The sequence below is a fragment of the Pongo pygmaeus genome, chromosome 4 (genome assembly GCF_028885625.2).
Source record: "Pongo pygmaeus isolate AG05252 chromosome 4, NHGRI_mPonPyg2-v2.0_pri, whole genome shotgun sequence".
NCBI lineage: Eukaryota > Metazoa > Chordata > Mammalia > Primates > Hominidae > Pongo > Pongo pygmaeus.
Window position 1 is genome coordinate 164,121,423 of NC_072377.2, and position 72,089 is coordinate 164,193,511.

The 72,089-nt window shown below is 39.0% G+C and overlaps 1 protein-coding gene across 2 annotated transcripts; it reads left to right on the plus strand.

Annotated features, from left to right (window-relative positions):
* The first annotated feature begins 25,328 nt into the window (after nt 1-25,328).
* UBLCP1 (ubiquitin like domain containing CTD phosphatase 1) lies at nt 25,329-51,567 on the plus strand. 2 transcript variants are annotated; one of them, XM_054487811.1, is made up of 11 exons: nt 25,329-26,391; nt 31,910-32,109; nt 32,941-33,032; nt 33,393-33,478; nt 33,561-33,676; nt 37,554-37,652; nt 40,120-40,157; nt 40,688-40,786; nt 43,781-43,897; nt 48,731-48,858; nt 50,434-51,567. In XM_054487811.1, the coding sequence occupies exons 2-11, from the start codon at nt 31,956-31,958 to the stop codon at nt 50,459-50,461; spliced, it is 957 nt and encodes a 318-aa protein (XP_054343786.1). In that variant the 5' UTR covers nt 25,329-26,391; nt 31,910-31,955; the 3' UTR covers nt 50,462-51,567. The 2 variants fall into 2 exon arrangements, with proteins under 2 accessions (XP_054343786.1, XP_054343787.1); XM_054487812.1 differs by lacking the exon at nt 40,688-40,786.
* Nucleotides 51,568-72,089: the final 20,522 nt, after the last annotated feature.

Sequence of the window (72,089 nt, forward strand, 5' to 3'; positions counted from 1 at the left end):
AGGGTTAATCTCCTCAGACAAAGGTGGAAAGGCTGATGGCAGCATGGGTGGTGGGGGGAGATGTTGCTACCACTGCAGATGGGAAGGCTGTTTCCTCTGGCAAAAAAGGCTCATCAGAATTTAGAAGCTCAGTGTCCCAAGCCTCATCAGGGACCTCCTACGCATCCCCATTCCTAATTGCAGGGTCCCATTCTTTTCCAATCAATGCCCTCACTTTAACAGTAGACACCTGGCAAGGGTGTGCATTCACCTTTTATTGGAAATCAGCCACTCACATGATAAAAGCTTGTGTCTATTTTTCCACAATTTCAGCTCTTTCTATACAGGAGATAAAACTCTCTGTTAGGGCAGTCTTAGAAGATTTGGGGCTCAGTATCTGCTTCTGGAGCCAGGAGTTAGAATCCCTGAGTTCATCGTTTTCTTTCATCACTTTGTCCAGCAAACTTAGGAGCAACCAAACAACTTTATGACATTCCTTGATTCTCCACATATGGCCAAAGGTATTATATACACAGTCACTAAACTCCTTGCCTCTGCAGAGAAGTGAATCAGGAGTATCAAATGCATTTATTTTGCATAACTCTCTAAACAGTTCACACAAGGACTATCAGTGTTTTCCATACTATTCAAAGTAGAGGCCTTAGCATTTTTGGGTCTAATCAGATTAAGCAGCCAATTCCAGGAACCCTGAAACCAACTAAAGAACTCTATCCTTAAAATTCTTGAACCACTCCAGGAACAAAATCTGTATTATTCAGGGTTCTCTAGAGGGACAGAACTAATAGGATATATGTATATATGAAAGGCAGTTTATTAAGAAGAATTGACTCACGCGATCACAAGGTAAAGTCCCACGATAGGCCATCTGCAAGTTGAGGAGCAAGGAAGCCAGTAGTGGATCAGCCCGAGACCCAAAACCTCAAAAGTAGGGAAGCCAACAGTGCAGCCTTCAGTCTGTGGCCAAAGGCCAGAGATCCCCTTGGCAAACCGCTAGTGTAAATCCAAGAGTCCAAAAGCCAAAGAACTTGGAGTCTGATGTTCAAGGTCAGGAAGCATCCAGCACTGGAGAAAAATGAAGGCAAGTCAGCTTCTCCCACCTTCTTCTGCCTGCTTTATTCTAGCCAAGTTGGCAGTTGATTAGATGGTGCCCACCCGCATTGAGGGTGGGTCTGCCTCTCCCAGTCCATTGAGTCAAATGTTAATCTCCTTTGGCAATACACTCACAGACACCCAGAAAGAATACTTTGCATCCTTCAATCCAATCAATTTGACAATATTAACCATCTGATGGTGTAAGTGGATCTGTGGGCCTCTACCTAAGTCACATATTGGGCCCTGCAGGTGACAAGACCCCAGAGTTTTCCCACAGCACAGTGTGGTGAGGAATACGGTAGTCATGGCCCAGCGTGGCTGAGAGGCCTAGTGAGTGTTTCCCTTGCCTCAAAAACAGAATTGGCCCAGCAAAGAGACTCACCAGACTAGAAAAGACAGGGACTTGGGTTGACAGATGGGATCATGCAGATCTTAAGGTCAGCTAGGATGATGGCCATCTCAAAAGATACTGTTGTCCTAAGAACTCTGGCCTGGATGCATTCCACGTGAACCTCATTAACTAAGCCTTTGCCCACCCCTACCTCCTCTTGAATATTATCTCAAGCAGAAAACTTAGTTGCCTGAGGCCAAGTTTCTGCCACTGGGAGGAACAATAACAACAAATAAAAATGAAGATAGAGAAAAATAAAGTAATATTTCTTGTGTACTTCTGTTTGCAAACTGGAACCCATATGCTAATTGTAGAAAAATGACTTTATAAATCCTGGACTCATTGAATCCTTTCTCTGTATGATGTTGATGCTGCATTCAAAGAAGTAAAATCCCAACAGCTAAAAGTGATAAAACATGAAATTCTGAGCTTTCATGTGCATTACTTGGAAATTGTTTAAAAGGATCCCATTTGTAACCCCCGAGAATACTCTTCCTATGCTCTCTTCTCTCTTTCACAATTCTCTCACACCCTATATTGCTTTAGAGCCTCTCATTCACAACTCTACCTCCCCAAACCTTTTTCTCCTACAGTTCACACTATGTTTTGCTTCCTAAATTCATGAATCTGGCTGGGCACCCTGGCCTGTATTCCTAATACTTTGGGAAGTTGAGGCAGGAGGATCCCTTGAGGCCAGGAGTTCCAGACTAGCCTGGGCAACATAGCAAGACCCCACCACCACAAAAAAAAAATTAGCCAGGCATGATGGGGCACCACTACAGTCCTAGCCACTTGGAAGGCTGAGGTGAGAGGATCATTTGAGCACAGGAGTTCAAAGCTGCAGTGAGCTAAGAAGGTGCCACTGCATGGGTGATAGAGCAAGACCCCATCTCTTATAAACAAACAAACAAACAATTTTTTTTATCCCCTAGTTCTTTAATAGATAATTTATGTTTCCTTTTCTCCTGTCCTTTCCCCTTTTTTCCTATTCTTTCTTCCTCCTTCCCAAGGTGTGGAAGAATTGTGAATCTACTCAGTCAATATTAAAAGGGGCAATGGGGAGAGGGAAAACAAGGAACCCTCACAGGCTAATTTTTAAACCACATCTCTTAAGAAAATATGGAGAAGCAAAGAGAGGAAAATGTAAATTACCTGAAATTCTACCACTGTAAATATGTTGATATACTTTCAGACTTTTTCCTATGCATTTATAACACACACACACATATATAAGTTGCAAAAAATGGCCAACAGTATATATATATACATACTCTTTTGTAGTCCCCTTTAAGCAACTTATTGCGAATGTCTTTCCCTCTCAAGCTTTATACTGACAACATCATTTTGAAAAGCTACATGACTTTCCATTGTGTGAATGTACTATAATTTATGAACTTTTCTTTCACTGTAAGACATTTAGGTTGTTTTCTCTGTTGTAAATGATAAACACTACTGTTGTCAATATCTTTATGATAACTCCTTTGCTCACTTGTGCAATTATTTTTATAGGATCAATTACTGGGTGTGAAAATTGGGATGGCAAGCGTGCATATAGCATTCACTTTCTAGGGCTGCTGGAACACAGTACCACAAACTGGGGAGCTTAAACAACAGGAATGTATGGCCTCACAACTCTGGAGGCTAAAAGTTCAAGATCAAGGTGTCAGCAGGATTGGTTCCTTCTGAAGGCCTGTCCACAAGCTCTGGTGGTTTGCTGGCTCTCTAGGTGCTCCTTGGCTTCTGCTGCATCACCTAATCTCCACCTCCATCTTCACATGTTCTTCTCCCTATGTGTGCATCTCTGTGTCCAAATTTCCCCTTTTTGTAAAAACACCAGGCATACTGAGTCTGAGACACTATGGAACATGCAAGCGGAAATATCTACTCAGCAGCTATATATGTAGGTCTGGAGTTTAGGAAAGACAAATGTGTGAGTCATTGCCACTTCAGTGGCAGTTGACAGTCACGGGGATGGATGAAATCACCCACTAAGATCACCCTGTAACATGAGATAAAAAGAGAGCCAAGGAAAGAATTCTAGGAACTCCAATAAACTTACAGGATGATTGGAGGGTAAGAAGGTCACTAATGTGGCATAATTAGACCTGGGCTTCAGGAAGTCAGCACCAGGAGTGATATTAGGGAATAGTTGGAATTAGAAAGAAAGAGGAGACATGTCCTATCTCCTAGCTCTGAAGCATCCTGTGTGTCCATTCCTGACTTCAGGCATCTCCCTCCCTGCCATTGGCAATCACTGCTCTTAAGTTTTTATTAACCAATCTCTTGCTTTTCTTTATAATTTAAGAACATATATATCTCTAACTACTATGTTGTTCAATTTTTTCTATTTTTAAATGTTACATACATGAAATCTTGCTTTATGAGTTCTTCGACAATCTGATTATTTACTCAAAATTAGGTGTTTTGGAAGGATTTGTTTTGCTATGTGTGGCTATAGATCTTTCATTTTTAGTGCTGTATGGTATTGCATTGTAGGCACATATACCAATTTATTATTATTATTATTATTATTGAAAGTAATGGCAAATACCATAATTACTTTTGCACAAACCCAGTATTTGTCCACTGTATTATTCATGGACATTTGGGGACATTTCCAGTGTTTTGCTATTATGAGTAATGTTTCCATGAACTTGTTCATACATTTCTCCTGCTTCATCTGCCCAAGAGTGTCTTTCTAGAAAATATACCACTGAGTAGAATGGTTGAATCACTTACCCCCAGGCTTGCTTTACACCAGAAAAGACTCATGTGAAAATGAATTCCTGCCTCACACCATATTCAAAATTCAACTTCATATGGATCAAACACTGAAGTTCCAAATGTAAACCTTAAGACTTTCAGGAGAAAATATGGAAATTATTTTTTTTTTAATTTTGAGATGGAGTTTCACTCTTGTTGCCCAGGCTGCAGTCCAGCAGCACAATCTTGGCTCACTGCAACCTCCGCCTCCTGGATTCAAGCAATTCTCCTGCCTCAGCCTCCCAAGTAGCTGGGATTACAGGCGTCTGCCACAACGTGAGCGAATTTTTTTGTATTTTTAGTAGAGACGGGGTTTCACCATGTTGGCCAGGCTGGTCTTGAACTCCTCACCTCAGGTGATCTGCCCGCCTCAGCCTCCCAAAGTGTTGGGATTACAGATGTGAGCCACCATGCCTGGCTGGAATATCTTTATGACCTTAGGTTAGGAAAGGTTTTCTTATACAAGGTACAAGAAGAACCACCCATAAAGCAAAAGTTAATAAACCGTAAGAATTAACAACTTCTTTTCAATAAAAGACATGGTAAAAAGAATGAAAAGAGAAGCCATAACTGGGAGAAGATAGTCATATAATATATATAATGCACAAAAATTAGTATCTAGAGTCTATGAATAATTCCTACAAATCAATAAGGAAAAAGACAAATGACTCAGTAGAAAATGGCAAAAGGCTCTTCACAGAAGAGGAAATCCAAATGCCGAGAAACATAGGAAACAAGATTCAATCTCATTAGTAATCAGACAAATGAAAATTAAAACCACAATGAGAAACTGTTTAAATCCACCAGACTGGCATAAATGTAAAAATAAGACAATACCAAGTTTTGACAAGAATGTAGAGCATTGTCAACTCACACACTCCTGGTGGGGGTGTGACTTGCTACAACAACTTTGAAAAGCAATTTGTCATCACCTAGTAAAGTCAAGTAAGCTTGTGTCGTATACCAAGCAATTCTACCCCAACGTTAAACTAAAAAAAAAATTCTTTGTACATGTGAAGCAAGAGACACAATAAGAAACTCCATTGCACAATAGCCTATATTCGTTCCTAACAGCAAAAAACATTGACACAATTGAAATTTCTATTGACATTAAAATGGATTACAAAATTGTCATCTATCCATATCATGGAATTTTATACAGCAGTGAAAATGAATACACTACAACTACACATAATAAATGGATGAATTTCACAACACAGAGTGAAAGCCAAGTGGTAAGTCACAGAAAGTCACATATGATGTGACTTAATAGATGTAGTTTAAAAAACAGACAAAATCAAATAATAGTTTGTTTAGAGCTACCTACATGTGTGGTAAGGTCTAAGGAAAACATAGGCTTAACACAAAATTTAGGATAATAGCTATCTGTGGGTGGAGGTGAGCATGTGATGATAAACTATGATAAATATTTGAAGGAAAGGATGGAGCTTATTTGAAGTTCTTAATTAAGGGCCTGACTCAAGACTGTGGATTACAAAAGCCTTCCTGAGAAAGTGCACGTCAGCTGATACCTGAAGCATGAGAAACAGTTTAGAGCAGTGCTTCTCAAACCTTAGCACAGACCCCCACCAATTGCTATGGGATATAAAGGTATTTTCAGTCATAGTCAGATTTTTAATTAATAAAATAGAACTTTATGCAAGTAAACATAAAGGACTGACTATGGGATTTTCTGCCTTCCTGGAGGAAAAACATCATTTTTTTTTCAAGCTTAGCTTCATTCAAATAGAATTTGAAAGATTTCAATCTGCTTTAATGGAAGCCAGACTTGAGAACAAATGATAATATATACAAAACCTGGTGGCCATAAGCAAAAAATCTGGAACTATCCAATTCTTTACTCTGGGTTAAAAGAGATTATGAGAGAGGCCTGGTCTTTAGAAAATGCATTGAACATCCAAGTTCAAGTAGCTGCAACGAAAGCATCCTTTAAAATATACCAGATAAATTAAAAAAAAAAATTAAGGTGGCAATAAAAGATGGCCTGGATGAAAGCATATTTTCATAAAAGCATAAATCTGCTTTCACAAGAAGCTAAGATAAAAAAGAGTGAGTAAAGTGAATGAACTGAAAAAAAGTTGCAGAAGATGAGAGATTGAGCTGCTGTTCTTATATAGGAGAATAAGATCTGGGAATCGGAGATATTAATAATTAATGCCTCAGACAATGGAGATTGTGTTGAGGATTAATAAAGTTTTTTATTGAGATAAAATTCATTTAAAAACACTTTGAAGTATACAAACCAGTGGCTTTTAGTACATTCACAATGTTGTGCAACCATCACTACTATCTAACTTCAGAAGATTTTTGTCACCCCAAAAAGAAACTCCATACACATTAAGCAGTCACTCCCAATTCCTGCCCCCACTTCCACCTGATAACCACTAATCTATGTTTTGCCTCTATAGATTTGCCTATTCTAGACATTTTATATAAATTGAAACATTATGTGGCCTTTTGTGTGGGTTCTTTAACTTAGCATAGTGTTTTCAAGTTTCATCCATATTGTAGCAAGTATCAGCACCTCATTCCATTTTATGGCTGAATGACATTCCAATGTATGGGTCTACCATATTTTGTTCATCCCATTTATCCACTCATGGACATGTAGCTTGTTTCCACTTTCTGCCCATTATAAACTATGCCTACTACGAACATTCATGTATAAGATTTTATTTGAACATATGGTTCGATTCTCTTGATATATTCCCAGGTGGGTAATTTCTGGGTCATATACTGTAGTAACTCTGTCTGAAACTTTTTTAGGAAATGTTGTTGTTGTTTTTGTTACAGTGGCTATACTATTTTACATTCCCATCAGCAGGTTTGGAGGGTTCAAGTTTGAGGTTTCCTTGCCAATACTTATTTCGCATTAAAAACAAAATCATTGTTATAGCCATCATAGAGGGTGTGAGGTGGCGTCTCACTGTGGTTGGATTTGCATTTCCCTAACAACTGATGATGTTGAGCATCTTTTTATGTGCTTATTGGCTATTTTTATATTTTCTTTGGATAAATGTGCATTCATCTCCTTTATTCATTTTTAATTGGGTTGTCTTTATGTTGTTGTAAGAGTTCTTTATATATTCTGGGTACTAAATAAACCTTCATTAGATTTCTGATTTGCAGATATGTTCTCCCATTCTGTGGGTTGTCTTTTCACTTTCTTGATAGTGTACTTTGATGCACAAAAGTTTTTACATTTGATGAAGTCCAAGTTTTTTCTTTTTCTTTTCTTATGCCTCTAGAGTAATATTTAAGAAACCACTGCCTAATCCAAGGTCATGAAGATTAACATCTATGTTATTAAAATGAAGTTCTGAAGAAGCTGGATTTATATGGCTATGGTAAATGTATCTTTAAAAACTCTTGAAGGAAAAAGCAATAAAATCTACACTAAATTATTGAAGAAGTCAAAATAACAAATGCACTTATGGATAATGTTAAAAGTCTCAAAAATGTACTCGCTTCATTGCAGTCTGAAAAATCCAGTTTGAAAGTGAGATTTCAGAGCTTCAGCAGAAACTTAGTCATTACTAAACTGCATCAATAAAATAAAATGATTATGCAAGATTCAATTTAAAATGATTTACTATGGAAAGAGAAGAATCTTTCCAAAGCAGATGAAAAAATCAGTCATGCATCTGAAGTGCTAGACATCTTCAGAATCCTAGCCAAAATTCTCTCTCTGTCTGTCTCTCTCTCTCTCTCTCTTTTTGAGCAGGGCCTCTCTCTCTCTGTTGCTCAGGCTGGGGTGCAGTGGCATGATCACAGCTCACTGCAGCCTCAACCTCCTGGGCTCAAATGATCCTCCCACCTCAGCCTCCCAAGTAGCTGGGACCACAAGCATGCACCACTATATGTAGCTAATATTTTTTTAAATTATTTTTTGTGGAGACAGGGACTCCCTGTGTTGCCCAGGCTGGTCTCAAACTTCTGGCCTCAAGAGATCCTCCTGTCTTGACCTCCCAAATTGTTGGGATTATAGGTGTGAGCTACCACACCCAGCCCAAATTAAAATTCTTCTAGAAAAATTAGAAAAAGCCATTGGATCCTATCAATTATCATGAGGAAAAAAAAGCTCTTGATAGTTGGTTGAGAGCTCTGTTGGCTGAGAAAAAACTTTGATAACTCAAGAAAATAAAATCCATAACTCAGGGAAATAATGATTTAGGAAGAACTTAAGTTTCAGCTTTTTAAAAAGTATCTCTATGTCCCTGATAATCCAAAAGGAAAATGTGGCAGATGCATGGGAGATACTAGGATCCCCTGATACCAAGACAGCGGAGCATTAGGTTGGGATGGCTCAGGGTTCCAGGATCTGTGCCTAGTGTGGACCAGATTCCTCCATCAGGCCAACTCCATCAGGACACATAAATGCTTCCACAACAACAGGGAGAGTTTCTCCTGGTGCTCCTTTGCTGCCTTCTTTCAATGATATTCAATGCTCAAGACCTTCTTTTGATGATGTTGAGAGACATGCACCTTCAGAAGTGGAGACCAATAGGAAAGACAATGCACATGATCTTGGTCATTTAATTACACCAGATTCAACCCTTCCACCTGGACAAGAAGCAGCTGCCCAGGCTCTGTTCTTCTACCTCATCCTCCTGTCAGATGGCACAGATGTGTCCCAGGGGAATGTTCCTGAGAAGCAAATCTTCTGTCATGCTCTCTTCTCTGGAAAGCCATCATGGACCTCCTCAAGGATTCTTTCCTTGGGGATGGCCACGGCCCAGCACATCCTTCTCTGGCCACAAAAAACATGTCTTACAAATGCTGGATTTTGTCTTCTGTTCACACAACTTGAAAACAGAAGCAATGCACCTTCAGAATTGATCCTGCCTCCCAAGAAGCCTACTTCCAAAGATCAGAATCATAAAATGCATTTTTGCTGTCTTCATAAGCAATTTTGATATTTTGTCAGTTTCATTGCTATTAAGTGATCATTCCTTGCTTCAAATGAAAGCTAGAGAGAATTACAATTCTTATGATACTGTTTTATAACTGTAGATTAGCTATATGTGAATTTTTAAGCAAATTGTTTCCATTTTATTCTATTTGTATGTAATTATACTATTTTTGTTGTTAAGTCCACTAAAATAATTCAGAAGCACAGCAAAAACTTTGTCTTCTAAGATATTTTTGAATATTTTCTCTTTTAGTTTTATTGCTCTTAAGTGATTATATAAGTACTCAAATGGAAACATGATAGAATTATAATTCTCAGGAGAGTGTTTTACAAACACACATCATATAAATGGAAGTTTTGTTAGTAAATTGCCTCCATTTTATTTGATTTCTGCATAAAGTACATTCTTTTCAACATTGCTATTTAACAAGTCTCTTCTGTTAGTCCAGAAAAATAGCAATAGTTTTATCTTCTAAAGTATTTTTCAATTTCTCTTCTTTAGTTTCTCTGTAGTAGTTATGTGATTATACAATTGCTCAAATGGAAGCTCAATAGAACTATCATTTTTAAGATAGTATTTATGAATTTATTTTCAAGTGAATTTTATTTTCTTCAATCTCTGGATAGTATGAAGACAGCATTTCAATTGCTGATGTTTAACAAGTCCCCAGTAACTCAAACTGTAGTTGTAGTAAGAGCAGTTGTGTAAACACATGGAGACATTTGAAATTCAGTTTATTTCTGTGTAGCAGGGGCTGAATTTACTCTAAATAATTAATATATTTATCTAAACAAATGTCAGTTTAAAAAGAGCTGTCTTAAAATGATTTCCTTTCCTGGGTGACTTAAAAGAGGCAATCTAGGAGAAAACTACATTCTTTTCTTCTGGCAACCATGCTATGGATCCTTAGGGACCTGGGTTTTCTTTTAGGGATCAAAATCTTACACCTATTAAAGGCAAAACATGGCTGGGCATGGTGGCTCACGCCTGTAATCCCAGCACTTTGGGAGGCCAAGGTGGAAAGATTGCTTGAGCTCAGGAGTTCAAGACCACCCTGGGCAACAAAGTGAGACCCTGTCTCTACAAAAAGCCCAAAATATTAGCTGAGTGTAGTGGTGCATGCTTGTGATCCCATCTACTCAGGAGGCTGAGGAAGGAGGATAGCTTGAGCCCCTAAAGTCGAGGCTGCAGTGAGCTATAATTTTGCCACCGCACTCCAGCCTGTGGGTAACAGAGCAAGACCCTGTATCAAATTACAAAAAAAAAAAAAAAAAAAAAAAAAGGCAAAACATACCTTTAAAATAAAGGGGGGAAAATCTGCCTATAATCTACTTTAAGTCTTCTGTGAGGTAGTATTGCACACTGATAGCTAAGATTGAGATGTCACTGTGGAGGGCAATAGAAAAAAGCAGGTAACAATTTTTTTTTCACATTCACAGTCTGTTTCTCACATATACATGCCTTCTTTTAAGGCATCTTTGTCTTAATGTTAGCAACTACTACAGTTTGTGTCCCTGCAGGTGCCCAAGAAATGTTGAGTGAATTAAATTTCATTTTGAACCCAGGGATACTAATTAAACTTATTTTAAGTGATGTTTTGAAGATGAAAAAGGACCAATGACTGTATATTTCTCCACAAACGATGAATAAAATAGTTTTCAGAAAGTTTGGAGTGTGTGCTTAAAACTATATTTTGGGGGGTGGCTTGATTTTTAAAATTTCCTGTGGCCACGTTTTGGATTATTTCAAGGTCCAATGTGATACAAAAGTTGGAGAAATTGAAAAGAAATTTTATAAAAATTATAATGAAGAAATATACAGCATAGAAGAATAAAAGGGAAACAGAATAAAGGGTTAAAAGTACAGATTCCAGAGCTGTCCAGTTCAGCAGCCACTAGCCACATGTGGCTATTAAGCATTTGAAATATGGCTAGCATGGACTGAGATGCATTGTGAGTATAAAGTACACAATGGATTTAACACGATTTAGTATAAAGAAAAGTCTGTGAAATCTCTCTCTTTCTGTTTTCCCCCATCAGAACTCTACTTTTGCATTCAGACGGGCAGGTGATGCCTCATCCTTTGAATACTGGCACATTAAGAGCAGTCACATAGGTAAGAACTGAACCCAAGCACTATAAGAGAGGATGTTAAGCAAGATCTAAAAATCAAGGTGATCAACAAGAGCAGTAATCTTTTCTTTTCCAAGAAAAAAGAATGGAAGAAACAGAAGGTACTGGACACGATGTATTAAACACTGTGTTTTGAATGACTTGAGATTCTACGACTGCCTGGAGGGGTTTTGCTGGATCGGTGCAATGTCATGTGGTTATTGGAAATTAATCCCTTTTTTCAAGAATTTTTCAAGAATTAGGTTAAGTTAGATTTGAGCAAACTTAATTACCTTGCCAGGCATTTGTTTTTCAGAAACATAATAATCTATGTATTTGATTCAATTAGTAGTAGGCCCATGGGTTGTTTTGTAAATCACAAGTGTGAAATACAGACTCTAAAATTCATTTATTGAGCAATTACCACATTCTGGGCAATGACCTTGTGAGAGAAATACCATTATGCCTATTTTACTAATATGAGAAATAAACCAAAAAGAGGCGAAGTAACCTGTCCAAAGAAATACACCAAGAAGTGGGGGAGCTGATTTGTACCCACAAATGGTTCTTCATTAATTCTCTTTCAGCTGGGAAAGATAATTTCAAATGTTAGCATATGTGCTGATTTTATCTTGTGTACATCATATTAAAACTCAGAAGGACTGGTTGGCCAATCAACATCATCCTTCAAACTTTTCTCCCTCTCTCCCTTCACTCAGTCTAGTCAACAATTAGAAGACAGAATCAAAGTGTGATTTGTTGATATCCAAAAAAGACTATGATGACTGAAGGAACTGTAGAGTACTCTAGATCACAAAAAATAATTCCTGCATGGTGATGGTGAGGGTTCAGTTCTCGTTCTCCCCATCACAATTCTATTTATGTATGCCATCAGGACAAACACTTGGAAATATAGGCAAACTGCTGATTGTGGGAGGGTGGGGCGGAGTGTAGAATGAATCAGCTGTTAAGATAAATCATCTGTTCAACTGTTAACCCCAGGCAAGCACAAAAACCCACAGAATATTATGAAAGAATATTCTTAAGCACTAGGTGTTTTTAGGAATTCTAGAAACAAAGACTGAGATAGCACTTGTTACAGACTATTTTTTTTAGAGCAGTTTTAGGTTCACAGCAAAACTGAAGGGTACATAGATGGCTGGGTGCAGTGGCTCACACCTGTAATCCCAGCACTTTGGGAGGCAGAGGTGGGCACATGACTTGAGGCCAGGAGTTCAAGACCAGCTTGGCCAACATGGCAAAACTCCTCCTCTACTAAAAATACAAAAATTAGGTGGGCGATAGTGGCATGTGCCTGTAATCCCAGCTACTCGGGAGGCTGAGGCAGGAGAATTGCTTGAACCCAGGGAGGGGGAGGTTACAGTGAGCCGAGATCGCACCACTGCACCCCAGCCTGGGTGATACAGAGATTTCCCATATACCCACTACCCCATTGAGGAACAGCCTCCCCTACTACCAACATCCCCCATTGGAGTGGTATGTTTGTTAAAATCAATGAACTTGTACTGACATATGATTATCACCCAAATATTATTAAACAATCTCTCCTTTTCTTACTTTTTTTGTGGTTATTAGAAAATTTAAAATTACACATATGTGGCTTGCATTATATTTATCTTGGACAATGTTGCTCTAGAATCAGCCTGCCTGGGTGTTAAATCCTCCACAAACCTGAGGTGTGACCTTAAACACTTAACATCACCACGTCTCAATTTCCTTATCTGCACAATGGGCTTAAAGACAATACTTTAAAGCAGCGGTCTCCAACCTTTTTGGCACCAGGGATCACATTTCTTGGAAGACAATTTTTCCTCGGAACAGGGGTGGGGAGATGGTTTCAGGATGAAATTGTTCCGTCTCAGATTCTCATAAGGAGTGCCCAACCTAGATCCCTCGCATGCGCAGTTCACAATAGGGTTCCTGTTCCCGCTCCTATGAGAATCTAATGCCACCACTGATCTGAAATGGGACAGGGCTCAGTTGGTAATGCTCCCGTGCCATGCTCACCTCCTGCTGTGTGGCCCACTTCTCTTCTGTGGCCCAGTGGTTGGGGACCCCTGCTTTAAAGGGTTAAGAGCATTTCTTAGACATATTGATGTTGGCATGTGCCAATGTTCAGTAACAATAGCAAGGATACCAGCAAAATGATCAAAGAGTGAGCCTATTCCAAGACAAAACAGAACTGGAAGTGGGATATAGTTGAAAAATGGAAGGATCACTAGAGCAGTTTATTAAAACACACACAAACAAAAACAATACAAAGCAAGCAGGTAGCTAGTTAATGTTTAAAGTTACATTTTCCAGGGTCATAAAAGCATCATTCCTATATCAGTTGTTACAGAGGAAATCTGGAGGAAATAGTGGCAGATGTCAGGTATGCTGACCATTGACTGAAAATAAAAATAAATACATCTACAAAGCAAGGACAATGATACATCTGTGGCTGTTAACTGGAGTCTTAGGCTTTCACCCCCCAGCTTTGTTGAGGATGCAGAAACTGAGTTAAGCCAACATCAGAGGCAGAGCACCGAGCAACAAAATCTGATTTTAAACAGATTGCTGCCAGTGATTTTCTCAAACCATAAGTAAAACACAGAATCTATAGTTTGCCCATTTTTTGTTTTGAGGCAAAAAGTTTTAATTTTATACCCATAAGGTTGTGAGAATTAAATAAAATATCACATCTATTATATTTACATGCATTAATAATAGCTTATTGGGAATATTATTATGGGAAAGTCATGAGGATAAAAAAGTTACAGTTTAGATTCACCATGTTTAAAATTATAATAATATGGCTGGGCGCAGTGGCTCATGCCTGTAATCCCAGAACTTTGGGAAGGCCAAGGTGGGTGGATCACAAGGTCAGGAGATCGAGACCAGCCTGGCCAACGTGATGAAACTCCGTCTGTACTACAAATACAAAAAAATTAGCTGGGCATGGTGGTGCGCACCTGTAGTCCCAGCTACTCGGGAAGCTGAGGCAGGAGAATCTCTTGAACCTAGGAAGCAAAGGTTGCAGTGACCCGAGATCGCGCCACTGCACTCCAGCCTGGCAACAGAGTAAGACTCCATCTCAAAATAAAAATAAAATAAAAAATAATAATAATTGTGAATTACATCAAAATTGGAATTGTTAAAATATAATCAGATTCAGAGAGATTAATTTTTTCTTAGAGTCAGGGTCCCATTCTGTCACCCAGGCTGGAGTGCAGTGGCATGCTCATGGCTCACTGCAGCCTTGAACTCCTGGGCTCAAGTGATTCTCACATCTCAGTCTCCTGAGTAGCTGGAACTACAGGCATGTGCCATCACTCCTGACTAAGTTTTTCTATTTTTAATAGAGACAGGGTCTCACTTTGTTGCCCAGGCTGGTCTTCAACTCCTGGCCTGAAGTGATCCTTCTGTCTTAGCCTCCCAAAGTGCTGGGATTCCAGGAGTAAGCCACCACACCCAACCGCAGAAAGAGTAATTTTAAGAAAACAATTAGAAATCACTGTTGATTTAAAATATGGAGCATTTCAAGATTGGAGAGTCGTAAACTAATTTGGAACTATTTAATACTTTTTACATTTGCTAGTAGCAGTGACAGCAGAAAATACGTTTCCAGGTGCTAAAATTTAAAATTAATGTAAATCCAAAGAGCTAAGAAATGAATGGAGAGGAAGAAAATGAGTGATTTTCTTATGGATAAAATGTGACTATCATTAAAAAATAGAGTGGGTGAATGAATAATAAATTAATTAGAATATTGAGATAAGGAAAAGTAATATTGAGACTTGTTAGGAAAATAATTAACACTGTTAACTGTCAGTGTAGAATAACTTCACTTCAGGAGGGGCTAATAGGCCTACAGAGAAGGTCTCATCCCTGAGAACCCTCCCCAGTACACAGGGACAAGCTCAGGCAGAACCTGATCCCTTAGGCAGAACTGATTGGTTCAGAGAAGGACATGTGGCCTAAGTGAGGCTAATAAGATTCTATCTCAGGATTTTGGAATTTGGAGCTGAGCAATACAGAAACTAGGAGTCAGAGTCATATGAATGGCAGTGTTCTTGAGAGAAGGTCTATGGATCTAGAATTTATTGTTGAGGATCTTGAACTCACCTTGACTCCTGGTTCAACAACAGGCATAACTGTGTCTGGTACTGTGCTCTTTCTAATACTGCTCTCCTGCTTCCTCTCCCCAACTCCCTTTAGGCTCAAGCTAGAATGTTTAAGTTTCTGTTATTTAAAACCATAAATAATATTTCAAAACAAGTCACTTAAGGTAATATTTATACAGTATCAAGAAAAAAATTACTACTTTGATGTTTTCAATAAAATTCTACATACTAAATGTAAATTTTCTATAAAATTTATTTAAGTACGAATGATGAAGCTCTGAAAATTCCAGGAGAGATATATGCAGATATCAGGGAAGTAATAATAGCTATCAATAAAGAGGAAGAACATGAATTTTCCATTTGGTTTTATAGATTACGTGATTCTTATGTTTCTCATTTTGCAAACGGAAGATTGATGGAAACTGTCAAAATCTAGCCCAGGCCCATAGGCTGTTGTTTGAGAACTATTAAACCATAGAGGCTCTGAAATACAGAACATATTTATCTTTTTGTCTTTTGGCTATTCAATAAACTCATTTTTACAAATGGGAATTGAGGTCAGGGGAAATTGATTGCCTCAAGGTCAGGAGGGTAATTTTAGGCAAGGCTGCTTCTAGAACCCTGTCTAATGCTCTTTGGAAATAAACACATTGCTAAAGAAATGTCTCCTGAACATTGGAAGCATAATGAATAAAACAAGGTAGGCTAGTCATTACAGATAGCTTATTGGTAATCAAAACTTGCCTTGTTGTGTTGTAAATGTTTAGATTGTAACTGTCTAAACATTTAATTAATATCTTTTGAAGCATGGGAGATATTAATTTATTCACTTATGAGTCACTGTGGATGTAAAAAAACAAATAAATGAAATTACCTCATAATGTTAAATACTACAACATAACAATTTGATGTTCTTTCTTAGGATTTCAAAGTGAATGTTGATTAGGCAGCAATATATTATGCTAAAATTTTCATCTCAGAAATAGTTTCATTAGTCTAGAATTTGTGGGTTGGGACATTGTAATTATTATTCCATAAGTAAAAAGATACTATCTCTAATGCACATGATTTTGGATATAAAAGAAAAGCACACATTTTATTGTTCCTATTAAAACTGTGCATGGGACATCTATGGAAGGTCTGTTCCACCCTTCGACTGTGGGAAAATTTCTACTCTATATTCTTCTCTATAAATGATAATGAAATTAAATGAATGTAGATATTCTGCCACCCTGCAATCTTTACTAACTTTGAAATTTTCATTTTGTTTACTAAATAAAGAAAACTAATATATTAACCTGTGTCAAAGAAAAGTAGAATCAGTTTTTTATAATGAGTATATATTATTATTATTATTATTATTATTTTGTATTTTTGAGATGGAGTTTCACTCTTGTTGCCCAGGCTGTAGTGCAATGGCACAATCTTGGCTCACTGCAGCCTCTCCCTCCTGGGTTCAAGCTATTCTCCTGCCTCAGCCTTCCGAGTAGCTGGGATTACAGGTGCCTGCCACCACGCCCAGCTAATTTTTTGTATTTTTAGTAGAGACGGGGTTCACCAGGTTGGCCAGGCTGGTCTCAAATTCCTGACCTCAGGTGATCCACCCACCTCAGACTCCCAAAGTGCTGGGATTACAGGTGTGAGCCACTGTGCCCAGCCGAGTACATGTTATTTTTACAAATGAGAGAAAATGCATTTTACTGTTAGAATAAGTGGAATCAAGTCATGATAATGTTTTTCACTCCTGTTGGTAACTTTTCAACCCTATATTTAGGTTAAGCTTGCTATATCATATTTATTTATTTATTTTGTTTTGTTTTGTTTGCTGTATCATATATAGATATGTTTTGTTTTCAAACGAAAACAAAAAAATACCTTTTTTTCTCATTGTAAAAGTAATACAGAGATTTCCAGTTCCAAGACAGTTCCAGTTGCACGTCTCCCTATTCTTCTGCTAAGTATGGCTAAAAACCCTGGACAGTATATGTAAAATAAATATAAGGGGACTCTGGAAGGTAGAAATAAGGCAGATTGGCTATTTGCCTTAAAAGACATGCTAGCAAATTTCCTTGGGATTTCTTTTTGTTTCATATATCCCAGACTACGTACTGGCAATACAGGCAACCTAGAAATGCCAGGGGGTTCATGTAACGCCCCCCCAATCCCTACCCCAAGCCTGCTGTCTCTAGACAAAGGACCAGGAAAGGAACAGCCTGGTAAGGCAGAAAACATTTAGTTAATAACCACATGTGCAGAAAAGTTACCATGGGAGGCCTGAGCCTGCTATCCTTAGAAATTCTTGCTTGCAAGATTGGTCTTTGGCTGGCATCTGGGAACATCCTACAGTTCCTACACAGAGATGAAACTTTCCCCAAATGATAAGAATGGCTCACTGAGACTAGACTGCTGGCAAACAATGTAGCTTCTGCTGCACATCTGCTTTCCTTCTGAGAGTCTGCAGTTTTGATAGGTGCAAGACAGTGGGTATCTACATGATTGACATAGTTTGTCTGTGTCCCCATCCAAATCTTATCTTGAATTGTAATTCCCATAATTCCCACATGTCAAGGGAGGGTCCTGGTAGGAGGTGATTGGATCATTGGAGTGGTTTCCCCCATGCTGCTCTCGTGATAGTGAGTGAGTTCTCATGAGATCTGATGATTTTCTAAGTGTCTGAATTTCCCCTGCTTGCACATACTCTCCTGCTGCCATGTGAAGAAAGTCTTTGCTTCCCCTTCACCTTCCGCCATGATTGTAAGTTTCCTGAGGCCAACCCAGACATGTGGAACTGTGAGTCAATTACACCTCTTTCCTTTATAAACTACCCAGTCTTGGGCAGTTCTTTATAGCAGCAGTGAAAGGGACTAATACAATAATCAACTGTCCCCAAAACCTAGGGCACTGATTCTCTAATAATCTTCCTTTGTAGACACAATTCATGCCTGTTGTCACAGTTCCCTGTTAACAAAATTAAGTGTGCTCTGTATAATTTCCCTGGGAGAGAATCCTTAGAATCTTGTGCCTGGTTTCCTCCAGACTTCATTCCATGAGGCTATTCCTTTTGCTTATTTTATTTGTGACAGGAACTATACGCTGAGTCCTGTGAGTCCTCCTAGTGAAACGCTGAACCTGGGAGTGATCTTGGAGACCTCTGACACACTGCCATACTCCAAACAAATATCACAGAAAAAGGAGTGTTCCCACCTCCACCGATCAGTAGTAGCTGACTGGGAAGCCTAGACTTTCACCCTCGATGGACTATAGGGTCCCCTAAACCCCCACCAGGCTGGTTTCAGAGAAGGCTGAGTGGGAAGCCCAACTTTCACCATCTTCCAGTGGTAATGAGTCCCCCACACACCCTCTGAAGTGTCATTGGAAGCCACGTGAGGATGTAACAGTGAAACAGCAAAAGAACTAACATAACTAATCCATTTTTTTAAGGGGCCTTTACTCATTCCTGCATGTAGGCTAGGATAATTTAAGAACACTGAGATAATATGCAAAAACAGCAATCATGTAGTTTTAAAAATGAACTCTAGGATTAAAGGAGAAGTATGTAAACAGCTAACTATATTTTGTTAAAGATGTATAGGAACATTTTCACATGACAAAGACAAAGAAGTTCCCAACCACTGTGGACCCTCACTGGTGCCCAGATGTCTGTGGTTATTGGTCATCTCTTGATCTCAACTCCCTCCTCGTCCCCTTACCCTTAACACAAAAAGAGCCTAACATTTGTCTTGACTTAAGATGGTACTTTAGAATGATGGTCCACCATCTTCTCAGTTAGCTGGCTATCTGAATAAATGTGCTTTTCCTTCCACCAACCATCATTTTTCATTTCTGGCTTTCAAGCAGTGAGCAGCTGAACCTAGGTTCAGTTACATGGGGCAGTAATGAGGCATCCCTCTCCCTCCCAACCAGGGTGGTATCAGTGGAGGCCTAGTGGGGAGCCTGAACTCCCAACCCTGCCCAGCAGTAATGAGATACCTTCCCCATCTACCTAGGTTGTCAAAGGAGGCCTGATGGAGAGCTTTGACTCTCTCCCCAGTCAGAGAGGTTGGAGGTGGCATCTCCCTTCTCCTAACAATTCAGTGTCATAGGAAGCCTGCTGAAACAGAAAATTTAAATAAGATTCAGCATGAAGATAATACAGATGTTGGAATGATGTTATCCTAGCCTACATGATAAGGGTTTTAAAGCAGTCATCATAAAAATGCTTCAATGAACAACTAAGAACATGCTCAAAATGAATAAAAAGTGTTAGCAAAGGAATAGAAGGTATAAAGAAAAATAGATGGAGATTTTAGAACTGAAAAATAAAATATCCAAAAAAAATCAGTGGATGGAAGAATGGAGGGGACAGAAGAAAGAATGAGCCTGAAGATAGAACAAGAGAAGTTATCTAATCTGAACAATGGAGAAAAAAATGGACTGAAAAAAAATGAACTGAGGTTCAGGGACCTGTAGACTATACCAAAATATCTAACATTTGCACTGTCAGAGCCCTGGAAGGAGAGGAGAAAGAGGGTAGACCTCAAAAAGTGTTTAAAGAATTCATGTTTGAAAATTGCCTAAATTTGGCTAAAGACATAAGCTTACAGGTTAAAGAAGCTGAGTGAACCCCAAACAAGATAAACACAAATAAATCCCCACCATGACATATCATTAGTCAAACTTTTGAAAACTAAAGACAAAAGATAAAAATATTGAAAGCAGCAAAAGGGAAACAATGGCTTATGAGTAGAGTAGAAAACAATTAGAAAGTCACAGGATTTCTCATCTAAGACATTGGAGGCTAGAAGAAGAAGCACATTTTTCAAGTGCCAAAAGAAAAGAACAGCCAGCCCAGAATTCTGTATGCAGTGAAAATATGCTTCAGGAATAAAGCGGAAATCAAGACATTCTCAAATGAAGGAAGACTAAGAGCTTTTGTTGCTAGCAGACCTACTGTGATGGTTAATTTTAGATGTCAATCTGACTTGATTAAGGAATACCTAGAAACCTGGTAAAGCATTATTTTTGGGTGTGTCTGTGAAGATGCTTCCAGCAAAGATGAGTGTGTGGGTCTGAGTGGGCTAGCTGGGGGAGATCCACCCGCAATGTGGGCAGGCACCATCCAATCTGCTAGGGGTTCAGAAAGAACAAAAACAGAGAAAAGGCGAATGTGTCACTCTATCTGCTGGAACTGGGATGCACTTTTTCCTTTTTTGTCCTAGGAAAACAACTCCAGGCTCCCCAGCCTTTGAACTCTAGGACTTACACCAGAGTCATCCTCCCTCCCCAACCAACTGGGTTCTCAGAACTTTGTCCTTGGCCTAGGAGTTACATCACTGACTTCCCTGGTTCTGCAGCCTTGGAGCTTAGACCTCGCCACACTACCAGCATCCCAGAGCCTCCAGTTTGCAGACGACCTGTCGAGGGATTTCTCAGCCTCCACAATTGTGTGAGCCAATCCCTCTAATAAATCCCCTTACACTTCACTTGAACTAGTAACATGTTATCGCTATTGACTGTTTTAAGTTATGTAAACATAATGTAATCCCTAGAGCAACCACACAAAATTTACACAGAGATAAACTAAAAAAAAATTATACAAAGAGATACACTCAAAAACATTGCAGACAAATAAAAATGGAATTCTAAAATAATATTCAAGAAATCAATAGAAAAACAAGAAAAAAATAGAAAAACTAAAAATAGAAGCAACAAACAGAAAACAAAATATAGGTTGGAAGACTTAAGTCTCAACAGATTACAAATTACCTTATAAACAAATAGTCTACTTTATTTCTAAAAGGCAAAACTCAGAAACAACTAAAATGCCCAGTAAGTGAATGGCTAGACAAATTGTCGTACATCCACACAGGGAATCCTACTCAGCCATAAAAAGAAATGAACTATTGATACACAAAATAGTTTGACTGGCTCTCAAGGGCCTTATGATGAACGAAGAGGCTGATCTGAAAACACTTATACTGTATGATTCCATTTATATAACATTCTGGAAATGACACAATTATAGAGGTGGAAAACAGATTAGTGGCCAGTGATTAGGAGTGGTCCGAGGAATGTGGGTGGATGTGAGTACAAAGAGGTAACACGAGTGCTATGTTTGTGGTGATGGAATAGTTCTTTGTGTTGATCATAGTGTTAATTACATGAATCTGCATGTGATAAAATGGCATAGAGCTATATGTACACTCATTGCATCAATGTCAATTTCCTGGTTTTGATGTACTATAGTTATGTAAGACGTAATTCACTGGGGAAAACTGAATGAAGGGTACAAATGACTTTTCTTTTTGCAGAAGTTTATAATAATTAAAAATTATAATTATAAAGTAATGTATTTATAATTATAAATATAAGTATATTTATAATTATAATGATTATAATATAAAATATTTATAATTATGATTATAATATAAAATATTTATAATTATAATGATCATTTAATTATAAAATATTTATAATATAATGATCATTATAGTTATAATTTATAACTATAATGATCATTATAATTATAATTTATAATTATAATTATAAATATTTTATAATTATTTTTAAATAATCGTATTTTTAAATAATCGTAGATTTTAAATAATTGTAGGTTTAGATAATTGTAGATTCCCAGGAGAATCTACAATGATCTAAAAATAGAGTTTAAAAAGTCTCATAAAAGGCATGGTGGCTTACGCCTGTAATTCTCAGCACTTTGAGAGGCCAAGATGGGTGAATTGTTTGAGTTTAAGAGTTCGAGACCAGCATGGGCAACATGGCAAAACTCTGCCCTAGAAAAAACACACACACACAAAATTAGCTGGATGTTTTGGCACGTAGTAGTTTAAGCTACTCAAAATGCTGATGTGGATCACCTGAGCCCAGCACGTCAAGCCTGCAGTGAGCCATGATGGTGCTGCTGCACTCCAGCCTGAGTAACAGAGCAAGATCAAAAAAAAAACAAAAAAACATAAACTATACATATGTGTGTATGTGTGTGTATAAAGTCTAGAAAAGCAATGAAGGCACTACAAAAAGTTAGCAGAGTTATGAATATATCTGTGTTGTTTGAATATTTTTTAAAAGAATGCCTTTATGAACTTCTCATATAAAAAAGAAATAAAAGTAATGTAAAATCATTGTAAAAAATTCAGATGTACATAAAAATATAAACAAGATGAAAATCGCCTGTTCTATGATGCCACAGATAATTTCATTAATTCACCTAACAAATATTTACTGAATACATCCTATAGAGCTATGATCTATCATGATTTTAGTGTGCATTTCAGAACTTTCCTGTACCTCCAGAGTTATATACAAATTGTAATCATTCATTGATATGTATTGTTACAAGCGTAATATATACAGCTGGCCCTCTGGATCCACAGGTTCCAAAACTATGGATTCAACCAACGTCGGGTTTAAAGTGTTAGGGAAAAAACCCAAAGATAATAAGACAACAACAAAAAATAATGGAAGTAAAAGCAATACAGTATACCAACTATTTACATAGGATTTCCATTGTGTTAGATATTATAAGTAATTGAGAGATGATTTAAAGTGTATGACAGGATGTATATAGGTTATATGCAAATACTATGCTATTTTATTTCAGGGACTGGAGCGTCCTTAGATTTTATTATTTATTGGGGGTCCTAGAACCAATCCCCCACCAATACCAAATGACAACTGTTACATAATAAGCTCTTATTACTTAACATTCATTATTCATTCATTCAGCATATATTTGTTGAGCATCTACGTTAGCCAATATCATGCTAGGTTCTGAGAATCGAAAGATGAATAAATTGTCTGTTTCTTAACAAAATTTACTGGTATGGTTTGTCTTTGTGTCCCCACCCAAATCTCATCTCAAACTATAATCCCCATGTGTTGAGGGAGGGGCTTGGTGGGAGGTGATTGGATCATGGGGGTGGTTTCCTCCATGCTGTTCTCATGATAGTGAGGAGCTCTCACAAGATCTGATGGTTTAAAAGTGGCAGGTTCCCCTGCGTGCACACACTCTCTCTCTCCTGCTGCCGTGTAAGACATGCCTTGCTTCTCCTTCACCTTCTTGCATGATTGTAAGTTTCCTGAGGCCTCCCTAGCCCTGTGGAACTGTGAGTCAATTAAACCTCTTTTATTTAGAAATTACCCAGTCTCAGGTAGCATCTTTATAGCAGTGTGAAAACTAATATACTTATAATATAGTGGGAGAGAATGTCACTAAAGAAATAATATTTCCAAGAAGTATACAATTATAGATTATGTCAAGTTCAGACAACTGTAAACAATGTTCTGAATATCCATCTGTGAAAGGAAAGGGTGATGACTATGATGGCAAGATACCATGGCATGTTTATTATTGATGGGAATGAGCCAGTAGAAAGAGGTTAAAAATACAAGAGCAAGAGAAGGGAATCCTGGATTTATAGAAAGCTTGCTTAGAAGGAAGAAGTCAGAGACCAAGTAAAAGGGTTGGCTTCAAATAGAAGGGAACTGCCTCAACTGAAATAAGCAAGAGTGAGGATGACTGAAAATATACCTTAGTTTGTAGATTTAGAGGTTTGAAGAATTGCCAAAATATGGGACAATGTCATCTGCATAGAGTAAAGGAGTATGTTGGAAGTTCTGAGGTTTGAAGAGAATGGAGTTTTTAAGTAGTAGTTTGGGAAAGCATGCTGAATGGAGAAGGGCAGTAACTGGGCATGCTTCATTAAGAACCTGTATTCTGTCATGTGGGGCAGATTCTAAATATTTTCAGCTCTCTTATTGCAGGCAAGATAAAGGCAAAGGAGTAGGTATTAGAAGAGAGAGACAAACTTCTAGAGGGAACTAAATTTTTAAAGAGGATTGTCTTCCAACTCGGAAGAGAAGGAAAGCTTTTTGAGGGGAGTAGATCTGAGCTGGGCAAGAGAACACACTTGCTAGAGAAAGAAAATGGCCAGAGAGAGAAAAGGGGAGAAAAAAGTCTGGGGGAGATGGAGATAAAAGCAGAGTAGTGGTGGATTTCTGGCCTAGGTGCAGGAATGTCCTTTTATCTTCCAAAGTAAATGTGGTCATAGTAATATTAACAGTGTATCATCTGATGTTGTGAAATTGTTTCCATATATTATTTAGACTCTTAGACCTGACAATCTATGGAGGAATTCCCAGGCATCTTTAGCTGCTACAGAGATGCATGAATGAAGGACAAGTATATTATCCTCCACACATGAGAAGAGAGGCTCCAGGGAGCAACAGGAGGCAAAAGTTCTTCTTCTTTTCTTTTCTTCTTTTTTTTTTTAGAGATAGTCTTGCTCTATCACCCAGGACGGAGTGCAGTGGCATGATCTTGGCTCACTGCAACCTCCACCTCCCAGGCTCAAGTGATTCTCATGCCTCAGCCTGCCGAGTAGCTAGGGTTACAGGCACATGCCACCACACCTAGCTAATTTTTTTAACTTTTAGTAGAGACATGGTTTCACCATGTTGGCCAGGCTGGTCTTGAATTCCTGACCTCTAGTGATCTGCCTGTCTTGGCCTCCCAAAGTGCTGGGATTACAGGCATGAGCCACTGTGCCCGGCCAACATTTATCATTTGTGTTGAGCCTATTCCAACCTTTCTCCTCTATTTTGAAATATAAAATAAATTATTGATTACTATAGTCACCCTACTGTGCTGTGGAACGCTACAACTTATTCTTTCTGTCTAACCATATTTTCGCTCCTTTTAACTTCTCTTCATCTCCCTCTCCCTCCTTATCCTTCCCAGCCTCTGGTAACCACAATTTTACTCTCTATCTCCATGGAGTCAACTTTTTTTAGCTCCTACATATGAGCACCAAACTTCAACATAAGACCCAAAACTATGCAGCGATTCCAAGAAAACGATTTGAGAAAATGCTTGAAAATGTTGGTCTGGGCAATGATTTTTTTTTAAATTAAGACCTTCTGAAGAAAAGGGCATACTTTTCACTGAAAAAGTTTGAGTTTTTTAAATGAGCAGATACTCATGCATTACTAGTGCAGCCAAAAATTATCAAAAGTAGGGAAGAATGCAAAATAGCTCGTGCCTCTTAACTAAAGAACTGTTAAGATACAAAATTTGGCTCTTTGCTGCCTTTCCCTCACTGCCAAGAGGGAAACATGAATTAGTTACATTGCCGTCGTGCTCACTGGGAGTTCGCTGTATGGACCAGATGGGGACTGCTCCGAATTTCCATTCAAGTCTGACATTCTTTAGTCAGCGTTTGTGTAACCGGCTTTCCTTGCATTCAGAGGAAAGACAGCATGGAAGTATGGATGGGAAGGTTGAGACGATTCGATACTGTATGGTAACCTCGATCGCAGCTCTCCTATGAGACTTGCTTCCTGGATTCTGAGTCACTTAAGCTTGCCCCTTCTCTTTCCTGACCCTCTTCCGTTTCCCCTTAGATTGGAGATTCTCCTCAGATTCTGTCTCTGAAACTATTAGTGTTGGCAGCCCCTGGGCCCATGGAGGGGTCTCAAGTCTTCAGTTCTCAAAGATCACCTTTCAAGCTTCATTCGGAATATGATACAGCCACACGCGTCCTAGCCCTGAATCTCACGAAGACCTCAGTACACCTGGGAAAGGCAGCACACCCAGTTCCGACACTACTAGAGACGTCACACGCCTCAGCACCCATCCGCTCCCAGCCCAGAACAAGCGCACGCGCAGAACGAGAGAGCGGCCACCCAGGGATCGGGGCTATCTGCACAGCGGTTATAGTCTCGGAAGGGCCTGGCTTCTTCGTGGCTTTTTGGAGATCCCTTACAGCGGCCATTTGATTAGCACCCGAAGAGACTCAAAGGAAGCAGCTGTTCCGTCCCCAACATATTTCCGTTTCAAACCACCCACTTCCGGTTTTTCAGCCGGTTCCGGTCCCGCCCTTCACTTCCGGTCGCTTTCGTTCTCTCAGCGGCCGGTTTCTGCGTCCGCTGCCGCTGGTTCCACCGCGCTCCAGGTGAGGGGTTGCGGGGCACCTTGGCGCGCTGCCCGTGGAGACGCTGTTGGGGCTCGGGGACAGTGGCTTTGCCGCCCGCGCGGCGTGGCTTGCACTGCGGCGGGCTGGGGATAGTGTCTGTCCTAGTCTGACGCCCAGGCCCCTAGCCCCGGCCCGCTTAGTCGCGGGGGCCGCTGTCCTCCCATCCAGCAGTCTAGCCTATTTGAAGGGCTTTCTGTTTCCCAGTGGGTTTTGCGTCCCCAACTTCATTCCTCCATCTTCTCAGGCTTGTCCATCCCTCCCCTCACCCTCCTTGTTGAAGGCATCCCGGCCTTTTTGGTTCTGGAGCTTTCACCTGCCTCCTGATGCTACCCTAAATCAGTCAGTTAGCACAGCCCCCGACCCTGCACCACCTCGCGGTTGGTGCTGGTGTGTGGTTCTCGCCGGGAGTTCTTAGTGCTTCACGGTTATCTTTTGCTGGGATTGTTGAAAGTAAACCTCCCATTAATTCCCAAAGTGTTACTTTTACTGCTATACTTTAAAATTTCTTCATTTGCCACTTTTTAGGTTTGTGGTCCCGGGCAAGTTTAATTTCTTTTCAGGTTTCTCATTTGTATAATGAGGACAACAGCTGTTGGTTCAGGATTGTGAAGATTCAATGAGATAATTAAATTGTTCAGCATGTTTTTATTCCATCATGAACACCATTTGTATTGCGTTTTACAGTTTACAAAGTGCTGTCACAGGTGTTACTTCCTACCTTAACACTACTTCTGTCCAGTGAATATTAGTAGCCTCATCTTGTTGAGAAGACTGAGGCCGAGAGGTAGATTGACTAGGCAAAGTCAACACAGTATGTTAGGCAGAACTCCAACCTAAACAGCTATTCTTGACCCTAGGTTGACCATATGGAAGTGTATTCTTTGCTTGCTTGTTTGAGTTGCCAACTTCACTCCTCCCCACACCACAAATCATTTTTCAGCTTATAAATCTGATGGGATCTGAAATGATAACAAAATACTAAGAAAGAAGGTTAAATGTGAAAGCAAAATAGCTCATGCATTTATATCACAGTGCTTCACTGGTGTGAATGGTCTTAATGATGAAATGAGGTCCAGTAACTTTTAAACAAATCTTAAAGACATATGCATTTACAATTTTTATGGTGTTTGTTTTGCTTGGCCCTTTATGGCATTTGCCAACTTGGAATTTCCACTTGTGGGATAGATGCTTCGTAACGTTTTTTATGCTGCTTTATTAACCATATAGAGCCCATGCCCTCTGGCACATTTTTTTTTAAGGCTGAAAACATTGAAGAGCCTGTAGTACTGACTCTCAAATTTGAGCATTCATCAGAGGTGAGGAGGACTGACCTTGTTAAAACACAGATTCCTAGGTCCCTTCTCTCCACCCCAATTACATTTCTACCAAATTACCAAGTGAGGTCAATGCTGTTGGTTGGCCCAGGGACCACGCTTTGAAAACCACTAGTCTAGAAGAGCAATGACTTGTCCAGGGTCACCTGGAACTCAGATGATCTCACTCCAAACTCTGCACTACTACTCATCACAATATATGCGATATTAGTGCTGGTTGCCTTTCTAGCTCTTTTAGGATTCCCTTTTATTCTTATGTCTTAGAGAAAATATTTAAACTGTATTTCAGTTTAACTCAAAAGGTCCACTTTTAATTGAAGAATATAACATTTGTTATAGTTCTGTCTAAAATGGAATACGTTACCCTAAATTAACACACTTGCTTTACATTTTCAGTAGAACACGTTGTAAACATAGGAGTAAATATACATTTATAGTTCATATTTGTATTCATATATGAGTAAATATAAATATGAATTTATGGCTCTCTTTTCTAATTGGCCTCTTAGTAGGAGACACTGTTTTCAAATTATTTTTGGAAGTGGAGATTAAAAATTTGCCCTCTTTCTTGCAGATGGTCCTAATAGTTGCATGAAGAGTGCAATCAAATGTTTCATCAAATAAGTGAAAGCATTGGAAATACCAATACCTTGAGATTAGAAAATCCAATTCTCTGGACTGTGGGAGGAATGAGTTTTATGAAAAGTAGAAAGCTTTATGCAGGAAGAGACATATGTTTGGTTATTTACATGAGTGGCAGCCACTATATAATCTTTGTGTGCTTAGATCTGTACCCGTGGGTTTTGTATTTACTGATTGATATGGTTTGGCTGTGTCCCTACCAAAATCTCAACTTGAATTGTATCTCCCAGAATTCCCACTTGTTGTGGGAGGGACCCAGTGGGAGGTAATTGAATCATGGGGGCCGATTTTTCCCGTGCTATTCTTGTGATAGTGAGTAAGTCTCATGAGATCTGATGGATTTATCAGGAGTTTCCGCTTTTGCGTCTTCCTCATTCTCTCTTGCCACTGCCATGTAAGAAGTGCTTTTTACCTTCTGCCATGATTCTGAGGCCTTCCTAGCCATTGTGGAACTGTAAGTAGCTGGGATTACAGACACCCACCACCACGCCTGGCTAATTTTTTTGTGTATTTTTAGTAGAGATGGGGTTTCACCACATTGGCCAGGCTGGTCTTGAACTCCTGAGCTCAGGTGATCCACCTGCCTCAGCGTCCCAAAGTTCTGGGATTACAGGTATGAGCCACTGTGGCCAGCCTCGGGTATGTCTTAGCAGCATGAAAACAGACTAATACGGTAAATTGGTACCAGTAGAGTGGGGCATTGCTGAAAAGATACCCGAAAACGTGGAAGCAACTTTGGAACTGGGTAACAGGCAGAGGTTGGGACAGTTTGCAGGGCTCAGAAGAAGACAGGAAAATGTGGGAAAGTTTGGAACTTCCTAGAGACTTGTTGAATGGCTTTGCCCAAAATTCTGATAGCTATATGAACCATAAGGTCCAGGCTGAGGTGGTCTCAGATGGAAATGAGGAACTTGTTGGGAACTGGAGTAAAAGTGACTCTTGTTATGTATTAGCAAAGATACTGGCGACATTTTGCACCTGCCCTAGAGATTTGTGGAACTTTGAACTTCAGAAAGATGATTTAGGGTATCTGGCAGAAGAAATTTCTAAGCAGCAAAGCACTCAAGAGGTGATTTGGGTACTGTTAAAGGCATTCAGTTTTATAAGGGAAGCAGAGCATAGAAGTTTGGAAAATTAGCAGCCTGACTATGCAGTAGAAAAGAAAAACCCATTTTCTGGGGAGAAATTCAAGCTGGCTGCAGAAATCTGCCTAAGTAGCAAGGAGCCTAATGTTAATCCCCTAGACCATGGGGAAAATGTCTCCAGGCTATGTCAAAGACCTACATGGCAGCCCCTCCCATCACAGGCCCGGAGGCCCAGGAAGGAAAAAAGGTTTCGTGGGCCCGGCCCAGGGTCCCCGTGCTGTGCGCAGCCTAGGGACTTGGTGCCCTGTATCCCAACCACTCCAGCCATGGCTGAAAGAGGCCAATGTACAGCTTGGGCTGTGGCTTCAGAGGGTGGAAGCCTCAAGCCTTGGTAGCTTCCGTATAGTGTTGAGCCTGTGGGTACACAGAAGTCAAGAATTGAGGTGGGAACCTGTGCCTAGATTTCAGAAGATATATGGAAACTCTTGGATGCCCTGGCAAAAGTTTGCTGCAGGGGTGGGGCCCTCATGGGGAGCCTCTGCTAGGGCAGTGTGGAAGGGAATTGTGGGGTCAGAGCCCCCATACAGAGTCCCTACTGGGGTACTGCCTAGTGGAGCTGAGAGAAGAGGGCCACCACCCTTCAGACCCCAGAATGGCAGATCTGATGACAGCTTGTACCATGCGCCTGGAAAATCTGCAGACACTCAATGCCAGCCCGTGAAAGCAGCTGGGAGGGAGGGTGTACCTTGCAAAGCCACAGGGGCGGAGCTGTCCAAGACCATAGGAACCCACCTCTTGCATCAGCGTGACCTGGATGTGAGATCTGGAGTCAAAGGAGATCATTTTGGAGTTTTAACATTTGACTGCCCCACTGGATTTCGGACTTGCATGGGCCCTGTAACCCCTTTGTTTTGGCCAATTTCTCCCATTTGGAACGGCTATATTTACCCAATACCTGTACCCCCATTGTACCTAGGAAGTAAATAGCTTTCTTTTGATTTTACAGGCTCATAGGCAAAAAGGACTTGCCTTGTCTTAGATGAGACTTTGGACTGTGGACTTTTGAGTTAATGCTGAAATGAATTAAGACTTTGGGGGACTGTTGGGGAGGCATGATTGGTTTTGAAATGTGAGGACATGAGATTTGGAGGGGCCAGGGGCAGAATGGTATGGTTTGGCTGTGTGCCCACCAAAATCTCAACTTGAATTGTATCTCCCATAATTCCTATGTGTTACGAGAGGGACCCAGGGGAAGGTAATTGAATCTTGGTGGTCTTTTCCATGCTATTCTCATGACAGTGAGTAAGTCTCATGAGATCTGATGGGTTTATCAGGGGTTTCCGCTTTTGCTTCTTCCTCATTCTGTCTTGCCACTGCCATATAAGAAGTGCTTTTTGCCTTCCACCATGATTCTGAGGCCTCCCCAGACATTCTGGAACTGTAAAGTCCAGTTAAACCTCTTTCTCTTCCCAGTCTTGGGTATGTCTTTATTGGCAGTGTGAAAACAGACTAATACACTGATCTTTGATGCCTTAACTCCTGTACATTCAACTGAAGAGATACAATTGTGGAGGAGAAGAAACATAAGATTTAGTCAGAAGACCTGTTCTGTAACTAGCTATGTGTCTATGTACAGATTATATAGCCTCTCAAAACTCCTGTTTCCTTAATTGTAAAAGAGGGAAAACTTACCAAATTACTTTCTCTAATAAGATTGTGTAAAAACTTCAATTCATAAAATATGAAACAAAGAATGGCTATTTACTATTTATTTAGCACAGTGCCTGCCTGGAACATAGTAAGCTTTTAGTTTAAAAATATTTTTGTTTAACCAATACTTAATTTATGTCATGTTTACTAGGTGCCAGGCACTATGTAACTTGTAAATGTTAATTAAGTTAATCCTCATAAGAGCCCTAAGAAGTAGGTAGTTTCGTCATCCCTATTTTACAGATGAGGAAACCTAGGCACTGGGAGTCAAGTAACTTCTCAAAGTCAGATAGCTAAGTGGGAGAGATCTGGGATCTGAACCCAGGTCATCTGGCTCTAGAATCTGTGTTCTTAACTACACCACACTACCTTTCAAATGTTAAATAAACATGGATGGTCTATCAGGGAAGGACTTGCCTGTAGCATCAACCTGACCAAATAGAGCAGGAGGAATGATAGCTCATAATTGCACATTTCCAGTTGAACAGTGAGAGTCAGAGTCAGAGTATTAGAAAGTAGTAACTCTAAGCCAAAAATTAGGAGTGTGGGGGAATTTAACTTTGAGTCCTAGTATCTTTTGGTGTTCTGGTAGCACTCCTGTATGGACAAAAATCCTCTCTATCATAAGTTGTAAAATAGGGCTTAAACTGTAGACATAAAACTTAAAAGTTTGGCTTCAATAAACGTATCTATTTTAACTTGTTCACTTTTTGTCTTCCTTTCCAGGTATCTTTTTTTCTGAAGGAAAGCTGCTTCCTCATATGTTTCAAGAATGGCTCTCCCTATCATTGTAAAATGGGGTGGACAGGAGTATTCAGTGACCACACTTTCAGAAGATGATACTGTGCTCGATCTCAAACAGTTTCTCAAGACCCTTACAGGAGTTCTTCCAGAACGCCAAAAGTTACTTGGACTCAAAGTTAAAGGTAATTCTCTCCCCTCTTCAGACTTTTTGCATTGAATTTTTAGTATTATGAATTTTAATAATTATTTTGAATATAATTGTTTAATAATTTATACTTGCTATTAGTAGTTTAATAAGTCTTTCCCTTTCGAGATTTCTTTGGTAGAAATAGTCTTGTTTTAGTGGTAAAAGTAAGAATATTAAAGTGTCCTCGAAAATACCTTGATTATTAAGATTACTTTGATGTTTTAGACAGTCAGTATTTGCTTGTTAAACCTTTGGCACAGAAGTCCCAGATGAAACTCATTTATTTTCTGACATCTACCTTTTAGGACAGTGTTTTCATTATACCGAGGGCCTTGTACTCGTCCCAAATTATCTTTTCTGTTTCAAAAGTAAAGACAACATTTAAAAATTACAGGCAGCATTCATATCCAGTTTAAAAGGCATTTTTTTATGGTGTTTTGTGATTATCATATTGAAGAGTGAGTTTTGAGTAACAGTAAATCTGCAGTTTTCTTAGGCACTCAATTTTTAAGGCTTCCTGGAAAACAGTAATATTCATCTTGAACAACAGAATAAGACATGAATTAATTTTGTTTAGGTAGTTGAATAAAGGTGTTCATCTAACATAGAATTGGGGCGAAAATAACCCTTGTGTTAATTTTGACTTCTTCGTGTCTTAGATATGACTAATTCAGCAGAAACAATTTGTTAATGTAGAAAAAAACAAAACAACAAAAATTGCTGTGACATCTGTACCAAACCTTTTAATGTTAGGGTTTTTTATAATGGAATAGTGAAACCAGCACCTGAACTTTAGTGAGAAAACAGTCATTTGCTTGTATTATAGGCAAACCTGCAGAAAATGATGTTAAGCTTGGAGCTCTCAAACTGAAACCAAATACTAAAATCATGATGATGGGAACTCGTGAGGAGAGCTTGGTAAATGTTTACTTTTTGTTACCATTTGTCCATTTGAAGATATTATGATTTATACTACACTGTTGTATTATAGTTTCAATTGTGGTAAAATTGTCAGTCTAGCAATCAATGAAAAATAAAACCCACACCGTGAATGTGGTATTAACTGTGTAAGTATAGTAGTAGCACAAATGATCAAATTTAATATGGTAAATCTGCCCAGGAAACATACATAACGAATTATTAATTGTGGAAATTTTCCAGTGTGGGCTTAAAAGACTCTGGAACTCAAATTGTGTCTCTCATTTTATTTTTATGCTATGCATGTATTTGTTATATTAAGGATAATATGGTAAAACAAAACTTTTTCCATCTTAATAGGAGGATGTCTTAGGTCCACCCCCTGACAATGATGATGTCGTTAATGACTTTGATATTGAAGATGAAGTAGTTGAAGTAGAAAATAGGTAAGTGCTTTTCGCTTTAGAAATAATCAGTTGTCATGTGAGAACAAGTGAATATTTTATCTAATTATATGTTTTCCATTAGGGAAGAAAACCTACTGAAAATTTCTCGCAGAGTGAAAGAGTACAAAGTGGAAATTTTGAATCCTCCCAGGGAAGGGAAAAAGCTTTTGGTACTAGATGTTGATTATACATTATTTGGTAAGTCAGTTAAGAATGCTTTTCATTTTCTGTTACCCACAACAACTTTTTTTTTCTTTTCTTTGTTTTTTTTTTCTTAGCAACTCATGGTTCTCGTGAAATACTTGAAAACTTTTCTTATTACAAAAGTAAATCGCTCATTGTAGAAAATACAGATAAGCAAAAAAAAAAAAAAGTCATCTGTAATCCTGATACCCAAAGATGACCACTCTTAGTAATTTAATATATATCTTCTTTTTTTTTTTTTTTATGAAGTATTTATTGATGATTCTTGGGTGTTTCTCGGAGAGGGGGATATGGCAGGGTCATAGGATAATAGTGGAGAGAAGGTCAGGAGATAAACACATGAACAAAGGTCTCTGGTTTTCCTGGGCAGAGGTCCCTGTGGCCTTCTCCAGTGTTTGTGCCCCTGGGTACTTGAGATTAGGGAGTGGTGATGACTCTTAAAGCGCATGTTGCCTTCAAGCATCTGTTTAACAAAGCACATCTTGCACCGCCCTTAATCCATTTAACCCCGAGTTGACACAGCACATGTTTCAGAGAGCACGGGGCTGGGGGAAAGGCCATAGATCAACAGCATCCCAAGGCAGAAGAATTTCTCCTAGTCAGAACAAAATGGAGTCTCCTATGCCCACCTCTTTCTACACAGACACAGCAACAATCTGATCTCTCCTTTCTTTCCCCACACTTCCCCCCCTTCTTTTCAACAAAACCGCCATCGTCCTCATGGCCCGCTCCCGATGGTCGCTGTCTCTTCGGAGCTGTTGGGTACACCTCCCAGACAGGGCGGCCAGGCAGAGGTGCTCCTCACTTCCCAGACGGGGCGGCCGGGCAGAGACGCTCCTCACTTCCTCCCAGACGGGGTGGCAGCCAGGCAGAGGCGCTCCTCACCTCCCAGACGGGGCGGCCGGGCAGAGGCGCTCCTCACTTTCCAGACTGGGCAGCGGGGGAGAGGTGCTCCTCACCTCCCAGACGGCGTGGCCAGGCAGAGGCACTCCTCACTTCCCAGACGCGGTGGCAGCTGGGCAGAGGCGCTCCTCACTTCCCAGATGGGGCAGCCAGGCAGAGGCGCTCCTCACTTCCTCCCAGATGGGGTGGCGGCCAGGCAGAGGCACTCCTCACTTCCCAGACGGGGTGGCCGGGCAGAGGCGCTCCTCACTTCCCAGACGGGGCGGCCGGGCAGAGGTGCTCCTCACTTCCTCCCAGACGGGGTGGCGGCGGGGCAGAGGCGCTCCTCACCTCCCAGATGGGGCGGCCGGGCAGAGGCGCTCCTCACCTCCCAGACGGGGTGGCCTGGCAGAGGCGCTCCTCACTTCCCAGATGGGGCAGCCGGGCAGAGGCGCTCCTCACTTCCTCCCAGACCGGGTGGCGGCCAGGCAGAGGCGCTCCTCACCTCCCAGACGGGGCAGCCGGGCAGAGGCGCTCCTCACCTCCCAGACGGGGTGGCCAGGCAGAGGCGCTCCTCACTTCCCATACGGGGTGGCGGCCGGGCAGAGGCGCTCCTCACTTCCCAGATGGGGCAGCTGGGCAGAGGCGCTCCTCACTTCCTCCCAGACGGGGTGGCGGCTGGGCAGAGGCGCTCCTCACCTCCCAGACGGGGCGGCCGGGCAGAGGTGCTCCTCATCTCCCAGACGGGGCAGCCGGGCAGAGGTGCTCCTCACTTCCTCCCAGACAGGGTGGCAGCCGGGCAGAGGCACTCCTCACCTCCCAGATGGGGTGGCCAGGCAGAGGCGCTCCTCACTTCCCATACGGGGTGGCGGCCGGGCAGAGGCGCTCCTCACTTCCCAGATGGGGCAGCCGGGCAGAGGCACTCCTCAGTTCCTCCCAGACGGGGTGGTGGCCAGGCAGAGGCGCTCCTCGCCTCCCAGACGGGGCAACCGGGCAGAGGTGCTCGTCATCTCCCAGACGGGGCAGCCGGGCAGAGGTGCTCCTCACTTCCTCCCAGACGGGGTGGCGGCCGGGCAGAGGCACTCCTTACCTCCCAGACGGGGCGGCCGGGCAGAGGCACTCCTCACTTCCCAGACATTGGGCGACTGGGCAGAGGCACTCCTCACTTCCCAGACGGGGCAGCCGGGCAGAGGCACTCCTCACATCCCAGACGATGGGCGGCCGGGCAGAGACGTTCCTCACTTCCTGTACGGGATGGCGGCAGGGCAGAGGCGCTCCTCACTTCACAAATGGGGCAGCCGGGCAGAGGGGCTCCTCACATCCCAGATGATGGGCGGCCAGGCAGAGACGCTCCTCACTTCCTAGACGGGGTGGCGGCGGGGCAGAGGCTGTAATCTTAGCACTTTAAGAGGCCAAGGCAGGAGGCTGGTAGGTGGAGGTTGTAGCGAGCCGAGATCACGCCCCTGCCCTGCAGCCTGAGCACCATTGAGCATTGAGTGAGCGAGACTCCGTCTGCAATCCCAGCACCTCGGGAGGCCGAGGCAGGCAGATCACTCGAGGCCAGGAGCTGGAGACCAGCCCAGTCAACACGGCGAAACCCCGTCTCCACCAAAAACACAAACACCATTCAGGCGTGGTGGCACGCACCTGCAATCCCAGGCACTCGGCAGGCCGAGGCAGGAGAGTCGCAGGAGAGTCACAGGAGCCCGAGGCAGGGAGGTTGCAGCGAGCCGAAATCACGGCAGTACAGTCCAGCTTCGGCAACAGAGGGAGACCGAAAAAAGAAGGAGAGGGAGACCGAAGAAGGGGAGGGGGAGGGGGAGGGGGAGGGGGAGAGATTTAATATATATCTTCTAGACTGTTTGTATGGATCTCCTCTAATTCTTTTATTTAATAACAGATTGAACATCTTCTCAGTAAAATATTGTTTATTATGAATGATATATATATGTATGTATAGATATATATTTTTAATTTTTTTGGCCAGAAAGTATTCTAGTTTATGGATGCATCATCATTTAACCATGTTATTCCCTGTTGATTATAAATAATTTTTTATAAGGAATATTTAAAAAATTATTTTTGATATTTTATCACTAGTTTTCTGTTTAGTTATATTCAAGCAGATTCTTGAATTTCAAATTTCTCATGTAGGCCAGGTGCAGTGGCTCACATATGTATCCTGGCACTTTGGAAGGCTGAGGTGGGAGGATCGCTTGAGCTCAGGAGTTGGAAATCAACCTGGGCAACATAGCAAGACCTCATCTCTGCTAAAAACTAAAAATATTCGCTGGATGTGGTGGTATGCACCTAGTCCCAGCTACTTTAGGAGGCTGAGGTGGGAGGATCACTTGAGCCCAGATTAAGACTGCAGTGAGCTATGGAGTGCCACCGCACTCCAACCTGGGTGACAGAGTAAGACCCCGCCTCAAAAAAAAAAAAGAAAAAAATGTTTTGTGTTCATTGAAAAAGAAAGATGTTCCTTTTATGTCTAATGTTGGCAAGAAATAGTTAACTTCTGATATTGGAATTTATTTCTAACCCTAAACCTAAAACATAAGTTAATGTTCAGTTTTTAAAAATTTAATTAATTGGCCTGTCATTTTGATGAAATGTGATTATATCTGCAAGGTAGATGACTAAAGGTGAGTATAAGTGGACATAGTTTGCTTTTCATTATTAAAAAATAACATCTAAACTTTAGAGACTAGGTGAGAAAAAAATTTACAGTTTACTACTTAAGCCTGAATTTTCAGTATTGCTTTTTGCAAATTGAACAAAATTGATCGGCTAAAATTGGATCTTAAGGATTTTAAATTGTATGTTTTGGAAGACAGCTTTTTGTCAGCCAATGTAATTCAGTCTGAAGCAGTTTGCAATGAAATGTTTCTGTTTGCATTTCATAATATATTACATTTAATAATAATTGGTATTAGGTACTTGTTCATGATGGTAAACTAATAATAATTTATGATCAATTTTCTTTTAGACCACAGGTCTTGTGCAGAGACTGGGGTAGAATTAATGCGGCCATATCTTCATGAATTTCTAACATCTGCCTATGAAGATTATGACATTGTTATTTGGTGTAAGCTGTATTTTTTTGTTTAGATTTCCGTGGAAATAGGTTGTTCCTTATATTATTGTGCTGTATAAAATGTGACTTAAAATGACCTGTGTTTAAATATGAAATAGTTTTCATTTTTTAGCAAATTTCTAAAATGAAGCATGTATCACAATATAAACTTAAACATATATTGGCCATAAATATATGTTATGTTAAACTTAAACATAAATACCAGTGAGATAGTTGATTTAACTATAGGACATGAGTACATTATAGTGTAAGAATAAAAATGACTAATTTTCCCAATGACCCCACATTGATTTGAAGTTTTTCCTTCTGATTTTTTTTTTTTAAACTAGGCACATATCTTTAGGGTCTCGCTGTGTTGCCCAGGCTGGTCTTGAACTCCTGGGCTCAAGTGATCCTCCTGCCTTGGCCTCCCAAAGTGCTGGATTATAGGCATGAGCCAACGTGCCCAGCCTTTCCTTCTGATCTTTGCTGAGGAATTCTTGATGCTTCAGAATATTTTTGTTTTCTCCTTTTTTCCTGACTCCAGTTTTAAAATACTTGGAAAAAGGTGTTTAAAACAAAATCACAGTGATATAGTTCTCTGGAAATAAAGGCAACTTGAATTACTTAAGGAAAAATTAGTATGTGGACTAAAGCCAGTGACATTGAAATTGTGGTCTATGGACCATTTCAAGAATGTACACGTCTGTGATAAGATACTGAGTTTGCTCCGAGAAGTAAATCTACTGTAATAGTAAGCACACTATTCAGTTCAATTAACGTTTTTTGGTAGCAAGATTTTCTTGGAAAATGAAGCAATGCATTGATTTACATCCCTCCTCCCCACAAATATTTAAAGTTGCCTCTTGGCAATGTCATAAGCAGAGAAGAGTTATCCTGACTGAATTAAATGAAGTCCCATCAAGTAAAGGTGCTACATTTCATTGTACTAGGTCTTTGAGAGAAATTATATAGTTGTTGCAGTCTGTAAATTCATTTTGTATTTTTCCTTATAATCAGAGTACTTCTGTTGTTTGTGATGTGTGAGTTCCATGTGAGTTCACAGCTGTTAAGATTAAAATTATTGTCAAAATATATAATTTTCTGGTTTAGTAAGATAAGGTGAAGAAAGCTTGCTGGTTTGTTTAGCAACTTTGACATCTAAGGTGATATTTGAGAAAAAAGTTTATCCTTTAAATGTTATTAAACTAGACTTATAAAATTTGAGAACCTTTTACAATAGTATATTTAAATTATTTTTATAAACTGTGATATTTTGTGGTAGTTCATTGGAAAGAGTACTTCACTTTGGAGCTAAATAGACTAGGATTTTAATTCTGGCTCTGTTCTTACTATGTGACACTGAACAGGTCACTTAATCTTTCTGAGCCTTAGTTTCCTCATTTGAGAAATGAAGATATCTAAATACATATTACAGGTTAGTTGTAAGAATAGAAGTATCAATATAGTAACTAGTACTATGTCTGACATATAGTTACTTAATAATTAGAAACTTTTTATTAGCTGTGAGTCTTTTTGGTTTTCATCTGATAATTACAGATACAAAATAAGTACTGGATTAAATTTTTTTCTGTCTTATGATTATTTTCATTGGAGATACAACAGTCTTTAAAATTTTAGCCCAACTGACCAGTTTTGTACGTGTAAGGTGATTCTTCTGTTTTTTGTATGTGTGCACGCTGAAGATTTTTTATTTTGAGAACTCAGGTTCCTCTTTTGCTTTTAAAAATCACACACACACACACTTTAAATAATTAAATTGCTTTTTCTCTTTTTAAACATTTTACTTGGTTATACCTGTATAGTTTAGTCCAGTAAACCAGGAGAGCACATAAAGATGAGGATTTAATTTTAGTATTAATGATCTCAAAGCTGGTTAATGTCTGACAATGAGCAGATACATGATGCAGGTATACTTCATGAATTTGTCTCATTTCTTGTTAGAAGCTGCTAGACTCAGTGAGCTTTAATTTGCTGAGACTGACAAAATGCAGATTTTCATTGAACCTAACTAGCTGGTTTTCAACATAAACTTTTGACACATAACAATATGCTTATATTGACACTATGTATACCTGTGCATTGCCTAGAAGTAGGGACGTGGAAAAAAGTGATCCAGGCACCCAAGTTTAAGTTTGGAATTGATAGTGTCAGGGCTGATTTAAAAAGAGAGTTTAGGTCTTGATTTATAAATTTCCTAGGTTCAGGGTTCTTTTGAGCATGGGTTACCTGTATCTTATAGATAAAAGTTGTTTAAAATTTATTCTGTCTTGAAGACACACTGCAGTAAGTTTACTTTTATCAATATTTAAAAGAAAATTACCGTAAATATACTAGGGACTGTTAATTCTGATGCATTTAAACTTTTAGTTTTGCTTAGAAAACTTACTTATACAGATTTTTTTTAAAGAAATTCAAGCTTTTCATATGTATTGTATTATCATTCCTCGTGTTTTAGCTGCAACAAATATGAAGTGGATTGAAGCTAAAATGAAAGTAAGTGTTAGAAAGCAATCCATTTAAAAATATTTTCAAACTGCACTTGTCTTGTTAAAAGTTCTAGAACTGAATTAATTTTATTCTTACTGGAGGGCACTTAGTAGATAGATAAATGCCATTATTGGGAGTAGAGGTGTTTTTAAAGTGTATTTAATAAGTGGATTGTACTGAATCCCTAAGTCTTTTTTAAGAAAAAGTATAACTAAGCTTGTCTCCTCCCCCACATTCTTCCTCATTTTACAATAATACTTTATTTTCCTTCTTTTGCTCTGGTGCGCAATACTTAAAGAGTCAGTATTCTCCTAAAATGGTAAATTAGGAAGTAATCTATTTCTAGTTTATTTTCCTTGGTCTACCATTTATTGACTTAGCTAAGTGAAACTAAAATACTTCCTAGTTGTTTAGCAAGATGTAGTGGCCAGTGGTGTAGAAAGTTGGCATTATGAGAAATTGCAGCTAGAATATTCAGAAAATCTGAAATTTTCCACATTACTATGTTTTAATCTCACAAATATTTGTGTTTATAGGAGCTGGGAGTGAGCACAAATGCAAATTATAAGATTACTTTCATGTTGGATAGTGCTGCTATGATAACAGTACATACTCCAAGGAGAGGATTAATAGATGTAAGAAGTCATTTTATTTCTATTTAATGACACCATGGTTATTTTCCAGTGTACTTTTTATGTTTATACTGATGGAGTAAATAAAGAAAGAGTGTAGAGATTCATCTGAGTGAATAATAAAGTGGTTGAGTTTTGACATAGGAAAATGTATTTAAGGTTAAAAGATTTTTTTTTTTTTTTTTTGAGATCTCACTGTGTCGCCCAGGCTGGAGTGCAGTGGTGCGATCTCGGCTCACTGCAAGCTCCGCCTGCCAGGTTCATGCCATTCTCCTGCTCAGCCTCCAGAGTAGCTGGGACTACAGGCGCCCACCACCACGCCCGGCTAATTTTTTTGTATTTTCAGTAGAGACGGGGTTTCGCCGTGTTAGCCAGGATGGTCTCGATCTCCTGACCTCGTGATCTGCCTGCCTCCGCCTCCCAAAGTGCTGGGATTACGGGCGTGAGCCACCGTGCCCAGCCAAGGTTAAAAGATTTGAATTTTAATGATAAAATTAAGGATCTTGAAGTAGGACTGTCAAGGGAGAAACTTGTGATTGTGGGTAATTGACCTGTGTTGATGACAGCACAATGTTACTGGGCAGAGTAGGTGAGAAAAATACTGAATATTATCAAGGAAGATACTAGAAACAAGTGAAAACACTCACCCTGCCCTGTATGAAACTGGTAATAAAAGGAGATGCATCATGATGCATGTACTTTGGGATGATGCTGAAGAATAGCAGCAAGAACAATCAGAGAAAAGGGTTGGGCTAATCAGTTATTTTACTCATCAAGTAACTACTCATACTATTAAGTATCTACTGTCTGGAAGGCCCTGTGATAGGCACTGTTGGGAATAAAGAGATGAGTGAGACACAGTCCATACCATTTGAAAGCACCCAAACTGTTAGCTGGGCTGGATAATGCACATCCGTAATCCCAGCTACTCAGGAGGCTGAGGCAGGAGAATTGCTCAAACCCAGGGGGCGGAGGTTGCAGTGAGCTGAGATTGAGCCACTGCACTCCACCCTGGGTGACAGAGCAAGACTCTGTCTCAACAAAATAAAGTAGAAATAAAATAAAAGCACCTAAACTAATAGGAATTGAGGAGAACTTAGGATACGAGGAAACCTTAGGGGAGACAGTATTAAAATTATCAAAACCATAAATAGAATGATTTAAGGGCATGGGGACTTGTTCTATAAAAGAAATACTGCATGTATCGAGAAAAAGATGACTTATATACTAAAGTAAAATAATACATTTACAAAATCTTAACGTTAAAAATTACTTAGGGAAATGTTAAACATGTTTTATAACAGTGAAAAATTAAAGGAATAAAAATAATCCTCAATATCCAGCAATAGGGAATTGGATATATAAATTACTGCTACCCATGTAAGGGACTGCAGCTCATCATTTGATGTAGTAGGAGATGTAATGATTTAGAAATTTTCATGACACATTTAAGTGAAAGAAGTATTTTAGAGAACACTGTCGTAAGCCGTTAGAAAATAGTTCCTAACCTTTGTTTGGTTCAGGATTATCCTTAGTTTAACAAAGAACCTGTCAGCTCTCTGAGGCTGCTCTTGTTTATAAAAATGCGTAGAGGCAATATATCAGAATATTGAGTTGTTGCCCTTGGTACTGACTAGATTATTGATGATTTAAAATTTTCCTTTGTGCTTTTCAGTATTTTCATGTTTTTCTGTAGTTAGCAATATTACTTTCCTAATTGAGAGCAAAGTAGTTTGTGTTTTGGGGAACATAGGTGCTTGACCTAATTACCAAATGACAGCACTTTTTAAGAGGATGTGGGATTTTTATTCTGGATGTCATAAAAAATGACCTCTGTTGTCATATTTCTTGAGGCTTTTGTTAGCTAAAAATCCACAAAATATGGTGTATTGTATTAATTCCTATATATTTGTCTTCATTTCGTGGGGGGAGGAGGGGGCGGTTTCTGTTTCAGTAGTAAACAAGATCAGTAGCAAAAAAAAAAAAATCAGGAAAGTAAAATTTTAGTAAATTAAAATATTTCATTAACATTTTTTGTAATAGGCAGGACAATAGGAAGGAAAAAGCTTTCTCCAAATTAAATTATAGGAGGAAAAAAAATTTTTAAGTTACAACTTTTATCACTATTTGTTACCACTTAATCTCATATATTTATTATTACATTCTGTTCTCATAATACCGTAAGACTTCTGTCTTCAGCAAAAGCAATTTTCTAAAAATTAATTTAAAAAATTTTCCGAATGTGTAATACATTTGCATGACTAAAAAAATAGTAAAGTACATAATGAAAAGTCATCTTTCACCTGGTACCTAGCCGCAGTCAGTGTTATTTCCTCTGTGGTCTTACAGAGACTTTACAGAAATACCAACAGGTAAGACTATATAAGAAATTATCTCTTTGAAGCTTCAGTTTAAGAATTCAGAAATAAGAGTAAGAATTTGTAAAATATGGTGCTTCCGAAGTTAAGCAATCAAATTCCCTAGAAATTATGCACCTGTGCCACTGAGTTAAAGACAAAATGAGTTCTTCCTCTATAAAATATTCAAATTATCAATTGAAAGAGCCAAATACATTTTTTTTTTTGACTAGGGTGTTCTGGTTTTGAAAGCAGACTCCATGTGACTCCCAAGCTCTGAGAAGGAACGTGTTAACCAAGGAAGTCATGTGACTGCATAGCAGACATCTAAACAATTACTTTGGATTTTTAAAACATTAAATAATTTATTTATTTTACCCAAAATCTTCACGTTAAAATTATGGAAAGTTTTATAATGGGTTTAGTTCAGTTGGACATGAACAAACCTTTCAGAAGTTTCAATATCGCAAAATGCATTGTGCTTTAAAGTGGTTTGCATTTAATGATTAGCTCACACCTGTCTTACAGGGGGAAAGGAACGCTTTGGCATTGTTCTGCAGGGCAGTTTGCAGTATTCCTGCTTTTAAGACAGGATGAAATATTGATAAAATTTGAGTTAAATGTAAACTTTTATTCTAAGGTAAAGCCTCTTGGTGTTATATGGGGAAAGTTTTCGGAGTTTTACAGCAAGAAAAACACCATTATGTTTGATGACATAGGGAGAAATTTTCTAATGAACCCACAGAATGGACTAAAGGTAAGACATACTTTTACTTGTTATGTGCTCATGTAATCTGGACTGTGTGGTAGAACTTTTGTAGTAAGCACTGTTGAATTTCATATATTTTTGGAAGTACTGTATTCTTATGTCATAGGCAAGAAAAGTTTAAGAACAATTCATATAGAAATTGAACTTTGTCTTTTTTGCATTAATGTCTTCATAGTTAGCTAGTTCATCCAAGTATTAGTTTGTTTATTTATTTATTTATTTTTGAGACGGGATCTCACTCTGTCGCCCAGGCTGGAGTGTGGTGGCACGATCTCGGCTCACTGCAACCTCCACCTCCTAGGTTCAAGTGATTCTCCTGCCTCAGCCTCCTGAGTAGCTAGGATTACAGGCACGCACCGCCACACCCAGCTAATTTTTGTATTTTTAGTAGAGACAGGGTTTCACCATGTTGACCAGGCTGATCTCAGACTCCTGACCTCGTGATCTGCCCACCTCGACCTCCCACAAGTGCTGGGATTACAGGCATGAGCCACTTCGCCTGGCCCAAGTGTTTTATTTTTCATTAGCTCTGTGGGAGCAACATGGGCTTCCCAACATTGACTTTTAGCATCAAAAGTGAAATCATTAGTTATTTTTTTAGGTATACAAATCTTGGCATTTTAAACATTCTGGTTAGCTTGAGAAATGGCAGTAAGGGTACTTTGTTTTTTCTTTTTAAACTGAAACTAAAGACGTTTTTGAAAATTCCTAGATGGCAAGTACAGATCTTAGAATTAGATATTGCCAGAGCTAGAAGGAACCACAGTCATTTCTTGCCTACCTTCTTAACTTTGGAAACAGTGTGAGGTTGAAGAAGTTCCTGACTTGCCCAAGATTGTGTGTGTAACTGGCTAATGACAGAATTTGGGTTAGACTCTAGTGACTTGGTTCCTAGGTCAGTGACAATCTTAGCATGCAATTGCATGCAGTCATATGTGACATTTCATCCTGGTAACAGTGTAAAATTGGTAAGAGTGAAATTTGAAACTTAAAAGTTTCTGGTACCCATAGTTGATTACATGTTGGCGCAATATGAAAATGGAAAAGATAGCTCTATACTATGGCACTATTGCATATGGAGTCTCCATTCGAAGTGGCAGTCCTGACACTGAGATGTTTTCATTCTCAGTCCTAAACTTTTCTACTAGCTGGGTGGGTCCTTGGTAGTTTTAAAAGACAAGAGAGAAAAACTTAAAGTACATTTTTTAAACCTTTCTTACAGACTGTTGATTTGATTTTTTGTTTACAATGAGGATATTTTAGGGAAAGAATACTAATCTAGGTAGTGAATTGCCATAAGTATAAAAACTGTTGACTTGGAAGAAAAGTGGTTATGTTGTCCTTAATGGTTTCTGTTTAGGGCTTGGAGAGAAGCGCTTTTCTTACATGTACTTGACCAGGTATAAGGTACAAAAATGTATTCTTGAGTCTTGAGAAGAAATGTGGTTTATGAAATGTGGTTAATTGTTTGTGAAACTAATGGTTATTACCTGTTCTTGCAAGGAGGTGATCCCATGATGGTCAAGAATAATTTTTGAGGAGACGTTTAGCTTTAAAAAAAAAAAAAATCATTAGTTTCGTGTTTGTTTAGAAGAAACTTTGTTTTCCTAACCAACATTGAGCTCCATTCATCTCTTGATGCAGGGAGAGATGTTATTGTAAATGTCTAGTTCTTTATGTTACTTTACAGTAGGGTTTTTAAAAGACTGTACTCAGTAGACCCACTGAAGGAATTCCTAAAAATACATATGTCCCCATCCCCTAAATTCTAATTCCAGAGGTAGATTTAGATACTTCACAGGCGGTCCTTGTATGTCTTTTATTGAAAACCTCTTTTTTATAAAATTAATCTACCCAAGATAACACTTCATGAAAACCTCTTTTAAGGTTAAAGATTAAAGGTTAAGATTAAGATTAAAGATCTGCCCACGTCAGCATAGAAACAGGTGGGGTTTTTTGACAGGGTCTTGCTCTGTCACCCAGGCTGGAGTGCAGTGGCATGATCACAGCTCATTGCAGCCTCGACTTCCCTTGCTCCAGTGATCCTCACATGTCAGCCTCCCGAGTAACTGGAACTACAGGCGCATATTACCACACCTGGCTAATTTTTGTATTTTTGGTAGAGACAAGGTTTCGCCACGTTGCCTAGGCTGGTCTCGAGCTCCTGAGCTCAAGCGATCCACCTATCTCAGCCTCTCAAAGTGCTGGGATTATAGGCATGAGCCACTGCGCCCAGCCCAGAAAGAGTTCTAAAATGGAGAAATATCCTCAAATGCTGTGTTTTGTTATCATGCTTTCATAATGTGCTTGGTAGAAATCTCAAAGATTTCATGTAGATCTTAAAAATAAGACTGCTAATTTTTAAAATAGTTAACTTCTGTTAAACATAAGCTTGTCAGTCATAAGGTTTGAAGTACATGGAAGGTACTGTGAATATGAATTTAGAATTACACTAAAAAAAAGAATGAATCTTGGTCATCGATAAAGCAGCTTATCAGCTGAAAACTCTATTTTTATTGTCTGTACAAGGAAATTATGATATAGGAGAATTCAGCTAATCTAGACAGTCTTAAGTTTCTAAAAATGCTTCCTTGACCTGAGACAAGATGATGGTTTCCTGTCCTTTTAGTGATCACTTAGATCAGTTTTTAAAAATGTACAGTAAACAGTGGTTATATTGGAGCAAGTGAAGTCAATTAGGTGAATAGATTTTCACGCTTAATTTGTTTATTTAAAATTTTAGAACCAGAATCATTAGAATATTTTAGTTTTGTTGTTTAATAGTGCTTAAGATCAAATGTTTGGAAAGTAAAAATAACTTAGCAGAGCCTTGGGTTGAAAATCTTATTTACTACCCACCAACCCTGTAATTTCCTGCTGTTTAAATTTGGACACTTTGGTACATTATATATTAATTGTTTAAAAGTTAATTTGTTGCCTTTCAGTTCTTAGGAAGTGAATGAAGGAATACTTTAAAACATTACCGTATTGCCCAGGATTATGCAGAAACTCATTTCACTACATCCTCATATCATGCCTCTGTTTACTCCCATCCCCAGTGCCTAAGCAAGGCCCTGTAAAGCATCGTCTTCATCCCCCACATTCACTGCTGCTGGGAAACAGCACTGCTGCACTACCTTTTTGGAAGTGGGATCTCCCACAAATGCTGATTTCTGAGAAGACTCCCTTTGACAGCTCTGACTGGTGCCCTTCAAGCAGTATGGGAGCCAGCTAACAGTGTGGAGGTCACTAGCACCAAGCTGTTCTGATGAGAGTAGAACACCTGGGAAAATTTTCTTCTGTCCATTTCAGACTGGTGGTGTTTTTCCATTGACAGAAGAAAAGTATGTAAAAAATACTTAAACCCTTCCCTACACTTAATAGGTATGGTAGTAGACTCCTTTGGGCTCACTCATTGTTCTTGCTTCTCAGTAAGTGACAATGATTAAATATCATTCATTTTTCAGTGTTAACTGTGTAAAATTAATAACTAATGACCAAAAAAAAAAAAACCAATTTGCATTTTCTCCAAATCAAAAGAATATACTAATACTTTGCTAAATATGATGAAATCAGTCCTTACATGTGTGCTTTAGGAATATGTATGATTTTTTTTTTAACGACAACAGAAAAATTCAAATGTAAACAGAACTATATAAAATTGCTTAAACCCCTATGTAGATATCATTCAGTTTAAATTAGCTTATTAATTCATGGATGGTTATTGTTTACTCTATACCCTACTTCCCTCTCCTTAATATTTTGAAGTAAATCTTAGTCATATCATATTACCTAAACTTAATTTAAAATTATTGAAAGACTATCTTGAGTTGTATAAAGATATTTGAGCAGGTGTCTTTTACAAAACAGCAAAATTCTTTATTGAAGCTATAAAATAAGGAAAAGTGCATAAATTTATAGTTTAACAAATTGTAAAGATAATTCTTGTAAAAAATTTTATTCCACTAAAATTACTCATGATTTTCCTTTCCAAAGATAAACACTATTACCATCTTGATTTATCGTCCTCTAGTCTTTTTTAAGCATAGATTTATGCACAAATCTAGATAAAGATTGCATATAAACATATGCATTCATAGCACTGCCACTCAAGTCAAGATATGATATTCTTTACCAATTGCAGCCCCCTACCTCGGTCTATTATTCTGACATCTGTGGTTTGAAATAATGCTTTTTAAACTCTTTTTCATCATAAAATAGATCAGCCTTAAACATTTGGAAAATATGGCAGTTCTTTTTATGGAAAACTCTTGCATAATTAAAAATGATTTTAATGGAGAATTTAATGATAAAGAAAAATGCTTATGATAAAATGTAGGAGGAAACAGGTTATATAAATGTATAATGATATCTCAGCTATATAAAAATTTAATAGAAAAATAAAATAAAAATCATCATAGTTAAAATCTGTACTGTTAGATCAAGCTGGTATTTGGGTTAAATTTTTATGCATAAAATAATGTGAATGAAATTAATTAGAAGCAACTAGAATGATAGGAGGCGGGAAAGGCTAAGTAGTTTTGCAAAGTAGAGTAGCTATGTATGGATTCAAGTGCAGTAAGAAAGCTGGTGTTGTCAGGTTCAGATTGAAAAGATAATGTTAGGTAAAATAGGTAGAAGAGTTTGTAATTTGTAAACATTATACATGACTTTCTACTTAGGCCAATATAAAAGTAATTTTTAGTATTTATGTTCTTGGTGATATTTTAACCTCATTAACTCTAATTGGAATGATAGTATAGATTTGTTAGTTTTCCTTATCACATTGTGATGTGTTGAGTAATGTTTGTTTCCTAATAGATAAGGCCTTTTATGAAAGCGCACCTAAATCGTGATAAAGACAAAGAACTTTTAAAATTAACTCAGTACCTCAAGGAGATAGCAAAATTAGATGACTTTTTGGATCTAAATCACAAATATTGGGAAAGGTAAGTTTTAATTGCTTATTTATTTTCTCTTTACATCAATGAAGAAAAAAATATCATTTTTCATCGGTGACCCCAGTATATATATAGCTGTCTTAATTTTTATTTAAAATAGATGACTTCTAAAAACATTTTCTAATCCAGTGACCTACCCCCTGAAAGTATTTTCCCCTTTCGTCTTAACCTCTAACTTGTTCATAAACATACCTCTTGTAAGCTCTTTAATACTTCTAGAAGAGAGAACTTGAGAGACTAGCATATGTTGGTGATGCTGCCTGTAAATTATTTTGTGATGTTAGGTAGGCTACTCCTTTATGAATCACATGGAATATAATCCCTCTTCTCATACTGTAACTTAATGTCAGGATAAAATAAAACACATGTAAAAATTTCATAAATAGTGTTAAAAATTACAAGTAATTTGTGTGTAGCAGAGAAATTAGAAAAGTTTATCCCACTAAAAAAACAATTACTCATAATTTTCCTTTTTAAAGATAACCACTCTTACCATCTTGGTATATAGTCTTTCAGTCTTTTATCTAAACCCAAATGTATGCACAAATCTATATAGACGTTGCCTATAAACATCAAGGTTTTGAGACAGAGAAAAGCCCCCAGAGAAGTGGAAGGTATTACTATGTATTACAGTATTTGGGGGGGAATTAGATCTTTAAGGATCTGGTTCCAGTAATACAGCACCAAAAGAAACTATTTGTGTAATAATAACACTTTGGCTTTTCACATTCCACTTTTGACTTTTCAGATCACTTTGACACAAGTCTTCTAAGAGTCTATAATCCTAATAGGAAGATAAAGCAGACATTTTTACCCCCATCTTTAAATTGCAAATGATGTAACTGAGTCATGGAGATAGTAAATACTTAGTGCAGTGCCGCAAAGTGAGCAAATTGTACCAGCAAAACATGTCCAAGTTTGCTGATTTTAGGAACTCTTTCCCCATCCTCACACCACCAATTATAGTAGTTTGTAAATGTTAGAAATAGAGATCAAGTTTTTAATTTAGTGGTAGATTTCTATTAAACAATATGAAAAACACTTATTTGCTTAGTAAATTAATGTCTTGTATCTTTTACACTCTTGATCAAAGACCTTTAGCATCTTTTGCCCACTGTCTTGATGTAACAAAAATAAGATCTTTATGAAGTTTGATCTGTATTTGGAAGTTACAATACTAGTTAATATAGTGACTTTCACATTGAAAGTAAGGCAGTATGGAGTGGTAGTCAATGAGTACGACTCCAAGTCTGGAGCCTTGTTTTGAATCTAGGCTCTTCCACTTTCTAGCTGTGTGAATTTGGGCAAATTGCTTAACCTCTTTGTGCCTGTAAAATAGGAATAATTCTAATAGAAACTCCTCAGAGCTGTTGTGAAGACTAAATGAATTAATACATGTACTTAGAACTGTGCGTGCACATAACCAGTAGATGTAAGTGACTATTAAGAATACTCATCTTGAAATGTTTTGTTATTAGAAGAAACTCCTTTGGGAGCAAAGTTAGGTTATCTTCATGAATTTAGCATGATACAGCTTTGACATCTTTATTTTATTTCTTGCAGATATCTCTCAAAGAAGCAAGGACAGTAGTTACAAGTTATACTGGCAGTTATTGAAGATACTTAAGATCCAAGAACTTCTTGCTTTTATGCTAGAAATCATTATGATAGTGCTGGACACTGAAGCAAATACCATACTGCTTATACTTGGTCTTCCAGTTTTTTGTAAATTTAATTTTATATTTTTTGAAGATGATAGCAATATGCTAAAAAATGCTTGTCCCCTATATGAATATTCTGTTATGCTTGAAAAATATTTTCTCCAGCGTTGGTTACTAACCACCCCACCCCCTCACCACACACACACACACACACACACACACACACACACACACACACACACACAAAGTGGAGAAAAATGTATACTCAACAATGTCATTTTGTGACTTTGGAAACAAGTTATGTTTTGTGTTTTTGTCTCATTGTGTTATTGTCTGACTAAATCTAAAACCAAACCCATGTTGAAACTAGTACTTTTCCCTTTAAAAACAAACAAACAAAAAAAACAAAAAAAAACCTTTTTGATTAAAGAACCTAGTTTGCTATGCTTAAAATTACCAAGAATTTTTTATTTCTTTGTCATAGACACAGTTTCTCTTCTGTATGCCACTAGTTACATTTCTAAATTCTGAGCGGTCTCAGTTAGGCCTGTATGTGTGTACATGTCCAAGTAAAGCTGGAAAACGTCAGTCTTGACACAGCTGTGTCTTAGTATGAGAAACAGAAGACTGAAGAATAAAAACTAAGGAACAAGAATGAGTCTCTTTTTGGTGGCTAAGTAGAATCTTCCTAAAACCATTGTCATAAAAGCAGTTAAAGGCAATAAATTTTTAAAAGGGACATATCACTGATTGATTCCTAAAAAGCATGAACAAAAAGTTTTTGTTCTGTTCCAGCTATATCTTGTCTAAGTGCTAACACTGTTTCAGTGAAAATATCTAGCCATAAGATTAAAAAAAAATTATTTGCAATGCTTAAGCCTGCAGATATGTAAAGTGACCACTGTTTTGTGTTGACAATATTGCTTTATACAGTTCTTGTATTTGAAAGGAATTGATCCTTTTAAAGAAACATGGTGTATATTGTTCTTACAGGACTAATTTCAGTGGTGTAAATAATAAATATCTTTTCTTAAAACATTGGTTATCTGTTCTATATTACCACAGATATTTTACCTCTTTGTTGAATGAGAAAATGAACATTATATTCAGGCAAGGATCTCTTGCAAAAACTTAAATGTGTATGGTGATGTTAAAGGTGTGTATATCACTATTTATACATTCAGGAGTAGTTTTAGCAGCTAATCAGATACATAAAATTACTTAATTCTAATAAGTACCTTTTTTTCAGAAATTTTACTATTTTCTTTGTGACAGATTATAAGGATATACAGTGCAGAAGAGTTTGAGGACTCTAAAGTGATTCAATTAAAATATATTTCTTAGTTATGAAGTAAAATTTAAATATTTAAGGGTAGAATAGAAATTTTAGAGTATTCATTTTTCATTCGTACATTTTTCCCACTGTAAAAGACAACTTATTCCAAAGTACGCATGGAAAGGGCTTAATCTTCTCAAGAAAATGGAACACTTAAACTATTAACATAGGTCAAGAACGGGCAGACATTTTCTAAATCAGTATAAACTAAAATGCAAAAGTTAGCAAGCCACAGGGAGCAAAGTAGAATTTTACAAAAACATTTTCTGCCATTCGGTGGTGCCCGAACCAAAGCTTCTTAGCTGCTGTGCTTAATTAAGCCACTCTGGAGAACATTGTCATTGAGCTTGTTGAGATAATGTGCTATATGTGATTAATACCGTTATAGAGTGTGGGAGTTTTCATTTGTCTTCTGCATCTCATGGCTTATTGAACAGCTCCATCTCTATATATCTATGTGTGTGGCACACAATTGAGTCAATAGATCACTTAATTCGGATGCATATTTTGGTGAAACCACAAATTATTTTTATCAGATACATGTGTTAAGCATTAAAACAGTATTATACGAAGTATATTTAGCCTAAAAACTACAGAACATCAGTAAATCTTTGATTCAGAGGGAAGTTTCTAGTTTCCCTTCAGGTCTTTGTTACGGAAATCAGTTATTGGACTAATGATACCTATAGCAGCTCTTCAGTGTAAAAGGTAAGGAATGGAAAAACAGGTTGTTACAGTAAGCAACTGAAACTTATTCTTTATTCATGGAAAGTAAACTAGTTCATTGAGAGGAAGAGGAACTACAGGATAGGGACTGGAAAAAAGGATACGCAAAAAAATGCAGATTAGTTGCATTTTAGGTTATTGCTTGGTTTTTAGGTATTAATAACAATTGGGTGGTCAGAATGTTAATAAAACATGAATAATAAACTGTTGAGTTTTCTCATCCCAAGTACTCAACAGAGCTCTCTCAAGGGACAAACTGTTGTGGTCTCAATGAAGTATTTTACATCAAAATTCAGTCTTCTTATGAACTAGCCCAAGAAATGTCTGTGAAGATTAAATGCTTAGATATTTATGTAAAGATTTAGTTTTGCTATGTGAGTCTTGGTGAGACATCTGAATATTTTAAATTTTTAATTGACAATTGTTTATGGGGTACAATATAGTGTTTTGATACACATATCCAATGTGGAATGATTGAATCAGGCTAATTAGCATATTCACCTCAAATATTTATCATTTCCTGGTAGTGAAAACATTTTAAATCCTCTTTTTTAGCTGTTTTGATGTATACGTTATTATTAATGATAGTCACTATGATGTGCAATAGATCACCAAAATGTATTCCTCTTATTTCACTGAAACTTTGTACCCTTTGACCAACATCTCATCTTTCCCCATCCACCACCACCGCCCTCGCCAACCTATGGTAACCACTTTTACTCTCTGCTTCTGTGAGTTTGACTTTTTAGATTCTGCGTATAAGTGAGATCGTATTGTGTCTCTCTGTACCTGGCTTATTTCATTTAGTAGAATGTCCTTTAGCTTCATCCATGTCACAAATGACAGAATTTCTTGAGTTTTTTAAGGCTGAATAGTATCCATATATATATATATATACATACACACCATATTTATATACCATATATATACCATATATATATACCATATTTTAAAAATCCATTCATCCGTTAATAAGTACTTTGTTTTTTTCTATATCTTGGCTATTGTAAATAATGCTGCAGTGATCATGGGATTGCAGACATCTCTTCAGAGTGCTTAGTGTTTAAATCTTAAGAGAATCTTTTTGTAATTAGTTTCATAGATTTAGCAAAGACTTCTGAGAAATTAGTGCCTTATAAGAACTGAAATCAATACGAAGCATCCTGTAGGGCTAAAAATGGTGTCAGTTATCTGTCTAGTAATGTCAATGAGCTTCCATGTAAAGTGTTTAAAATCTTACATGCCTCCCACATTAATAATTTCGTAAAAACACTTTGGAAGTAAGCAAGCACTTAAATGCAAGCATAAGGATATTTCCTGATATGAGCTGTTACTCATTAAAATGCTGGTTTGCTTCCGAAAAGCTTTAAAAGCTGAACTTACAGCTTTTAAGAACATTTATAAACAGTAGAAACAAAACCTTAAAAATACCAAAAACAAAGATTGCTAAGCTTTAATGATGTTTCCATAAACCAATATGGCTATGAAGAACACACGTTAGTGTATGTGTATAATTTGTTACACTAAAGGCCAAGCTGATGACTTTTCAGGAATCGAGGTAAATCAATTATTTAATTGAATACAAATCCCTCTTACTTTTATTCCCAGTTCTTAATTCTCTGGAACACTGATTGCTATCACTTCTTGTTGGATAATCTGTGAGAACTGCTGTAACTTCCTAAATAAGGCTTTTGAAAGAGCCAGTGGTTTGTCAGAAAAACATGTGACTAAAATCCCTCTTTATTGGCAACAGGACCTTGGGCAAGTCACGTCAACTCATTGAACTTTTGCTTCCTTCTCCTTAAAAAAATTCTACACCTGTCTGCCTTTCCCATAGGCTGTGGCGAAGTCAAATGAGACAGTTCCTGTGGAAGGACTTGGAAGCAGCAAAGGCTTATATGAATGTCAGATGTTAAAAGTAGCACAGAGCATGTGGCTATCATCGAGCCCTATCATTCCTGAAATATAGTTACCAAAAGTGAAGTCTTAAAAGGAAGACTTTTCTTGATAATTTTACAAATACTATCTTGGTTTTCCTAAGATTTCTAAACAATGAAGGAAAGGAGAATAAGGAAACCTCTGAAGACCTAGATCTTTTGGTCAGTATCCAGCTGGTTTTACGTCTGCAAATTCCATTTAGTATTGGTCTGGACTGGAAGTCCAGCTGTCCCTCTCCCTCCACCCCAATCCTTAAAGTGACTATGACTGAACCTTAACAGCATTATAATACCTTTTGTATAGTGAAATATTTACATGATTTAAATCTTCTAACTTTGGAAATCAATTGTTCCCAGATAGAAGCTTGCTTATTTTGCCATGCCATGTAAAAATGAAGTCATTCAAAAGCAATGAGTTTTAAAACTTTTTTTTTCTTGTAAAGATATGCTAAGGTGTAAACATTCATGGGTTTTGTTTGTTTGTTTGTTTGTTTTTTCTGACAAGTTTGGCAGAGTAAACCATGCAGGAACCAGGCAGTCAACATTTAATGTATATTTATTAGTTCCTACTATATCTGAGGCACTGTTCTTCAAAGGTTAAACACAAGATTTTTCTACCCTCACAGAACTTATATTTGAGTGAGGGAAACAATGAAGAAACAAGATAATTTCAAACAGAAATCCTATAAAAATATAATAATATGAGAGAAAATGACGGTGATTCACATTACATGACCTAAGGTGGGAAGATGGAATTTGAGCTGAGATCTGAATGAGAGCCACCATTTGGAATGTACAGAGAGAGGATGTGGAAATCTTAAGGGGCAAATAAAAGGAAGAAAAGAAAAAAAGTACAAAAGTATGGAGAAGAATATTGTGGACAGAATATTGTGGAAGGCAGGATCAAGCTAGGCAGATTCAGGTTAAGAGTGGGAGGTAAGCCCTGGCCTGGTGCGAGGTGAGGTTGGAGAGGCAGGCAGAGCCCGTGGGAAAGGTAGGATGTTGTACATCACCATAAGCATTCTGGTGAATTCTACGTGAAATGTCAGGAACCAGTGAAGGGTGTTAAGCATAGAATGACAATCTAATTTTTTTTAACAGCCTTATTGAGATAGAATCTACATATCACAAATTTACCCATTTGAAGTATACAGTTCAATGGTTTTTAGTATATTTAGAAAGTTGTACTACCATCGCTGTAAGCTAATTTTAGAACCTGATTTGTGTTTAAAAAGATCATTCTCGTTCTTGTGTGAGAATGGGTTATCGAAGGACAAAAGTAGAAAGGACAAGACCCATTAGGAGATGAGAGATGTTCAATGTGACCAGGAGAAAGTATGCATTTCTTCACTCCCTTGTAGCATCGTCTTCCAGCTACCTATTGAGCCCCTGTGCTATACCAGACCACGTGTGAGGTGCCACATCTTCCATGGTAAAGAAGACAGATATGACCCCTGCCCTATAGGAGCATGCAGCTGCAAGACTGTGTGCACCACAAACTTAGCCCTTCCAGCTTTACCACTGGGTAAGTGATGCGATTTGAAGAATAGAGAACTCAATATATCAAAGTCAACATATGAAAAATCTTTCTCACCCACCTATGCCCACAATGAAAAAGCCCTCTGTGATTCCACCCAACCCTCCTGCCCAGAGGCCAGACCCAGGATTAAGTGTCCAGCTTGGGCATGCATGGCCTATGCCAGCATGGGCACAACAGAGGTCTGCACACATAGGAAGATAGATCAAAGCCCCCTTCCATTTCTCCTCTCCAGAGTGTTCCAGCAAGAACATCCCCTTCTAGCTATTTCACACATGGACAGCCAAGAAATAGACAGTCATTTACAGAGCATTTTGCATTTGTGCACTTTCACTCATTATTTCTTCCCCAATACCTAATGGGGGCTGCAGCGTGTACTCTGTTCGTGGTTAAATTCTGCTGCCACAAGTTTCCTCCAGCTCGTGATGCCCTGAACCCCTCCCTCCAGCATTTCTGTGGCTCATCTTGCAAACTGATTCAAAGGTGCTTTGTTGCAATCTGATCTTTCAGGACACATACTGCTATAAAGCTTTTGAAATTTTAGTCAAAGCAAAAAACAAAAGCAAAAAAATAAGCCTAAACATCCCCTGAGGGGAAAATAATGAAGGAGCTCTTAAGCACTGTTGCAGATAATGCTTAATTTTAAGAAGATGTATTTTTTTAAAAAGAATGTGGACTACTTCCTGGTTTAGACTTGGAAGGGTTTACGTGTCCAGGAATTTATCTGTTTCTTCTAGATTTTCTAGTTTATTTACATAGAGGTGTTTCTAGTATTCTCTGATGGTAGTCTGTTTATCTGTTTTGGTACCAGTACCATGCTGTTTTGGTTACTGTAGCCTTGTAGTATAGTTTGAAGTCAGGTAGCATGATGCATCCAGTTTTGTTCTTTTTGCTTAGGATTGTCTTGGCTATGCTGGCTCTTTTTTGGTTTCATATGAAATTTAAAGTAGTTTTTTCTAATTCTGTGAAGAAAGTCAATTGTAGCTTGATGGGGGTAGCATTGAATCTATAAATTACTTTGGGCAATATGGCCATTTTCATGAGACTGATTCTTCCTATCCATGAGCATGGAATGTTTTTCCATTTGTTTGTGTCCTCTCTTATTTCCTTGAGCAGTGGTTTGTAGTTCTCCTTGAAGAGGTCCTTCACATTCATTGTAAGTTGTATTCCTAGGTATTTTATTCTCTTTGTAGCAATTGTGAATGGGAGTTCACTCATGATTTGGCTCTCTGACTATTATTGGTGTATAGGAATGCTTGTGATTTTTGCACATTGATTTTGTATCCTGAGACTTTGCTGAAGTTGCTTATCAGCTTAAGGAGATTTTGGACTCCTTAAGATGTCCAAAATCTTAAGAGATGGGAGATGATGGGGTTTTCTAAATAGACACTCATGTCATCTGAAAACAGAAACAATTTGACTTCCTCTCTTCCTATTTGAATACCCTTCATTTCTTTCTCTTGCCTGATTGCCCTGGCCAGAACTTCCAATACTATGTTGAATAGGAGTGGTGAGAGAGGGCATCCTTGTCTTGTGCCAGTTTTCAAAGGGAACACCTCCAGTTTTTTCCCATTCAGTATGATATGGGCTGTGGGTTTGTCATAAATAGCTCTTATTATTTTGAGATACATTCCATCAATACCTAGTTTGTTGAGAGTTTTTAGCATGAAGGGGTGTTGAATTTTGTCGAAGGCCTTTTCTGCATCTATTGAGATAATCACGTGGTTTTTGTCCTTGGTTCTGTTTATGTGATGGATTACGTTTATTGATTTGCATATGTTGAACCAGCCTTGCATCCCAGGGATGAAGCCGACTTGATCGTGGTTGATAAGCTTTTTGATATGCTGCTGGATTTGGTTTGCCAGTATTTTATTGAGGATTTTCACATCGACGTTCATCAGGGATACTGGCCTAAAATTTTCTTTTTTTGGTGTGTCTTTGCCAGGTTTTGGTATCAGGATGATGCTGGCCTCATAAAATGAGTTAGGGAGGATTCCCTCTTTTTCTATAGTTTGGAATAGTTTCAGAAGGAACAGTACCACCTCCTCTATGTACCTCTGGTAGAATTTGGGTGTGAATCTATCTGGTCCTGAACGTTTTTGCTTGGTAGGCTATTAATTACTGCCTCAATTTCAGAACTTGTTATCGGTCTATCTAGGGATTTGTCTTCTTCCTGGTTTAGTCTTGGGAGGGTGTATGTGGACACATAGACACAGGGAGGGGAACATCACACACTGGGGCCTGTCAGAGGGTGGAAGGCTAGGGGAGGGATAGCATTAGGAGAAATACCTAATGTAGATGACAGGTTGATGGGTGCAGCAAACCACCATGGCACTTGTATACCTATGTAATAAACCTGGAAGTTCTGCACATGTACCCCACAACTTATAATAATAATAAAAGAAAGAATGTGGACTAAATATTCTTTATTTTCCCTTAGTTGGTTCTTTGCTCAAAGAAAAATTTGCATCATTGTTTTAGTGGATTTGGTGGACCTGTTTAATTAATGTCAGACCAAATGGTTTAAAAGATCTTGGAGCAAAAAGGTGTAATACCTTTTCCTCACTCATTTTGAGGTCCACAGCCAACATTTCTATAGGAAATACAGGTTAGCAAGAGAAAAGCATAACAAACTCAATTAAGTTTCATGTGACACAAGAGCCTTCAGAAATGAAGGCCCAAAGACCCAGGGAAAATTGTATTTTTATGCTTAGGTTCAATGAAGAATGGACAGCCATGTAGAAATGTGATTGGACAAAAAGGGTATGCTCTAATGGTAATAAACAGGGGACCCCAGCAAGGCCTGTTTGTTAGGATTGTTCTTGGCCTCTTCATACAGGATTTTTTCCCTGCTGGGTATGGGGCAAGACCCTTCTGGAATGAGGGTCTTATGGCCTATTTTCAGAGGAGGTAGGTCAGAGAACGACCTCTCGAGGTTTTATGGCTTGCTTCAGGAGAGAGGGGTTCTAGTTTCTATGACCCGCTTTGGAGAAGAGGGATCCTCATTCCCATGACCTGCTTGGGAGGAAAACGGGAGGAGAAAGGAGTGTAGAGAAGGCCAAAGGGAACTTCTTGCTTCCAAGGTCCTTCCCACCTTTTACAGTTCAAAGTACTCAGCATGCCAAAGTGTCATGCTTTGGAGTATAGTGTTCCGAGCCTTAACGATCTTTAATAGCTATACATGATTATTTTTATTTTTATGGGCAATTTCTATTTGTTTAAGAAATACAATTTTTTTTTAATTACATGTAATCTCACCACCCAGAGGTAACAATGGTTTACATTGTGATATACATCCTTCTGGGCTTTTTTCTATGCCTATGTGTACTGATAAAATATATGTGCAAAAATGGATAGGTATGTCTCAGTGGCTCTCTGTGCTTAAATTAGTCCAAATGGTTATTGTTAGATGCATATAGTTGAAACCCTCAGGAAGCAAAGACTGTATGTCTATTTTATTTGTATTCTTCCCAGGTACATAGTAAGCCTTTGAACTTGATAGATATATGATCAACCTGAGTTGAATTAACAAATGAATGTATAAACAGACAAGCCATAAAATAGGTACTTATTTAATGTCACTATTTTAATAACATTTGCTTCTTTAAATGCTTCCCTCTGTAATGAGAGTAATGACAAATATATAACACATATTTATTTCCCTTTTCTTTTTGCATCCTGGCTTATTGATTTTTCAGTCTACAATTTAGGAGGATATATTGATATAAGGAAAATATTTTTATGACAGCTTATTACAAGAGAAAATTTTAAAATTCTGGTTACTGATGTAATGTTGGATGGGTGAACTACTATAGTTTTATGTCTCCATGATATATGAGGGATATTTTCATTCATCTCTTAAATGCATTCTGCCTTTAGTGTAATAGTCAATTGATTCATGTAGTTTACAAATGCTTTCACAAGAGAATAATAGAAGGGCACAGGTCAGGTGCAGTGGCTCAGCCTGTAATCCCAGCACTTTGGGAGGCCGAGGCGGGCAGATCACGAGGTCAGGAGATCGAGACCGTCCTGGCTAACATGGTGAAACCCCATCTCTACTAAAAATACAAAAAAAAAATTAGCCGGGTGTGATGGCATGTGCCTGTAGTCCCAGCTACTTGGGAGGCTGAGGCAGGAGAATGGCATGAATCTGGGAGATGGAGCTTGCAGTGAGCCGAGATCCCGCTACTGCACTCCAGCCTGGGCGGCAAGGCGAGACTCCTTCTCAAAAAAAAAAAAAAAAAAAAAAAAAGGAAGGGCACAGCACCATATCTAAATGCCATAATTATTTATCATAAATTGTTATTCTCTGGGAATTCTGGGAGCTTGAGATTATCGTCCATCCTGGTTAATAGGACGCTGGTAGGTGTTATGCTGGTGCTGTCGAGCAGCAAATCATTTAAAGCCAAGTGCTACAATTTGCTGGCTGCCATCCAGTTCACTGAGTAATTAATTAAGCAGTCACACATCCAACCCCACAGTGGGGTGCTGTGAACATGTATGGAAGCCCCATATCTTCAAGGAGGTCCTACCAGGGCCACAGGTTACTAAAACTTCTCCGATAGTGCCCAAGGTGAACCCGTATTATTGTTCCTCTATCAGGATGCTCAATATATATGAAAAGATAGTGGAATCTGCTAGGTGATACAGGTGAGGGAAGATCCTTTGATTTGAGTTGATGAGGAGAATTCAGCTGAGTCATGTTTTAGGATGCAGGCTCATACCTAGAACAATCTTGAAAGTACCATCTGGGAGCAAGAGGGCAGGGCATGGATGCCCTGTTGAATATGAGCTTTGAGGCGAACAGACCTGGGATGCATATCTAGTCCCAGACTCCTGTGGGATCTAGGGCTAGAAACTTCACCTCCCTGTATTAGTTTTCTATTGCTGCATAATCAGTTACCACATAGCTGGTGTCTTATAATTACACATTTATTATCTTGTAGCATCAACAGTCAGGATCAGCTTAGCTGGATCCTGTATTCAGGGTCTCACAAGCCTGCAATCAAGGTGTCGGCCAGGCTTGTGTCCATCTGAAAGCTTGACTGGGTAAGAATCTGCTTCCAGACTCCTGTGGATTGTTGGCAGACTTCATTTCCTTGAGGTCGTGTGACTGAACGTATGTCTGAAGCCTGCGCCTTGTTGTCAGTTTTAGCTGCCCTGAGGTTCCCATGATCCTTGCCACATAAGCAAGGATCCTTGCCACATGAACCTCTAATATGGCTGCTTTCCTACCTCAAGAGAGTCTCTGACTCCAGCCTGCTGAAATGGAGTTGTCTTGTATTACGTGAAATAATTATGGAAGTGACATCTCATCACGTTTGCCATATTCTCTTAGAGTCAAGTGACAGGTCCCACCTACACTCAGGAGAGGGGATTACACAAATGTGTGAACAGCAGAAGGTAGAAACATTGAGGGTTATGGTACAGTCTGTTTGCCACAATCCCTGAACCCATTCTGTAAAGTTGGTATAAAAATACCTACTTTAGAGGGTTGTTATGTGAATTCAAAACAAGATAACATATATCGAGTGTTTATGTGGTACCTGGCACATAGTGAGCATTCAATAAATGTCACTGATGATGGTAATGATGATAATCATTGGTGATAACCAATGGATATCCTGATAAATGCCTATAATCTTCTTAAATCATATATGTCTTTTTAAGGACTCACCACAATATGAGGACTTTCAAGTTTTGAACTTGACTCTCTCAAAGGATAATGGTCAACTCAGTTATCTACATGACATGGAGAGGAAGGTGATGGAATCGATTATCTAAGGCAGGATATAATTCAGGAAGATATCTAACTTGACTTTGTAATGAAGATTTTTTCTTTCCCTGATTGTTTTGCGCACACATTCCGTATCACAGAGGTATGCTAATTACCCTAATTTACTTACCCTCTCCCCATTGATGGACTCTTAGTTTGAATCTAATTTTTACTATTACCAGCAATGCTGCAGTGGACATCCTTCTAGACATATTCTTATGCTCTTTTGTGTTTTTGTAGGAAAAAGTTGTACAGCCATTTATCGATAGCTTATTACATATCAGACATTGTGTTATGTGCCAGGTGAATAAGACATAATGGTTCCTTCCCTCATGGAGCTCACAGCCATTAAAATTACAAGTATTAAAAGAATAATTTTGAGTATGGGATGTATATTATAGGAGGACATAACATAGTAGGGAGGAGGGAGAGGTGAGGTCACACCCAAGCACAGGAAGATAAGCAAGATTTTGAGGTCAAATGAGAAGAGTTAGGCTATCTCTAGAAAAGAAGTGAAATCTTAGGATCTGAGGAATCAGAACTTGGACAACACTGGAGGCAAGTTCCTGGGATCTTGAAATTACTCTTAAAAAATTCACATGTACAAATCTCAGACTGTTAATTCAGAAATATGATTTTATTTTTGTATTAGAAAATTTATTTTAAGATCCCTTATTTTTCTGAGTAGCAGAAACTTAATCTTGGTCAATATGAGGTTTCCTGTCTTTTCCCCAGTGTTGGGTCTAAGCACTGGGGTCTTTCATCATGCCAAGACATTGGGTATATGGAATTGAGATGAAGAGGTATCTGGTCTTTAGTAGTCACCTAGTGTATTAGTCTGTTTTCAAGCTGCTGGTAAAGACATACCCAAGACTGGGCAATTTACAAAAGAAAGGTTTATGAGCCGGGCGCAGTGGCTCATGCCTGTAATTCCAGCACTTTGGGAGGCTGAGGCAGGTGGATCACCTGAGGTCAGGAGTTTGAGATCAGCCTGACCAACATGGAGAAACCCCATCTCTACTAAAAATAGAAAAAATTAGCTGGGTGTGGTGGCGCATGCCTATAATCCCAGCTACTTGGGAGGCTGAGGCAGGAGAATTGCTTGAACCTGGGAGGCGGAGGTTGCAGTGAGCCGAGATCGCGCCATCACATTCCAGCCTGGGCAACAAGAGAGAAACTCCATCTCAAAAAAAAAAAAAAAAAAAAGAAAGAGGTTTATGGACTTACAGTTCCACATGGCTGAGGAGGCCTCACAATCAAGGTGGAAGGCAAGGAGGAGCAAGTCACATCTTACGTGGATGGCAGCAGACAAAGAAGGCTTTTGCAGAGAAACTCTCGTTTTTAAAACTATCAGATCTTGTGATACCCATTCACTATCAACAGAACAATACGGGGAAGACCTGTCCCATGATTCAATCATCTCCTACTGGGTCCTTCCCACAACACGTAGCAATTATGGGAGCTACAAGATGAAATTTGGGTAGGGACACAGAACCTAACAACATCATTCTGCCCCTGACCCATTCCAAATCTCATATCTTCATATTTCAAAACCAATCATGCCTTCCCATTAGTCCCCCAAAGTCTCAACTCATTTCAGCATTAACTCAAAAGTTCACAGTACGAAGTCTCATCCAAGGCAAGTAAAGTGTCTTCCACCTATGAACTTGTGAAATCAGAAGCAAGTTAGTTACTTCTTAGATAAAATGGGGGTACAGGCATTGCATAAATACAGCCATTCCAAATAAGAGAAATTGGCCAAAACAAAGGGGCTAAATGCCCCAGGCAATTCCAAAATCCAGCAGAGCAGTCAAATCTTAAAGCTCCAGAATGATCTCCTTCGACTCCATGTCTCACATTCAGGTCACACTGAAGTAGGTTCCTGAGGTCTTGGGCAGCTCTGCCCCTGTGACTTCGCAAGGTACAGCCTCTCTCCCAGCTGCCTTCACAATCTGGCATTGAGTGTCTGCAGCTTTTCCAGGTGCACAGTGCAAGCTGTCAGTGGATCTACCATTCTGCGGTCTGGAGGATGGTGGCCTTTTTCTCACAGCTTCACTAGGTTGTGCCCCAGTAGGAACTCTGCGCAGTGGGTCCCACCCCATAATTCCCTTCCGTACTGCCCTAGCAGAGGTTCTCCATGAGGACTCCACCCCTACAGCAAACTTCTGCCTGGGCATCCAGGCATTTTCATACATTTTCTGAAATCTAGGCACAGGTTCCCAAACCTCAATTCTTGACTTCTGTGCACTTGCAGGTCAACATCACGTGGAAGCTGCCAAGGCTTGAGGCTTGTACCCTCTGAAGCCACAGCCTGAGCTGTACATTGGCCCCTTTCAGCCATGGCTGAAGTGGTTGGGACACAGGGCACCAAGTCTCTAGGCTGCACACAGCATGGGGACCCTGGGCCTGGCCCATGAAACCATCTTTTCCTCCTAGGCCTCCCGGTCTGTGATGGGAGGGGCTGCTGTGAAGACCTCTGACATGCCCTGGAGACATTTTCTTCATTATCTTGGGGATTAACATTTGGCTCCTTGTTACTTATGCAAATTTCTGCAGCCGGCTTGAATTTCTCCTCAGAAAATGGGATTTTCTTTTTTATCATTGCCAGGCTGCAAATTTTCTGAACTTTTATGCTCTGCTTCCCTCATAAAACTGAATGCCTTTAACAGCACCCAAGTCACCTCTTGAATGCTTTGCTGCTTAGAAATTTCTTCCACCAGATACCCTAAATCATCTCTCTCAAGTTAAAAGTTCTACAAATCTCTGGGACAGGGTCAAAATGCCACCAGTCTCTTTGCTATAATATAAGAAGAGTCACCTTTACTCCAGTTCCCAACAAGTTCCTCATTTCCATCTGAGTCCACCTCAGCCTGGACCCTATTGTCCATATCACTATCAGCATTTTGGGCAAAGCCATTCAACAGGTCTCTAGGGAGTTCCAAACTCTCCCACATTTTTGTGTCTTCTTCTAAGCCCTCCAAACTGTTCCAACCTCTGCCTACTACCCAGTTCCAAAGTCACCTCCACACTTTTGGTTATCTTTTTATGAGAATCCCACTCCTGGTACCAACTTACTATATTAGTCCATTTTCACGCTGCTGATAATGACATACCTGAGATTGGACAATTTACAAAAGAAAGAGGTTTATTGGTCTTACCGTTCCACATGGCTGGGGAGGCCTCACATTCATGGCAGAAGGCAAGGAGGAACAAGCTACATCTTATGTGGATGGAAGCAGGCAAAGAGAGCTTGTGCAGAGAAACTCACATTTTTAAAACCATCAGGTCTCATGAGACTCATTCACTATCAAGAGAGCAACATGGGAATGACCTACCCCATGATTCAATAATCTCCCACCAGGTCCCTCCCATGACACATGGGAATTATGGGAGCTACAAGATGAGATATGGGTGGCGACACAGAGCCAAACCATATCACTAGTCATGCTGGCATCTGCTAAGATCTCCAAAATCTGCTCTGAACCTTGGCCACTGATCCACATAGGTCACTGCTACATCATTCCTTGTTCTAAGTCAGGTCGATGAATGTTCCTTGTTACATCTATACTTCTGCTGAATGCATAGAATTCCTGTGCTTCCCTCAACCCTAGGACATTAAGTGGAGCTAAAACCCTGTGGTACTTCAGAGCCACTCTTAGTAGCATAAAGTCATCTTTTTGTCATCACTCTGTGCCAAGTTAAGGGGAAACTCTTGCAAGGCTGTTTAGGTTCCCTCTGTCTAAGCACACCCTGCAGTCATTTCTTCTTTGAGGTTGTGGCACCTCTTTTAGGTTCTGCCAGGGAAGAGAGACACACAATTACTTTGCTCTGTAATCCCATAAACCTTCATGTGGTTCTCCAGGTTCTCCAGGGGTTCCTTTCTGGGCTCACTTTTCCCTCATACATTTTCTCTTCCTCAATTCTGGAAGATCTTAATTTAATTGGTGGGGAAGGATAGAAAACTTTGCTATAATGCATCACTTTGATCTAACTCATCACATATGTTCTCAAATTTATTGCCTGGTTTCCAAGATTCAAAATCTGAGAGCAGGAGGCCCCTTTCAGGGCCCTTTTGCCCCACTGCCCCCTCCTCCAAGCATGGAAATAAAGGAAAATTTTGAGTTCTTTCAAGGGACATTCCAGGCACTTGGCTAGCCTTGAGAAATAAATGAGCAACCTGATAAGCAAAAAGTAATAATAATTTAAAACAATAGCCACCCAAGTAAGTTAGAGACACAGATATTTGATTCCCTATAAAACTAAAGATAACATCTTGACATATGTCCCTGAGTTATTTTTCAGAAACCCAGACTCCCACCAGATGGAAAATGTTACGTAGGCTGTCACATAGACTGAACTCTGACTGCCATTCCTTGTTCTAATTTTCTTCCTGAGGGGCCTGAAGAAAGTCATGCACACAGTCCAAACCTGAACATTCTTTTCTGTGGACCCCAAGTTTTTAAGACACAGCTTTGTTTTCTTAACCAATTGCAAGCAAATCAAAGAATCACTGAATCTATGACCTATAAGCCCTGGCTTCAACATATCCTGCCTTTTTGAGCCAAACCAGTGTATAACCTCTATGTATTGATTTACAATTTTGCCTATAACTTCTGCTTTCCAGAAATGTACCCCTGCCCTTAAAATCTCTTGCTGATAAGCCATGGGGAGTTTGGGCCTTAAGCATTATCTGACCAATTCTCCTTGCTTGGCATCCTACAATAAATCCTTTTCTTTCTTTCATTGAATATCTTTTTTTATAATTAATGAATAATTTATGTTGTTTTTGTTGCTGCTGTTTACCTACAGCTGCAGTATCTCACAGCAAATCTTGATGTCAGCATTTGGCTTTGCTGTGCCAAGTGAGCAGACCCAAGTTCAGTTCAATAACAAATTCAAAAGCCTTTGTTCTCTGCTATTCTTTGAGTTGTCTATTCCTTGAGGCAATGAATGACTGAATGGGGGTAGGGATGCAGAGGAAGACCAAGAGGTACAAAAAATATATAGAAAAAATTTTTAAATATTTTAAAATTATTTACCCACTACAAATAGCACTTTTTATTTATTAGTGATGAGGTTCAAGACACATCACCTCAATATATGACTGTACTGGACTAGAATATATCACCCCAAAATATGCTCCTTTAGCATAAGGATTATGTTGATCTAATTATTTTAAGAAATAGCAGACCTAGGAGAAGCTCTGAAAACAAGAGTAGAAATTACCCTTTTGTAAGGAAACTTTACATTTAGAAAGGAAATCCCCAATTTAAGGGTGTTTTCCTCTCTGCACCAGGAAGAGAAGGATGACTGTACATCATTATACATTCCTACAAATGGAGAAGACACTGACTTAAATCTGCATAACAAACCTAATGCTGTTTTATGGTGTTTTGCCTGGCCATCTTGGCAAAACTGGACCTTCCCCACCCCGCCCCCTTTTTTTTGTTTCGGTACATGGAATTTAAACCACCTCTTAGAGAATTACTCATTTTCCCTGTGTATCTCCCGTGGTATAAATGAGACATACATGTTTGCTTTTCTGTTGTTAATCTGTCTTTTGTTATAGGAATGTTAGTCGTATCAGCTAAAAATCATGAAAAGTAGAAAAAAATTATTTTTTCTCTGCTACATTAGACATGCAATAAATACGTGTGTTTGAGGCTGGGTGTCGTGGCTCATGTCTGTAATTCCAGCACTTTGGGAGGTCAAGGCAGGCGGATCACTTGAGGTCAGGGGTTTGAGACCAGCGTGACCAACATGATGAAACCTTATCTCTACTAAAAATACAAAATTAGCTGGGCATGGTGGTGCAAGCCTGTAATTCCAGCTACTTGGGAAGCTGAGTGTTATAAATAAACTTTTGGTGCCGCAAAATAAATAGCATTCAAAAATAAATTTAATTTTCTCAGCAAGGCAATTTTACTTCTATAGAAGAGTGTGACTCATGGATGGAGCAATGGTGAGAGCACACCTGAACAAGGGAGGGGAAGCTGTTTTTATTCCTGACGCAGGTAGCCCCTACTGCTATGTCATTCCCCTATTGCCTAGGGTTGGACCGCACAGTCTAAGATAATTCCGATTGGCTATTTTAAAGAGAGAAGGGGAATAAGTTGGAGTGGCAGGGTGAGTAGTTTGGTGGGAAGGGCGGTTACAGAAAAGAGAACTCAGGATGATTCAGGTCAGAGCAGGTGACCAGGGGTGACTCAGATGGAACAGATGACCAGGGGTGACTCAGGACGGAGCAGGTGACCAGGGGAACAGATGTGAACTGCTGATTAGAACTGGTGGAAAAAGTTGTTTACTGAAACTACGGGCGAGGAGAACGAGGAAGTTAAACTTTAAAATGGAGAACAAAGAATAGAACATACTGACATACTAATTCGTTGAAGAGAAATTTAGAACTCACTGTATTCAATACGAGGCAGGAGAATCACTTGAACCTGGGAGGTGGAGGTTGCAGTGAGCCAAGATCACACCATTGCATTCCAGCCTGGGCAACAAGAGTGAAACTCAGTCTCAAACAAAACAAAACAAAACAAAAAAATGTGTTTGAATCTGCTTAACACAACATTTTTAGATGGACCTCTTTTGATGTTCCTAAATCAGGCTGTTAAGGACTATCTTCCATGGGAAAAGGTGACTTAAGAGTGGCAATCACTGATACAGTAAAGTTCTGCTTTGCTGCTTTGCAAAACTTTGCTTTATTCTCATTTTTTGGGGGGATGTATCCTAAGCCTTAGGCAAGAATTACTTAAATTTAAAATTATACTTAGGTACATGAATATTCATAGCAGCATTAGCCATAACAGTAAAAAACTGGAAACCCAAATGTCCATCAACTGATAAATGGGTAAACAAAATGTGGCATATCAATGCAATCAAATATTGCTCAGGAACAAAAGGAATGGAGTACTGATACATGTTGCAACATGTATGAACCTTGAAAATATTATGCTAAGTGAAAGAAGAAAGTCACAAAGGACCACATATTATATAATTCAATTTATATAAACTGTCCAGAATAGACAAACCCACAGAGACAGAAAGTAGATTGTGGTTGCCTAGGACCATGTAGAGGAGGAGGGATACTGGGATTGGGATTTGTGTTAGTCTGTTTTGCATTACTATAAAGGAATACCTAAGGCTGAGGTATACCTAAGTTTGTAAAGAAAAGAGGTTTATTTGGCTTACGGTTTTGCGGCTGTCTAGGAAGCATGGTGTCAGCATCCACTCTGTTTCTGGTGAGGCCTCAGGGAGCTTACAATTATGGTGGAATGCAAAGAGGGAGCTGGCATATCTTATGGCAAGAGAGGAAGTGAGAGAGAGGGGAGAGGTCCCAGGCTCCTTTAAACAATTAGCTGTCATGTAAACTAATAGAGCAAGAACTCACTCATCACCAAGAGGATGGCTTAAGCCATTCATGAGGGTTCCACTCCCATGACCCAAACAGCTCTCATCAGGTCCCACTTCCAACATTGGGGATCAAATTTCAACATGAGATTTGGAGGGACAAATATGCAAACCATATCAGGTGTTGATGGTGAAGGGGTGCTGTGTTTCTTTTCGGGGTATTGAAAATATTCCAAAATTTATTGTGGTGATGGGTGCACAACTCTGTAAGTGTATAAAACCTGTTGAATTGGACACTTTAAAAGAGTCACTTGTATAGTATGTGAACTATACCTCATTACAACTGTTAGAAAAATGTATACTTTGGTGGTCAAATTGTAGTAGCTAGTGGTGGCTCCAGTTTGCAGTTAGAAGAGTAAAGTCAAATATGAGGGTTTGTATATTTTGGGTAACTTTTTCATTATCTAAAAGTAAAATTTTCTCTTTTTGTGGATCTTGGGTGGAAGGTAGTGTAAGGGAGAAAACCTTTCTCTCTACCCTCTTAAGGTTTGATCATTGAGTCTGGGAAGTAAATAGACAGTAGATAGATTAACAGGAAAAAACAATTTTAATTATGTGCATAGGCATGGGAATCTCACAAAATATGAGACTCAAAGAAGGGCTAGATGATTAAAGTTTATATAGCATCCTGAGCTACAGAAAGGAATTGGGGCTTGGAGCTTAATTTGGGGGTGGGGCATGACACAAATTATGGGAGGGAAAGGAGAGGAAATGCGTGGTGAATAAAAGTTGTCTTGTTATGCAGATAAACAGTCTCCAGAGTAATAAAGGTTGCCTTGGAGCAGCCCTTAGAAGAATAGGTGATAGTTTGTGATGATGTCTGGGCTTGGCAATTACCTTCAGTCTGTTCTCCTGTGATACAGTTAATTTTTCCTAATTAATGAGATTCCTGGGGAGGAAACTCATGACAATTGAGTGCCTTTTTGGAAGATCTATCTTTAGGCAGATGAGGCAAGTTCAGAGACCACCCTTCCCTGTGCTTTTGAAACAGGAGTGAGAGACAGCAGGGCAGAAGTTCAGGGAGGCTTTGGTTCTCCCTTAGTTCAAAGCACTCTGCATGAAAGCCCCATACTTTGGGGTATCATTTTCAGAGCCCCAACAGTAAACTTACAAATTTGCCTATTTGTGTAGACTTGCCTCTTGAGGGTCAGTAGTCAGTATTTTTCTTACTCAGTGAAATTTCAAAATTTACAGAATTGAAATCACTCAGACTTAAATTTTAAAATGTACTTGTGTAAAGAAAATACATACAGTAAAATCCTTTGAAAGCAGACATTGAACCTTTCTGAAAAATGATAGGACATTTGCAGTTTTTATATGATAATCTAGTTAAATCCATTTGATTTCTTCCCCCTGTTCTGCCTTCTCTTACTGTCTATTCCTCTTCTGGTAGAAAGAGTTGACTGCCGGTGTACAGGTGGAAGAGTTGTTTTCTGTTCATCAGAGTCAGTAGTAGTAAAATTCAGTTGCTGGATCAGCCAAGTGTGCTCTGAATTCTGACCTCTTCAATACAATAACATTTTGCATGACTAAGTCTGTACAGTTTGTTCCAAAACATTACCCCGCAAAGCAGTCTGCAAAGCAGGCTGATCCATGCTTGGACAGCCAACCCCAGCTTGGTCCTCCAGGTTTGTGGACAAGGATCTGGGACACTGAGGGCTTGTAGAGAGTAGATATGGACTGGATTAAGCACAAATGGCAACCCTAGAGATGCACACAGGAAAGTCGTAGTCAGCCACGCCTTGGGCTTCCTATAAATGACAGCAGCATATCAATGCTAACGAGCCGGGGCTTGCAGGCCAAGGCACACCAATGCATTTGCAAACTCCAGAATCACCATTAGAAAGTCATTTCCTCCAACGCTTGTAGAGAGAGGCTGCCTGTCTCTAACAGTATATGTACAGTGTTGAAAGTAAATCTTTAGATAAGTTAAATTTAACCAAATTTAACTGAGCAAAGAATGACTTGTCAATAGGGCAGCTCTCAGAACCAGCAGAAGTTCAGAGAACTCTGCTCCATGATATGGGCTGACAGCATTTATGAACAGAAAATGGAAGTGAGGTACAGAGACAGCTTGATTGGTTACAGCTAGGTGTTTGCTTTATTTGAGCGTGGTCTGATCAGTTGGTAGCCTATGATTGATTGGAGGTTTACTGCTGTGTTTTACTGCTGAGGCTCAGCTATTAGCTACAAAAATATATTAAATTAGCTTTCAGTCAGTTCATACCAAGTTAGGTTGCAGTTCATTACATAGGGACTCAAGGTATGGAGGCAGCCTCAGGTCAAGTTTAGATTAATTAAACAGTGGAGAGAGGGCAGATGTCAGTTTCAGAATCATGGCTGATTGGAAAATATTTTCCCTTTCTGGACTTTTTGGGTAGGAAGACCTTTCCTTCTCAGACCTTCCAAAAGGCCTTCCTGCCTCCCCCAACAACAACTCCAAGAAATGTCTTTTTATTTTTAAATACATGCTCAGAGATACAGAGAATCCAAAAGAGGGAATTAAAAAAAAGTAACAAACTAAGACATAGTCATTGTTACTACTTTGGTATATATTAATGCTATCTAACAGAAGTAGAAGGTGAATAACAAATATGAGCCATATATTTAATTAAAAATTTTCATGTAGCCAGGCGCAGTGCTCTTGCCCATAATCCCAGCACTTTGGGAGGCCAAGATGGGAGGACTGCTTGAGCCTAGGAGGTGAAGACCAACCTGAGCAACATAGTGAGAACCCCCAGCTCTACAAAACAAAAATACTGTACTCCCATTAAAAAAGGTTTAAAAAGGTGAAATTAATGTTAATAATACTTTAAACTTGATATATATATAA

Excerpts from the sequence above, each read along its gene's own strand:
- UBLCP1 (XM_054487811.1), top strand. The coding sequence starts at position 31,956 with ATGGCTCTCCCTATCATTGTAAAATGGGGTGGACAGGAGTATTCAGTG. Across the intron at positions 37,653-40,119 it reads TTATGACATTGTTATTTGGT|CTGCAACAAATATGAAGTGG; the intron begins GTAAGCTGTATT and ends CTCGTGTTTTAG. Across the intron at positions 40,158-40,687 it reads GGATTGAAGCTAAAATGAAA|GAGCTGGGAGTGAGCACAAA; the intron begins GTAAGTGTTAGA and ends TTGTGTTTATAG.